The 72,089-nt window shown below is 39.5% G+C and overlaps 3 protein-coding genes across 3 annotated transcripts; 1 reads left to right on the forward strand and 2 right to left on the reverse strand.

The window, feature by feature from the left end:
* Positions 1–9,485: 9,485 nt before the first annotated feature.
* On the reverse strand, positions 9,486–17,599 carry LOC308680954 (zinc-binding protein A33-like). The gene is made up of 6 exons (XM_081349427.1): positions 16,606–17,599; positions 13,597–13,692; positions 12,117–12,347; positions 12,017–12,039; positions 11,817–11,935; positions 9,486–10,793 (listed from the first exon to the last, which is right to left on the reverse strand). The coding sequence occupies exons 1-6, from the start codon at positions 16,999–17,001 to the stop codon at positions 10,267–10,269; spliced, it is 1,392 nt and encodes a 463-aa protein (XP_081205553.1). The 5' UTR covers positions 17,002–17,599; the 3' UTR covers positions 9,486–10,266.
* An 8,204-nt stretch (positions 17,600–25,803) lies between these two features.
* LOC308681041 (putative inhibitor of apoptosis) lies at positions 25,804–26,820 on the forward strand (the record flags this gene model as incomplete). Its single annotated transcript, XM_081349561.1, has 1 exon — positions 25,804–26,820. The coding sequence occupies one exon, from the start codon at positions 25,804–25,806 to the stop codon at positions 26,818–26,820; it is 1,017 nt and encodes a 338-aa protein (XP_081205687.1).
* Positions 26,821–49,590: 22,770 nt separating this feature from the next.
* Positions 49,591–50,973, reverse strand: LOC308681042 (zinc finger BED domain-containing protein 5-like; the record flags this gene model as incomplete). The annotated part of the gene is made up of 1 exon (XM_081349562.1): positions 49,591–50,973. The coding sequence occupies one exon, from the start codon at positions 50,971–50,973 to the stop codon at positions 49,591–49,593; it is 1,383 nt and encodes a 460-aa protein (XP_081205688.1).
* Positions 50,974–72,089: the final 21,116 nt, after the last annotated feature.

Genomic DNA, 72,089 nt, shown 5'->3' on the forward strand with positions numbered 1-72,089 from the left:
GAAGGGTGTACACATGCTCCAAACACTTCAATCCAATACCCAATTCAGTGTAAAACACATGCAGTTATGAGATTCAGTCTGATAACTACTCATCTCTCTCTTGCCCAGCTCAGTCAGCGAATTTCGTTCCTCTTGACCGTCCCCGAGTCCTCTCAAATAACACTCCTTTTCCTTCAAGACAACCCCTCAACTGCAGTTCCATAAACAAATCCCCACGGGAGAGAAGCCACCAACAATCAGGGGGAAGAACAATCCAGATCAACGGGGCAGAAGAACAGCGCAACACCACACAGCACAACCCAGCCTTCTCTTCCTTGTGTGTTTTTATCCTGTCAAGAAGCGGGAGTGGTCTCAATCAAACACTCAGCGTGAAGTCCTTACACCTGTCACCAATCTGCCGTTTAGTTGTCATGACGACAAACACTCATACAGGTCCGGGGACGGTGTTGCGCTGAAGACGTCCCAACGGGAACAATTTTCCAGAGGGGAATTGTTCCGGGGCTATTTGTCACCCCGTGACAGATATTCTGGAGCAACTTGGCATGTCCGACTGACCCTTGGCCATCTTGGTTTGGAGGGGGAAAAAATCGAAACACAAAGGCTTGCCACTTGGTTGCAATTTATAGGATGATGCACCAGGGTCCAATGAAGAGATTGATGTGCAACTTTGCCATAAAAACCCGTGCAAATTCAAGAAAATGCTTTTTTAATAGCTGTCCACTGTAGTGACCACTATGCGTGAAAGGGTTCATTTCAAATGTTGCGAAAAACTAGTTTGAAAACACTTTTTGTTGAGAAAAAGGGTTCCCTTTCAAGGCGGTCACTTCGACATTACGTCACTGACGTATATGGAACTCCTTCCTTCTCCATTTTCACTGAAATCTTATAGGCTAACGCCAGCTGGAGACAGCTGGCCAATTGACGCGAACATGCAAATGCTGACCGGTCCGCGGGCAGTATAAATAGCAAGGGCGCGACAATACGTCAGAATCTCTTTCTTCACGCTAGAAGTCTTATCTGAAGTCATCGTGGAAGTTGCAATAGAGGTTACTCACCATGTTTCCTCCCCGCATCCGATGGCTGCTAACTTACATGCCAGATATGTGCGGGTCCTATTGACTCACTCTACCCTAACAAGGATCAACCGAGGCCGCACTCACGGACGACAGGCATGTGCCGGACAGTGCACGCCCTCAGGGGAATAAACCTGGGCATCAGCGGGGATGAGGCCCACTGCCGCCAGCAGGCAGCTGGTGGGCCCTCTAAGACGAGTTGACGCTGCCCGTCGCCACTTCGGTCCTCTTCGCGGGCTCGCTAGAAGGACTCGACGCGATAGGCTCTGTTGATAAGGATACTTAGCCCGGTATCTCAGCCAGGCTACTTCAAGAAAGACTCCATCTTCCACGACGTCCTATGGTAGTCGTGCGCAAGACGCGCATCTAGATAGACGAGGCAAAGGCCATGGCTCCGTGTCTAAAAGGGAAGTGTGGATGTTATGAGTCTCTAGACGCCCCGCTCTGACAATGGAAAGTGCACAGCCGCAATCCGGTGAGTGTTTACCCCCCTTCTAGTCAGTTTTGACTACGGGGTTGCGCAGTCGTTACCGCTTATGCTGTTGACGCTGGGCCTACGTAACATTACATATTGATGTGCTTACAGCTTATGTTGTCAGGCTGCCATTCAACTACGTATTCACAGTTGTTGTCACTACGCCACTGACGCTGTGTTTATGTACACACTGCACACTAATATGTGCTATGATTTGTGCCGTAATATATATTGCCCTGTATCCTTCAGTGCAACTGGCCATTCTGATTTAACCACAGTTGTTGTGCAACGCAAATGACGCTGTGTTTACGTACACACCGCACTCTGTTATGCGTTCATGATTTATGCCGCTATAAATTGCCCTGTATCCTTCAGTGCAACTGGCTATTCTGATTCAACTATGTATTTACAGTTGCTGTGCGATGCCACTGACGCTGTGTTTATGTACACTGATATGTGTGTGTTATGCTTATGCCACGATATTGCCCTGTATCCTTCAGTGCAACTGGCTATTCTCATTACTACGTAGTCACAGTTGTTGTGTGATGCAACTACGCTGTGTTACATACACACTACACACTTATGTGTTAGGATTTATGCCACTATTGCCCTGTATTTTTCAGTGCAAATGGCTATTCTGACTATTACGCAGTGCGTATTTGTCACCGGGTGATTAAAGAAAAAGAAAAGAAATGAGCGGCAGGTGTGGAGGGGGAGGAGTTAGAGTGCTGATTGGGGCACATGCTCCCAAAAGTTGAGTATAAAAGGCCATTTTGAAGAGAGAAGGAGAGGAGGGCACGAGGAGATGTGAGGCGCGCAGCACGTGAGCGGCCGCGGCCGCTGATGCGGAGGGAGGCCGCGAGAGAGAAAGTAAGAGAGAGACAGAGAAAACTTCGGCTGGATTGCGGCTGTAAGCTTTTGTTTGCACTATGAGTCTGTTGAATTGCAGTTTTATTATGGAAATGAGCACGAGTGAAACCTTGCAGTGTGTGGTGAATAAACGAGTGTGGGAATTGTGCTTCTGCTGTTCACTCGCAGTCACAGCTGTCCATTCTTCTCTCTGCCTGGGTCCAGCGAAGAACCTGCTAACGCTGTGAGTTACACGTATCCATCCCTCTCTCTGCCTGAATCCAGTGAAGAGCCGGCTAATGCTGTGCTGAGAAACGCGAAGAGAACGCTGAAGAAGAGAACGCGGAAGCTGTGAATTATGTTCATTCCTCTCTCTGTCTGAAGGTGCTGAGAAACGCGAAGAGAACGCTGAAGAAGAGAATGCGGAAGCTGTGGATTATGTCCATTCCTCTCTCTGTCTGAAGGTGCTGAGAAACGCGAAGAGAACGCTGAAGAAGAGAACGCGGAAGCTGTGAATTATGTTCATTCCTCTCTCTGTCTGAAGGTGCTGAGAAACGCGAAGAGAACGCGGAAGAAGAGAATGTGGAAGCTGTGAATTATGTTCATTCCTCTCTCTGTTTGAAGGTGCTGAGAAACGCGAAGAGAACCCTGAAGAGAACGCGGAAGCTGTGGATTATGTCCATTCCTCTCTCTGTCCGAAGGTGTTGAGAAACGCGAAGAGAACGCTGAAGAAGAGAATGCGGAAGCTGTGAATTATGTTCATTCCTCTCTCTGTCTGAAGGTGCTGAGAAACGCGAAGAGAACACTGAAGAAGAGAACGTGGAAGCTGTGAATCATGTTCATTCCTCTCTCTGTCCGAAGGTGCTGAGATGCATGAAGAGAACGCCGAAGAGACTTAAGATTGTTTTTATTATTTAATAAAGAGTATATTTATTTTGAATTCTGTGTCTGTCTCCTTCGTGTCCACGGTCAGCTCCTCAGGGGCGGCACGCAAGCGGAGGGGTGGGCGGCCCGTTGGCGCTCCACCCCGACCTGTGACATAAATGGCGTAGTCGGCAGGATGGCGCCCTGAGTTGAGCGACCGTGGGCCGAGGGTATGGCGACCAGTTTTTTTTTTTTTTTTCTCTTCCCTTTTTCTTTTTCTTTTTTTTTTCAGCATCCCGCTCCAGGGACTGGAGCGGATTGGTGGGGGAGGATGTCACCGGGTGATTAAAGAAAAAGAAAAGAAATGAGCGGCAGGTGTGGAGGGGGAGGAGTTAGAGTGCTGATTGGGGCACATGCTCCCAAAAGTTGAGTATAAAAGGCCATTTTGAAGAGAGAAGGAGAGGAGGGCACGAGGAGATGTGAGGCGCGCAGCACGTGAGCGGCCGCGGCCGCTGATGCGGAGGGAGGCCGCGCGAGAGAGAGTAAGAGAGAGACAGAGAAAACTTCGGCTGGATTGCGGCTGTAAGCTTTTGTTTGCACTATGAGTCTGTTGAATTGCAGTTTTATTATGGAAATGAGCACGAGTGAAACCTTGCAGTGTGTGGTGAATACACAAGTGTGGGAATTGTGCTTCTGCTGTTCACTCGCAGTCACAGCTGTCCATTACTCTCTCTGCCTGGGTCCAGCGAAGAACCTGCTAACGCTGTGAGTTACACGTATCCATCCCTCTCTCTGCCTGAGTCCAGTGAAGAGCCGGCTAATGCTGTGCTGAGAAACGCGAAGAGAACGCTGAAGAAGAGAATGTGGAAGCTGTGAATTATGTTCATTCCTCTCTCTGTCTGAAGGTGCTGAGAAACGCGAAGAGAACGCGGAAGCTGTGAATTATGTTCATTCCTCTCTCTGTTTGAAGGTGCTGAGAAACGCGAAGAGAACGCTGAAGAGAATGCGGAAGCTGTGGATTATGTCCATTCCTCTCTCTGTCCGAAGGTGTTGAGAAACGCGAAGAGAACGCTGAAGAAGAGAATGCGGAAGCTGTGAATTATGTTCATTCCTCTCTCTGTCTGAAGGTGCTGAGAAACGCGAAGAGAACCCTGAAGAGAACGCGGAAGCTGTGAATCATGTTCATTCCTCTCTCTGTCCGAAGGTGCTGAGATGCATGAAGAGAATGCCGAAGAGACTTTTTAAGATTGTTTTTATTATTTAATAAAGAGTATATTTATTTTGAATTCTGTGTCTGTCTCCTTCATGTCCACGGTCAGCTCCTCAGGGGCGGCACGCAAGCGGAGGGGTGGGCGGCCCGCTGGCGCTCCACCCCGACCTGTGACATATTCACAGTTGTTGCGTGGTGCAACTGACGCTGTGTTTACGTACACACTACACACTGATATGTGTTATGAATTTTGCCGTTGTATATTGCCCTGTATCCTTCAGTGCAAATGGCTATTCTGACTACTACGTAGTCACAGTTGTTGCGCGATGCAACTGACGCTGTGTACACACTATGCACTGATATGTGTTACGATTACGCCGCTATATATTGCCCTGTTTCCTCAGTGCAACCGGCTACTCTGATTACTGTGTATTCACAGTTGTTGTGCGATGCCACTGACGCTGTGTTATGTACATTGATATGTGTCTATGATTTACGCCGTTATATATTGCCCTGTATCCTCAGTGCAACCGGCTATTCTGATTAACTACGTATTCACAGTCGATGTCGCTATGCCTCTGACGCTGTGTTTTGTACACATTAATGTAACTATGCTATCACATTGCCCTGTATCCTTCAGTGCAACTAGCTATCCTATCTAACTGTGCATAGTCACAGTCGTCGCTACGGTGACTTGCGCTGCATCTGTGTACACACTAAAGCGTTATGCTGTTATGTTGCCCTTCAACATAACTGACTATTATGTTTGAACTGCGCATTTTTCATGCAGTTTCGGTCGCTTCGACGACTTGCGCTGCATTATACATGCATGTTTTAAATGTGCGCACTGATGTGTTATGCTGTTATGTTGCCCTCTAGCCTGACTACGTCAGACTTCCTACTTCCGCTAATTTCATTTCGCTCCTGTAGTCAGTCTGAGATAGCAGCGTATCTTTCAGTTTTCCACCGGCCTGAAAACAGCCGGGCCAATCAACGAACAGAGGGCGGGCTGAGAGCCGTGACGTAGACGCTGATTGTACCGTGGTGGATGCGTACTTGCGTAGATTTACTTCACATAATCTGCAAAAGTCGTTCACAGCCATGTTCACTCCGGTATTTCGCTCGATGGTTTAGTTTTTGCATCATACATGTGTTTACAGTGGAAGTTAGATGCGGCTGAGCATGCGCATAACACACGCCATAACCAAATGTTATGTGATTGGCTTACGGGTAACCAATGATTTTAAACTTCAGACAAGCGCTCCCCCGCGAGAGAGAAAACACTTCTCTATTATGCTATTCCAGACTCTCTCTACGAAGCAAAGTGAAGTAGCAGAGTCTGGTATTACCAGGCTAGTTGCTAGGGCTGGGTAAAAAATATCGATTTCTCGATTTTAATCGATTCTCATTTTTACGAAACAATATCGATTCTTAAATCCCAAGAATCGATTAGTCATCCTGTTTTCAGTTGATGAATGAATGGATCATTGTTGCGCGCATCCCATCCAATAAATCGCAATAATCTTTGTGCTTTGTTATTATTGATATGAAACAAAGTCTCAGATTTCAAATTACGTCCATTTTCTTACGAAATTCAAAAACATAATTACCGTTTTGGCGCTGTTGCGTGAGATCGCTCCGGCGCAGCTCAGCTCAAGAGAAGCAACAGAAGCAACGGAAGCAACTCTTCCGCCTTAATACCAGTTACAGCGCGAAATAAACATGAATGAGCATCTGAAAGTGTGTTAACTGATAGAGTACAACTTATCGAAGTCCGTATCATGTCTCAGAATGCTTAATCAGTGTTTCAACCATGCAAAGACGTTAGTAAACAATGTCATGTAACGTCACATTTACCTCAGAAAAAACATATCCAGTGACCATAAACTCGTTAGTCATCTAGAAAAGTTAACTCTAGAGAGGAGCATTTTGTTAAATATATGCACCATATTATATATTCATTATAATTTTTAATGTTCTTCAATATTTAATGCATGTTTGAATAAATCTGGAAAGTTCTTTATGACAGCCATCATTTAAAATTTTATATAATTTCATATAACTTTATTATTATAAAAATAAATAAAAGTGTATTTTAAGTGTTTGTATGCAAATCAGTAAATTTTTACCTTCAATAGCCTATTATAGTAGGCTAATGAAGCCTATAGGCTACAACTGACTCCCATGGCTTACAGCATTAGTTAAGAGATTTGTTTTCCTTGAGAAAATTTGCAATGTATTGTACCTGATAGCCAAAATAATCGATATTGAATCGAATCGAATCGTAATCGAAATCGAATCGAATTGCAAGCTTGTGAATCGAAATCGAATCGAATTGTGAAATTTGTGTCAATACCCAGCCCTACTAGTTGCCCTCTATCCTTCAGTGCAACAACCAGCTGTCCTATCTAACTGTGCATATTCACAGTTCTGTCGCTACGGCGACTACACTGCACTTATGTATGTACAAGGACGTGTTTTTGCTATTTTGTTGCCCTGTTTCCTTCAGTGCAAAACTAGCTATCCTAATCTAACCGTGCATATTCACAGTTTCTGGATGTATGTACGTACACAGATGTGTTATGCTGTAATGCTGCCCCGTTTCCTTCAGTGCAGCTAGCCATCCTGATCTAACTGTGCATCTCAGTTTCTGTCTCTACACAGTTTCTGTCGCTATGGCGACTACGCTGGATTTATGTACATACATGGATGCGCTATTCTTACGCACTTGTTATGCTGTCATGTTGCCCTGTATCTTAGTGCAACTAGCTATCCCAGTCGAACTGTGCATATTCACAGTCTCTGTCGATAAACGGCGACCTGCGCTGCTTTTATTTGCACATGGATGTGTTCATGCTGCGGTGTTGCCCCGTATCCTTCAGTGCCTATACTGAGCTACTGCGTATATTAAGTTGGCGCTACAGCGACCGATGCTGTTACGTACATGTGCTACGCTGTTATGTTGCCCCGTTTCCTTCAGTGCAACTGGCTATTCTATACTAACTCGTATACTCACAGTTCTAGCTACGGCTACGACTGTGTTTGTGTACTTACTGAGGTGCTATGCTATTATGGGGCTATTATCTAACTGCGTATATTCACAGTTGTTGTCGCTACGGCCACTAGCACTGTGTTTGTGTACATTCAGTTATGTGTTAATTTGCACTTCTGTACATCGGCTATAGAACATCGGCTATGTTCTACAAGGGAGTGTCAGTTTCCTCGTGACCCCCTTACTGGCCAATCATCCCCGGTTCACGGACCTGAGAGAGTTATGGGGCTCCCCCATGACAATCCCCCTCAGGAAGGTCCTGCTTCTACAGACGATTGGCACCCCAGCCCCAAGCTGTGGAACCTTCTTGTGTGTCCGCTGCTGGGTCCTTAGTTGAGCAAGACACTTCACACTAATAAGTGCTGAGAGCTCTCCTTTAGATGGCCTTTCCACCTGCTCTCGCCCCAGCGAAGCACTTTGGAGACCTACGCTCATTCTAAGTGAAAGATTTTGCGTTGTCTCGGACCTGGTGACTGCAGTGTCACTCTCAGTCCAATACCAAGCTGCGTTCCGAAGTCGCTTACACCGTTCAGAGCACAGATTGATCCCTGCCCGCCTTCTGCTGAGCCGTCAGCCTCGCATGATGCCGATGCTCAGAGTGCTGTTGGCCCTGTAAGGGCTTTGCAGATGTGCGTGGATCACTAGGCAGCAGTCTGACTAGCTGTTTGTGTGCTTGGTGGATGGTACTAGGGACGTGCTGTTTTATACTGAGACTTTCTCACTGAATTCGACGCTTGCAATGTTGGCTTAATGCCTACGGGATTTAGGTATGCTGGCCGTCTTCTCAGAACATGTTCGCCAGGGTTTCAAGTTTGATGCACTGCCTATAGCGTCGTGGGTTTGGTGAGTTTTATTCATGTACTCATGAACTGTTACCACCAGCTGTGCAGTAGTCTGCATTATGCAGAGTTACCATTACTGCTAACTCTGTGTTATGACTATAATGTTACATAGCTGTTCTGCATTACGCAGTAGTTTTCAATGTACTGTTAACCCTGTGTATGGCTATAAGGTTATGCAGCTGTCACCGCTATTGCCGTCGACACTGTGTTAACTCTTGTGTTTGAGTGCTTATGGTGTTGTGCTGCCCTGTCCAGTGCAGCCTTCGCTTCATTGCATTGGATATGCAACTTGGTAAGGTCGGAACAGACGTTTCTTGGTCTAGTTTCGCCTATCAGTTCGAGTGCTCCTAGCGGCGCTGCTGGCTTAGAACTGTTGTCTCTCGTGGGAGTGTAGCTTGACCCCGTTCAGGGCTTATCTTCACTGCGCTCACGGCGGGATTCTATACAGTTCCCATATACGTCAGTGACGTAATGTCGAAGTGACCGCCTTGAAAGGGAACGTCTCCGGTTACTATCGTAACCTCGGTTCCCTGAGAGGCGGGAACGAGACATTACGTCAGCCGTCGTGCTCGCCGTTTGATCAGCTGTGCTAGCGTTCAGTCTTGATTCTGATGTATTGTCGCGCCCTTGCTATTTATACTGCCCGCGGACCGGTCAGCATTTGCATGTTCGCGTCAATTGGTCAGCTGTCTCCAGCTGGCGTTAGCCTATAAGATTTCAGTGAAAATGGAGAAGGAAGGAGTTCCCATATACGTCAGTGACGTAATGTCTCGTTCCCGCCTCTCAGGGAACCGAGGTTACGATAGTAACCGGAGACGTTTTAAAGCAAATAAATATGGTGTCACATGACAGAAGCTGTATTTGTTGATCCCGTTAAAGCACCGTTAAAAAGGTTCATAATATTCATTTAATTAAATTGTATATTAAATTATTTTATCACTATTGGTAAGAATAATACATGTTACCTCTCAAACATCATTCTTCCTTATTTTTGTAATTTAGTCTGTTTTTTATAATCTAAAAAAAGTTAAGCAGAAAAATAGCCGTTTCTGAATATTGCTGGATCAAGAATTGATCTAAATAGTCTTTATAATGAAGTACAAAAAAAACCATAAAAATAATTGTATACAATTTAATAATATATAATAACATGTTTGAAATGGATGAGGAAAACAGCGCCATGTAAATCTCTGCCGCTCGTCAAAACTACAGATGTGCGTCTGTCAGACGAAGGAAGACTGAAGGAGTTTCCAATAAAGGCAGAAAGAAAGGTCAAATAAACATGTTACGTCTGTAAAGTATTGTTTCCACGACTTAAACCCTAATTATCATCCCAAACATTTAATCTTTCACTCTGAGCATTAAATCACATAATCACATATTATTTATTTATTTAAAACACAAGATTTTCAGCAAGAACCTTTTACATCCATTTATTCCAATGAACAAATGATCATTTCTCCTCTATAACTGAAATAATTATTCATTTAGTCTCATGTTGAACAAACACTGAGAATGTGCAGAATTTACTGCTTCAGTGATTTGATGTAATACAAGAAAAAAATATGGAATATAATCATATATAATTATGATGCAAAAAAGTTAGAAATGAATAAACACACATTGACTGAAATAATCGGGTAAATGTCAATTATCCTGAAAACATGAATGCTAAAATGGCCTCTAATCGGTCTAATTCTGTGAAGTGGAATATAAATGAAAACTTCTTGTTTATTGATCTGAGTGTTGCTGTAGTGCTGGATATCAGTCATGTGATCATCACGGCCCAATCACAGCCACCGTACTGATATTCAGATCAACAGCACTCTTACTCATGTGATATGGATTAAATATTGGAAACATGATGAAAGCAGGAAGATCCAGATCTACAGGAGTGACGTTTACTGACTATTGACCGGTAAGATCCTCAGAGAGTCAAAACAATAGAAGAATGGAAAGAGTGTGTGAGTGAAGGTGGCTGTGAATGTGTGTAGATGTGTGTTAGTTACAGGATCAGAGAACGACACCGTTCCTCCGTCATAGTCCAGATTCACTCTCACACGATCAAGCTTCTGTTTAACACGAAAACCAGAATTTATAGCGCACTGATTATGATGATACCACACACTCCAGATATCAGTGTCGAAGAAATCAGTGTTCCCTTTATAATCAATGCTGAAGAAAAATAATCCCTTCCTCTGGTCCTCTGAAGTTACTCCAAGACTCCAGTCTGAACTCTCTTTAACCTCCACATCCCAGCAGTGTGTTCCTGAGTTAAAACCCTCTGAACCCAGAACCCAGAGAGTCCGGTCAAATCTCTCTGGATTATCAGGAAGAGGTTGTTTGTTCCCGCTGAGTCTCACACTGGTCAGATCATCAGACACGACGAGACGTGGATGAGCCGTGTTTGGATCCAGAATCACAGGAGCTGATGAGACACAATCAACAGAAGCTTTTATTCTGATCTTCATATAATGATCAAGAGTGAACCCAACACAGATTATTATGAATTATGACACTCGTCCTGTTGATCAAACACATGTTCCTCTGATCACTGTCAGTGCTGTTATTAGTTTCACACTCGTTTTTATCATCAGCGTTTAACGGCATCAACTACAAACATTAAATATGAAGAAGCAGTCGAACAACAGGAGAGATCATCAGTCTGTGAGTGTTTACTTTTCCCAGTATTTTAGCGCGGCTCTGTGTTGGATTTCTAGGAAGTTTGTTTTGTTTACTGTGTTTTTACTTTGGTAAAAGTGCCTGTGTGACGTTGAATCAACTACAAACATTAAATATGAGATTCAGACATTTGTGTCCATCAAGAGAAACTGATAATTTGGGAAAGTTAAATAACAATAAATCAATGAGATCTGTTGAGATTTATACTGATGATGAAGAACTGTAAGTGTGTGTCTGATCTTCAGCATCTGATCATCATTTTATTGGCTCTTATAGTCTGTTTTGTTTTAAATTAGTTTATTATGACTGTCTGTTGTGTTTGACTTATTATGTTGACTTGATAAATTATTATTATTATTATTGAAGGCAAAGCATCACTGCTTACAAACACAAATCACATTTAACACTTCCTAGCCACGCCCTAGCAACCATTGTCGAGCACCCTAGCAACCCAAATCCAAAGAGGGATATCTTGTAATCTGAATGTCATAGAGGAGTTGCGGTTGGTTTATATCATTCATACTGGCAAGCAGCCTTTGAAGTAACATCACTGGCAGCTGTCAAGCCACTCCCTAGCAACTAAGCAGAGTACCCTAGCAACTGTTCAACAAGACCTACATCTCTGCACCAGAACATCACAGAGACATGGTGGTTGGCTCCTTTGACTAATGCTAGCAAACAGAACATGCTGAACATCTCTGTCATGCAGAACCTCTAACTCTCCACCCATCCATCATGTCCAGCTCAGATCTCCTGCAGTCAGACTCACTGTTTTGGACGATGTCCTGCATCTTCTTCCAGACTCTGAACGGCAGGTTGCCCAAGTATCGTGGCACATGAATCAAAGCTCCAGAAGCCATCTGTGGATCCGGCTGTGAGCTCTGGACTCTGGAAGAACATTCAGGAGTCAGAACTGCAGTGGCTTTGGATCAGAACCAGAGAGACCAGAGACAGGAGCAGATCACTCACCTTTCCATTGAGACTGGAAACTCCTGCAGAACAAACACACCATTTATCATCAAGAACTCAATCAATCATCAATCAATCAACCAATGATCTGAAATCAGACCTTCAGAAAGCAGACGTCATTGGCTTTCATCATCTCCTCCATGTCTTTGATTGTGTGTGAAAGAGCTGAGATGTGTGTGTTCATCTCCTCCAGCTTCTCCTTCATCCTCTGCTTCTTCTGCTCCTCTTCCTCCCTCAGTGCAGTGACTGTAGCTTCTTCTTCATCTCTGAGAAACTGATGAAGCTTCTCAAACTGCTGTTTAATCTGACGCTCTGTGTGCTCAGCTTGAGACTGAAATCAAAGCACATTCACTCCAATCATCTCAATCGACACACATCATTAAACGTACAGTATGGAATTTTTTCTCCACTAGGGGTCGCTAACCTCTTTACAATAACAAAGGCGTAGTTTGATGACGCAACATTTGCTAAGAATTATGGATCTTGTCGTCAACGTCATGCCGACCGATCTAATAATGTTTATGGATGACTGAATACATCGATGCTTTTATCATGACTGTGATATGAAGCAGTTCGGGATTGCTGAGAGACAGCTATCAGCTCCACACGCGACGCGAGTCCCGCGGATATAAAAGGAATATGGACATTTCATTCTACCGAACTACACGCAGAATTACTACTCACAGGTCAGTTTATTAGACAAATTAAACTTGTGAGGTAACGCAGTGCTGTTTCACCTGGTCTAACATTACATTAGCACACTAAACTGCATTTCAATGTGTTGAACTGTAACGTTATATGTTAGTTTGTCTGTATGAGACTAGCAGTAAACTAGATCAACATTAGAATAACATACAGATCATATTCTGACATTTTATCATTGTTGAACTATATAACATTGATTAGTTTTATGTAAATGTGCTCACCTGTTTAATAAAGTACATGTAGGAGCGGTCGAAGTCTCGGACGTGGAGCTCTCGTTTATATACTGTCTATGGGAGCTCTCGGCATCTCGAAAACACAGCGCTGATATTGACTCTCGTTTTAGTTCTCCTTTTTTATCCAAAGTCTGCTTGCCATGGTCCATAATGTTTGAACGAAACAACAACAGCGTGCAAATAGACATTGCGAACTCCGGTGGTCCACGTCAGTCGCTTTGGTTACTATCAGAGGGCTCTGGTTGCCATGGCAGTACGAGCGGAAACCAGGGAGAACGCGGATATGACGCCATTGACGGCGAAAAAACGGAAATAAAGAAACGGTACGTGTCTTCGAATTAAATTACAAATTTCTCCTGGTTTGAAAGTTGTTGGAAACAGTCGGGATAATGTAAGTACACAACTAAAAAAAATATATAACATAGATATAGTGATTTTTGCTATTTTTAAAGCAAAAAAAGATACATATTGTGCCTTTAATATCCAAGATAAACTCAGATACCCGACATAAAACGGATCCAGAAGAAGATTGCTGCTAGTCATTTACAGAAATAATAAACTGGAATCTATTATATCAAATCATAACTGTATATAGTGATCCAACAGCTGTAATGAAAATGACTCTCGTTTCTGTTTCCTCACCTTGATGTGTTGAACTGTTTTCTCTAACTCTGCTTTCATTTGTTCATTGTGTTCAAGTTTCTCTTGTAAGGACTCCAGTGCTGTATTGAGCTCCTCCTAGAATTGAGCAAAAATACATTAAAACACCAGATTACAGTGAAGAGAAGACAATACAGTTCAATATATGATCATATAATGCAGTGAAAAAGTATTTGCCCCCATCTCATACTAAATTGATTCAGAAAATTAAACCTACCATAAAACAAAGGCAACCTGAGTAAACACAAAGTAAAGTTTGTAAATGATAATGTTATTTATTGAAACAAAAAAAGTTCTCCAATACCAACTGGGCCGGCGTGAAAATGTATTTGCCCCCGTAGTTATTACAGTTTTTCTCAGTTGCTTTGGTGCATTTCTTACATCACTATTTACATTTGCACAACAGTTAATGCAGTTCTCAAAACAATTAGTACAAACTGCAAAACCTAGTTGATAACCTGCAAAAGCGTGTCACTTGCTCAAAATGGAGAGCTCACTCCTCAAACGCAAGTATTCACGTCAATGACAGTGTCAGTGCAGTGCCGGCCCGAGCCTTTTGGGGGCCCTAAGCAGAATTTGATTTGGGGGCCCCCTCCCACCACGCGGAGTCACCTGTGCTTGACGATTATTGACACAATGTCACTCTATAATGTTACATTATAAATTAATACAATGAGGTTATGTATAAATACAAAATAAATAGCCTACTTAATAAAAAATAGATACTTAAATAAAAATGTTTTAACTTTTTCTTTACTCTTTTACTAACTCTTTGAAACTTCTGAAAACAAACTGTCAAAAAACATATATAAAAAAAAATTATTTGCAAAATATCCTCCACCGTTTTGCAACCCTTTGCAGTTTGAATGATGTCTTATATGAACATGACGGAGTATGTGTTTATGTTTCCACTGTTCGATCGCGCCTGCGCCTCACACACACACACACACACACACACACACAACATATTCCAGCACTGCAATCTTGACATCGCAGCCTGTTCGTTATAGCCGTAATAAAATATAATAATAAAATAGTCAAACTAACATGTAAAAATTACACTGCTCTTTTTAAATAGTCAGTAGTAGCCTACAATTCGTACCATTCAGCGCTGCGTAGCCTAAGCACCGCTCCACTGTGATGTTTCCAAGCACATTTTTACGCATGTGAAGAGAATGATTTTTTCCCTCGATATTGGATTTCAAGCACATTTTTGCGCTTGTGAAGAGGATGATTTTTTCCCTCGATATTGGAACGTGGGTGAAGTACAAAGAAGCCTATAATAAAGAATAGTTTACCATCCAAATCCATCGCGAATGTTGAAACAGTTTGATTCTAATGAGAGAGATCCGCTTTCACTTTCGCTTTAAATTATTTTGTTTTGGCTTGTTTATAGTTATTTTTTTATTCTTGTTCTGTTCTGAATATCATTAAATTTAAAGGATAAATCATTGATCAAATCAAATTTGTGTGAAATGGCTTAACATTACCGTGACTTTGCGCACAAATTTTCTATGCACGCGAGGTTATGCGCATATGACTCAAACACTGGCAGCCACAGCAGCAGTTGTAGGCAGGTATATTGATCATGAAATCAGAATTTTCTTGTCTTGAATTATTAATCCATTCATTAATTTATGTCACTTGTTTAATTTAATTAATATGTAAAAAAAAAAAAAAAAAAAACTCGCTTGGGGGCCCCCTGGTGGCGAGGGGGCCCCAAGCAGCCGCTAAGTTCGCTTATGCCTCGGGCCGGCCCTGTGTCAGTGTCATCAAGATGAAAAGTCCTGACACCATTGTTTATGAAGAAGATAGTCAAATGGCTTTGTCATGTTTTCATTATGACAGTTTACTCTGTAAATGTTTTCCAATGCAAAAAAAGTCAGATCTTGGTGACACTACCTGGAAATGCTCAAGACAGCACTATATACTATTTGCACAGCCATTTGAAAAATACAGTAAAGTTACACATTACTGTATTTAGTGAGGTAACTGAGTAAAAGACACTGAATATGTATGTTTCACATTTTTACTGCATATGCTCTTTGCAATTCTAATTTGTTTACAGCATTGTGCAAAAGAAAAAATACACCCTTATTTACAACAAACATAAACTCCCTCTGGGTAGAGCTGAGCACAACTGTACACAATATTGCAGTACATATTGGAACTGAACATACAAAATACATAGTACTGTAATCATTCATGCACATCCAGACGTTCCTCATCAGTGAAAGCTGAGATTCATCTGAGAGAAATTGTTCAATTCAGGAAAAATTTTTTTTTTAAAAATGTGTAAAATTTGCTTGACAGATTTTGACAACTAGTTCAACCTTTTTGTATGTAATGACTCAAGCAATGAAATGAGGACTATTAGTTTTATATGGAATGAACAAACAAACACCTTTTGCAAAGAGCATTCCTCCTCTTCATTATCCTATTGCAATCATCAGCCCCCCCCACCACAGCTGCGACTCTTCAACCCCTCGCCGCCCAGAGCCAGGCTTGGGAAGCTTTTACCGGCATGTCAGATTGGGTTTTAGAAATAATCAAACGGAGTTACTCGCTCCAGTTCTCTCGCAGGCTCCCCTGCTTCAGGAGTGTGACTAACACTTCAGTCTCAGATCTGATTGTTTTTTATCAGTGGATCTGAAGGACGCATACTTTCATATCCAGATAGCCTCTCATCACAGTTCTTGAGATTCACGTTCGAGGGGGCTTACCAAAATAATACAGTCCTACCATTCTGACTGTCTCTTGCTCTGCGTACTTTTATGATATTCGTGGATGCGGCCCTCTCCCCCTGAGACAGATGGGAGTTCACCTCCTGAATTACCTCAATGATTGACCGCTTTTAGCCCAATTGAAGGAGGAACTCTGCGCACACAGATCTTTGCTCATCAGGACCAAGGTTACGTTAGTAACTGGAACGATCAGTGTTTGTGACTCGTTATGATTCTTAACGTGTGAATCAAGAAACATTTGTCTTACCTTATATGATGAAACCACTTCACTGATGGGTCTGAATTTATGATTGTCATGTTGTTCTGAATCTCTGCACACGATACACACAGGCTGTTTGTCCTCCAGACAGAAGAGTTTGAGTTTCTCACTGTGTAAACTGCAGATCTCCTCAGACCCTGATGAACGCCTCTCATTTCTCTCCTTCAGGAACGACTCACACAAGTTTTTTAATGCAAGACTAACTGGAGGATCAGATCTTGAGGATCTTCTCCTGCAGACAGGACACTCCTGAGATTCCTTGGTTCTCCAGAACTGTTGAAGACACTCTTTACAGAAACTGTGACTACAGGATAAAATAACAGGAGCCTTGTAGATTTCACGACACACAGGACAAATATAATCATCTTCAGCTGCTGAAGCCATTTTCACTGTTTGAGCTCCAGCAATCTAAACTTTACTTTCACTTTCTGATCGACGGTTTAAAAAATGAATCACCATGAGAATCACAAAGATCAGAAACAAACTTGTTCAGTAACAAACTTCTCAAATTTTTCTGTAAAGTTTTCCCCTTCGTACTCCACTGATCGCTGATTCTTTATTGCTTTTGTCGAGACAAAGTCAGTATGGCAGAAAAGAGAAATAACAAGTCAGTCTCTTCCTGGTTAGTGTTGTAAGAGGGTGGAGCTTCTGATCAAGTTGGTGTGTTGAAACAAGTCAAAGAACAACATCAGGATTTCTTTAGGCAAAAATAACAAAATCTAAACTAATCTAATCTAATATTCAAAATTAACTTACATTGAAACATTAAGATATAAAGCTAAATCCTTGGATTGAACACAAAAGAACCATAAAAATACTCAAATATAAAAAGAATAAAAGATCTCAAAACCCTTATACGTGTTTTATTTATTGCTCTTCTCCAGGGTCTGTCATGCTCCCTCTCTCTTAAAATGATTTCTTCTCATGCTGAAGTTTCAGTGATAAACACTCCTCTGTTTATCTGCTGATTGTCAGTAGTAGTGATAACCCTATGGCACCTGTCAAAATGATTGATGACTTCCGGTCCCGCCCACAGATAAGACATCTGGTCACCGCCCTTCCGGTTGTCCGTTGAGCTGTCCCGCCCTTTCTGTCGTGTATAGATATGGATATGAATTGTCATATCGAGCGTTCGATCATGCGTTTTGACAGTTTTATCTACCGCATATGTTGTTTTTATCTACCGGTGTCTTTCCGGCATATGTTGTTATGGTTTGCCCTATCGTCCTAGCTAGTTGTAGATCATGTGGTTTTGACAGAAAGTTTGAAGACTGTGTCACACACCCATTATCTCTTGCACACAAGCTGGGTGTATTTTCTGTGTGTATGTGTGTCTGGCTATATGGCATCACAAGTGCTGTTAGGAAATGTGTCAGCATCTGATATGATCCCTCCACATTCCTGAGGTAACAGCAAAAGTGAGAAAAAAAAGAGAGTTGTCCCTAATCATGTTTTATATTTCACACAAATGATATACAATAATATCTTAGCAAAAATCTACTGAAACCATTTAATTCAGTTTTAGAGAAACAAAAGAATAAAATGAATAAGGATTTTACTAAATACTAAAGCCTATCACAAAAAAAAGAGTTGAAAACATACTGTTCTTTAAAAAGTATAAATGAAAAGATTATAAAATAATTTAACCAAGGTTGAAAACATACCGTTCTTTTAAAGTATAAATGAAAAGATTATAAAATAATATAACATAAATGTCAGTGTTTCTCTCTCTCTCTCCTCCTAGGTTTATTCAGCGATCAGAATGAGACAATAGTGCAAAATTTATTTCAAAGTTTAAATGATATGTTTATAAAATGTTGTTTTTATTTTTTTTTTTTTTTTTAATTAAATTTAATACATTTATTAAAAGTCGTAATAATGTTTTTAAATTCAATACATTATTAAAAGTTGTAAAACAAAAACACTGTTTTTCTGAATGCCTCTCCAGCCAGAGTAGTGTGCCTGTGGGTGTGTGTGTGTGTGTGTGTGTGTGTGTGTGCGTACGTGTGTCTGTGACAGGTTCCGGTAAATTAGCGTGCCGTCATCTTTCTGAATTGTGTGTGTGTGTGTGTGTGTGTGTGTGTGTGTGTGTGTGTGTGTGTGTGTGTGTGTCCTCTGACATGACCCCCTCCACATTCCTGAGGTAACAGTGAAAGTGAGAAAAAGAGAGTTACCCTAATCATGTTTTATATTTCACACAAATAATATGCAATAATATCTTACTAAAAATCTACTGAAACCATTTAATTCAGTTTTAGATAAACAAAAGAATAAAAAAAATCATATTACATAAACATTCCGTTCTTTAGGCCTATAAGTGTATAAAATAAAATAGCTATCTTGCTAATTTAACTAAAGTTGAAAACCATTCAGTTCTTTATAAAAGTATATAATTAAATGCTTATAAAATAAATATCTTATTGATCCAATTGTTTTTGATAAACAAAAGAATAAAAATCATATTACATAAAAAAGGGTATACATTAAAATGGTTATCTTGCTAATTTAACTAAAGTTGAAAAACATTCTGTTCTTTAAAAGTATATAAAAAAATAAAAAATAAAAATCTACTGAAATTTCAGTTTTAGATAAAAATAAAATTCATCTAAGTCTGCTGACTGAAGATTTCATGAAGCACCAGACAAATGGTATGTTTGTGTGTGTGTGTGTGTGTGTGTGTGTGTGTGTGTGTGTGTGTGTGTGTGTGTGCGTACGTGTGTCTGTGACAGGTTCCGGTAAATTAGCGTGCCGTCATCTTTCTGAATTTATTTCAAAACATAATCGTAAAAGTTTAAATATGATCTTTTAAAATTAAAAGACTGTTTAAATAAAATCTTTAAAGTTTGAATACATTCATATCTTCTATTTATCTTTTAGAAGATTACTGTAATGATTTTGTTTAATGGTGACCTAAAGTATAATTGTTATTAAACAATGTCTGTCTGTTCAAAAACTTTAGATTGTAGAAAAACTGTACTTTTTAGTCGTTTTAAATCTCATTTATATGAAAAGATTCAATCAGCATTTTTTTGTCCATGCGGGGTTTCAATTTTTATGGTGGGGGCTTTCCATAGCTATAATGAATTTTGTACCGTACACCTAAACACAGAAAACTACATTTGTACATTTTCAAAATGAAATAAATAAATAAATAAATCATTTAATATCATTTTGTGCACACACACGGTTCTAAAAAATAAACTAATCTCTATTTTAAATTAAATTATTATTAATAACATATGTTACTAAAATGTAAACAAAGTTTTAGCTAAATAAATATATAAACAAAAACACCTTACAGCCCCAGATCCTTCAGAGATAAACCACAGTGTGATCTGAAGCTTCAGGAAACAGGGTATCAGACCAGATGAGTCTCGGGGGACAATGTCACAGTAAATCTAGTCTGCTAACGCCTTTTACAGAGTACATCCAGAGTTTATACTAAATTCATTTAAAAGCATAATCATACAAGTTTAAATAAGGTATTTTAAAATTAAAAGAAATCTTTAAAGTTTTATTAAAATCATATCTTCTATTTATTTTCTTAGAAGATTACTGTAATGATTTTGTTTAACGGTAACCTAAAGTAGAATTTTTACTAAACAGCGTTTAGTTGTTGATTGTTGAAAAACTGTGCTTGGGCATCTTAGATCTTTTGTCCATACAACATGTTGTCAAAGTTTGTCACAATGTTTTGTTGTTGTGTTGTTTTTAAGAAATCCGAGGACTCCACATTGCTCTTATTTAGACTAAGTTGTATCATCTGCAAAATCACTGACGCGGCATAAGTAAAGTTGGTCTTGAGCGAATATTTAATTTTATCAGTCATAATTCAAAGTATAAGTATACGATCGTATAAGATCATTTTAACTTGTATTCCCCGAACTATCCTTAATCAGTGTGGAATCACACAGGGTGAAACCCTTTACTGAGAATATACTATCGGTTATCTACTCAAAATATATGTAGAAGTGTAAAATCGGTGTTTAAAATCTGTCTGCTGGCAAAGATCATGCATGAATAGACTTTGGGGAGAGCTGATGATACTATCTATAGCAGGAAGCATGCCCTTTGACCTCCTCGATTGTGGAGGCTTGTTGTTTTTTTTTTTTTTTTTTTTTTTGTTAAAGACCCAACTACAAGTTAGTTCTCCCAAAAGAATTTCTCCCATCTAGTGGTTCTCCCATCTACTCGCTTTTTCAAATGCGTGTTGCAACTGCGGTAGCCGTAATGTGTCAAGAAGCTATGACAACATGGCTTCCAATAGCGCTTCATTGAGTTTAACGATACATGTTTTTGTACTGTTATGGCAGCTATATAATGATTTACACAACCAAGCAATGAAAAAAGCTTGTAATTTAGACCATACCTTTGACTTGCCTGTCGAGAAGAAATCAGGCAACTTCCCTTTCAAAGTCTTTCTCCTTCATTAGATCTTTCCACATGGGGAAAAGCTATCCTGATATTTATTTACATACCGCTAAATTAAATGTTAGCTTTTAGGCGATGAGGATTCCTTCTCCCGTGGCTCGGCATAAGTATGATCCTGCATTATAATGTACTGTGCAGTGCAGCCTTTCAATTTTGCCGGGGCAGTATCATTGCCTCCCATATGGTCTAGCGGTTAGGATTCCTGGCTTTCATCCAGGCTGCCCGGGTTCGACTCCCGGTATGGGAAGACAATTTTTTTTTTACATTGTCAACAAAATTCAAGTTATTCAATAATCATTTTTAGTTATCCATAGTCTTAGAGGCCTACAAGTCTTAGAGGCCTACACGAACTGCAGAAACAAGCAGTTTATTGAAGATTCGGTACTGAATCATTTTCACAAATACAATTATATTGAATTCAGAAAATTTCACTATGGAACATTTACTTTATCATAATTTCAATTTAGTACATCATCATTTCATCTCATAATTATGACGCATAGTCATAACTGTAATTTCAACTTTTTGTTATAATTATTACTTAATTCAGAATTACAATTTTTGTCAATGACGCCTTTTTAATGTAATACTTAAAACGTGTTTAAGTCATAATTTGGTGGTTGACTATAGTAGTGTTGATGATGAAACGTGTTGAGTTAGGCTAGCGCTTTTTGTCCCTCTCTGCTCTTTTTCAAGATGGCGGAACGACACGGAAGCCTCCTTGGTCCCATGCAAATAAAGATAAGAAATGATCTTTCTTAAAATCAGATCATTGGCACAGATCATTTTACACCCGTGAGGACTTATTTTATGAATACAGACAATGATTTTAGCTAATAAAATACCATTTTTCAGCCGAGCGAATCTAGGCCTTCAGAAGTCATAACTTCAGGGGTCAACGGTTTAGGCCCATTGGTTTAGGTATTTGTAAAAATCAAATACTGTATGACACTTTTCAAAGTTAGAATAACCTGTTGTGTTCTGACACAAGGCCATTAACCGGTTCTTTTTTGTTTTATAAATGTATTTCGCTTATTTCTACAAATATCGACCTGAAAAATGAAAATCAGGAAATAAGAAAAACAGTGTTTTAAAATACAACAAAACCATGATAATGTTTAGATGTGGATGATTAAGTTTTAGGCGTAGTGCAACCAGATTTCTCTAACATTGCGAGGTATCACGACACACAACGTTGTAAATAAACATTTTCAAAATGTAATTTAACCATATTTTATTAATATTATGTTAATTTAAAGTTTTTGTTATTAACTAATACCTACTAACACTTTAACACACAAAATTAAAGAGATCTCAGATCACAATCTACAGTTAGATATTCTCCTACTTAGTATCTTTGGGTGTATTTTGTCTCACCGTAGTGATGCAAAGTTCTACAGTCTATAACTTTAAAACATCATCTTTGGAATCGCACGTGTCCATGTAAGATTCAAAAAGACCAAATCACTAAGAATTTGTGATACACAAATAAATACACAAAAGTTTATTACTCCGCTAGATTTAGTCATCTTGTTCAGATAGCAGGCGACACTGTTTCACATGTTGTACGTTGGACTGTGTTTTAGGTGAAGACGTTTATAGAAATAAATGACGCTTAAGAATTTAAGCGATAGTTTGACTAAATTGATATCAATCACACAAATACGAATCACACAAACTGTTTTACACTATTACAACAGAATCACATCCGACTATTGTACCGAGAGATGCATACTCATTAAAGCTTGAGGCTGTTAAACAAAGTTCCACACTCCAGTAAAATTGCATGAAAAGTAAGTTCTAGAGGTCAACTGGGTTAAAAGTAAATGCATCATCATGAGCCATTTAAAAACAAATACAGAAAAGCCACTATAGTGATCAGTTTCGAATGTCTGTCATTGACATCTTGTTTCTTTTTGTACAGTTTGCAAAAAGTACATAGAGCGTGGTCAAACATGTTAGGAAAGTATCCTATACATTATAGGTCCTTCTACACGATAGGCCTTTAACCGGTTCTTTTTTGTTTTATAAAAAAAGAAAACAAAAAATATGACTAAAAAAAATGACTAAATCTTTCTGCGATGCCTACGAAACATTGACGTGAAAGATGAGTATGGCTGTTTTTCTGTTACCTATTACATTTTAAACTCGTCTAACTATTACACTTATTTTCTTATTTTGTGTGTGCGTAGCTAAACAATGGTTAAGCTAATGAATTACGGTTGACAAGTGGTATTTTTATGTAAATTGATTCATTTTTTTTTATTCCGTCCACACTTTGACATCAGAGTTTTAGGCATCCGTCTTTTAGGCATCCGTCTTTTAGGAATCCGTCTTTTATGATCTTCTATACTGCATAATGCCGAAATGTATTAACATATCGTAAATTTCAATCGTTAGATAAATCATCTAACTATTATATGTGAAACATAGGATTCACATATTGGATTCTTGTTTATATTGAACATTGTTATTGAACCGTTTTTCAATATTATTGAAAATAATTGTTAAATAAAAGCGCTAGTGTTCTCGGCCTCATCAAAGTTCACAAAGTTTTCACAGGAGCATACCGACTCTGAAACAAGACTTTGTTTACAAGATTTTGTTTGCATTTCTTCTGAAACACCCTGTTTTGAAATGGTTTAACTTCACCAGCGTAACACTTACTGTATTGTCGGGTGTGATTGTAATGTTTTGTATGCCGTTTTCTTTACACTCACCCCGGATATCTGTTTCCTGCAGTTAGCTGTAATGTTAGTGAACTCTAGGTCTTCTCTTTGTTCATATACGACAGTATTCGCATGAATTGGCTTGATTTGATAAAATTATGTTTTAAACCATCATCTTCACTTGAGACATTTACATTATACCGTCCTAGTTTTTAAATAGCGCTAAAATGTATATTTTAACCCTTTATGCGGATATGCCGCACAAGGTTCTCTGTTCTCTGGTTCTGTGTTTTTAAAAATAAAGACAAGGATACCTCTTTCTATAAGCGACCCTTAAAATCTGTGCATACAACAAAACACGTGTAGGTGTACGATGATTTATCAGCAAATTACTTTTGTTTGAAAAAAAACTTAAATCAGCTGGTGCTTGATAACTATTGAAGTTATGATGATGCGATATTTATCACGTTTTCATTTTAACTCAATACTCTATGAACTTTAACATCTTGTTGGTCAAATTAACTTAAAGCCTGCGCATCCTAGCTACTTTCTAAATGTGTGTAACAGAACTTATGGTGAACAATTTAGCCATATGTTTTAAACGTGTAATGTTTAAACAAATTTTGTTACTGGACTGAGTGAAAATAATAAACTTCTCTCTGGCGGCATATGCATAACTTTTCCATGACGCTACTTCTGATGCAATATGGCTTTAATTTACATAGTTATTTACGGCTTTCCTGATGACAGTCCCCGTGCATCCTACACAACAGGGTGGGCTGAGCTGTTGTCCTGATAAATATTTCAGGACATCGCCCGCTCTAGCTCTACTCTAGCTCTACTAGCCGCGGACTGCTGTGCTACTGCAACAAAAGTTGAAAGTCCTGATTGCCAGAACCTGACGCAAACTTCCGACCCAAAAACACAAGGCTTGGCTAATTGTCCCGCAAGGACTCAGGAGATTCCAGGAACATTCCAGGAAAATTTGAAAAAAATTCGAAAAGTTGAAAAATGGCGACACAAAACCTAAAAGAGAGCGACTCCCCGTTGAGTTCTGGCGATGCGGGGCACAAGTATCCTCCGGTGTGTGAGTGTGCCACGGGCAAAGAGTGTCGTTTAAGAGATATGTTAGACAGTATGTTTAAAGATCATTTTAGAGGCCAAATGGTTGGCTTGATGCACAGGATTATCGACGCTGCGTGTGGTATGAAAAAAGATTGTACGCAGGACACCAAACGTGTGACAAATCTCAAAAATGAGATGGACGACGTAAGAGGTTTGATAAAGTCATGGACTGATGTAACGCCCATGTTTTTTGACAGCAAAGAGCCGATCGGCGTAATCCTCAGAAAAGTTCTGGATGTGTTGCGTGAATGTTGTGACGAATTCGAAATCAAAGAAATTCTCGCTATATGGACATTTGTAACGGATCTCTGTGTGTCACTGGTGTCAAAAAATGCAAAAACTGACGTTGGTGAATTAGTTGAAAGTCTGGTCAACTATACCCTGGAGCAAAACATGATAGCCTGCAGAGATTTTCTATTCTGGTTAGACCATCTGTAAATGTCTTTCACTCAAATGTCTTCTTCTTCTTCAATGTATGAAAGTATAATGTTGAAATAAAATTCTGAAAAAAAAATGTCTGGGCTCATAAAAAATAGTATTATAATAGTATACATAATAATAATATTTAGAATAATTAAAAATACTACATGATTTAAAAGATTAAATATTTAAATATTTCAATATTTGTTTTCTACATTTTAATTACCGTATTCCCGAAGTGGCAACCATTTCCAAGATGTGAATACCTGAAATTGTGTGGTGATTTTTCAAATGATACAACTAAATTGCCCGCTGTGTACAGAACAGAAAAAGGACATTTTGTGTTGTTGAACAAAATTTGATTTTGTTCTTTGCATCGGGTCCTGCATCATAGACGGTATTTAATCAGTTTAATAAGATTATGTGTTCGGACGACTAGACACTAGTCATGGGATGTCCGGCAGAGAGAAGGGTTTGAGTGGTCACAATTTTATGTCTTCATCCAGAGCCTTCATCAAAAGTGCCTTTTCCCCGCTTCGCAATGCAAATGTTGGACTATATGTCCACACCCGTAACATCGACCACCACGGCATCCGTTTCAGGCCAAACAGAGGAGCGGGTGGGTTACATGGATATGTCTCACCAGCGCCCTCCGGCTTGTCACAATCTTGGCACGCGTCGGGAACAGGAACGCCTTGACACCTTTAAGAAATGGACTCCTGCTGCATTATCTCCGGCCGAGCTTGCCAAAGCTGGTTTCTACTACCTTGGCCAGGGCGACAGAGTGGCTTGCTTCAGTTGTGGAGGCCAGCTTAGCAACTGGGAACCGGGAGATCGTGCAGTATCAGAACACCAGAGGCATTACCCCAACTGCCGTTTCGTTCGAGGTGACTGTGCAGATAATGTACCTTTATCTAGCCCTTTCAATGTATCGGCAATGCAACGGTGTGAAGAAAGGTTGCTCACATTTGTCTACTGGCCCTCAAGAATAACTGTTCGACCAGAACAATTGGCTAAGGCTGGTTTTTACTATGTTGGTCGTAATGTTGACGTGAAGTGCTTTTGTTGCGATGGTGTACTCGGATGTTGGGAGTCTGGTGATGATCCATGGGTAGAACATGCCAAGTGGTTTCCAAGATGTGAATACCTCTTGCAAGAAAAGGGCCAAGAGTTTGTTCATCAGATTCAAGCAAGATTGCCAAGACTATTTGAGCAGCTATTGACTAATGGAGACAGCGACTCAAGAGAATTTGTGAGAGAACAAGAGAACAATCCTGTGGTGAAGTCTGCTTTAGAGATGGAATTTGAGTGTGGCCCGACGCCCCAGACAAATGAAGCTGCATCCCCTAGTCAAGATCTTTCAGACTTGCCTATGGAGGAACAGTTAAAAAGACTTCAAGAGGAGCGCACATGCAAAGTTTGCATGGATAAGGAAGTGAACATTGTCTTCATCCCCTGTGGTCACCTAGTTGTGTGCAAAGAATGTGCACCTTCTCTGCGCAAGTGCCCCATATGTAGAGGATTGGTCAAAGGCGCCGTCCGTACTTTCCTATCCTAAAGTTTTCCTATCATTTGCATTTAACTTAATAAATAATAAAAACAAAGGAGAAGTTTATTATTTTCACTCAGTCCAGTAACAAAATTTGTTTAAACATTACACGTTTAAAACATATGGCTAAATTGTTCACCATAAGTTCTGTTACACACATTTAGAAAGTAGCTAGGATGCGCAGGCTTTAAGTTAATTTGACCAACAAGATGTTAAAGTTCATAGAGTATTGAGTTAAAATGAAAACGTGATAAATATCGCATCATCATAACTTCAATAGTTATCAAGCACCAGCTGATTTAAGTTTTTTTTCAAACAAAAGTAATTTGCTGATAAATCATCGTACACCTACACGTGTTTTGTTGTATGCACAGATTTTAAGGGTCGCTTATAGAAAGAGGTATCCTTGTCTTTATTTTTAAAAACACAGAACCAGAGAACAGAGAACCTTGTGCGGCATATCCGCATAAAGGGTTAAAATATACATTTTAGCGCTATTTAAAAACTAGGACGGTATAATGTAAATGTCTCAAGTGAAGATGATGGTTTAAAACATAATTTTATCAAATCAAGCCAATTCATGCGAATACTGTCGTATATGAACAAAGAGAAGACCTAGAGTTCACTAACATTACAGCTAACTGCAGGAAACAGATATCCGGGGTGAGTGTAAAGAAAACGGCATACAAAACATTACAATCACACCCGACAATACAGTAAGTGTTACGCTGGTGAAGTTAAACCATTTCAAAACAGGGTGTTTCAGAAGAAATGCAAACAAAATCTTGTAAACAAAGTCTTGTTTCAGAGTCGGTATGCTCCTGTGAAAACTTTGTGAACTTTGATGAGGCCGAGAACACTAGCGCTTTTATTTAACAATTATTTTCAATAATATTGAAAAACGGTTCAATAACAATGTTCAATATAAACAAGAATCCAATATGTGAATCCTATGTTTCACATATAATAGTTAGATGATTTATCTAACGATTGAAATTTACGATATGTTAATACATTTCGGCATTATGCAGTATAGAAGATCATAAAAGACGGATTCCTAAAAGACGGATGCCTAAAAGACGGATGCCTAAAACTCTGATGTCAAAGTGTGGACGGAATAAAAAAAAATGAATCAATTTACATAAAAATACCACTTGTCAACCGTAATTCATTAGCTTAACCATTGTTTAGCTACGCACACACAAAATAAGAAAATAAGTGTAATAGTTAGACGAGTTTAAAATGTAATAGGTAACAGAAAAACAGCCATACTCATCTTTCACGTCAATGTTTCGTAGGCATCGCAGAAAGATTTAGTCATTTTTTTTAGTCATATTTTTTGTTTTCTTTTTTTATAAAACAAAAAAGAACCGGTTAAAGGCCTATCGTGTAGAAGGACCTATAATGTATAGGATACTTTCCTAACATGTTTGACCACGCTCTATGTACTTTTTGCAAACTGTACAAAAAGAAACAAGATGTCAATGACAGACATTCGAAACTGATCACTATAGTGGCTTTTCTGTATTTGTTTTTAAATGGCTCATGATGATGCATTTACTTTTAACCCAGTTGACCTCTAGAACTTACTTTTCATGCAATTTTACTGGAGTGTGGAACTTTGTTTAACAGCCTCAAGCTTTAATGAGTATGCATCTCTCGGTACAATAGTCGGATGTGATTCTGTTGTAATAGTGTAAAACAGTTTGTGTGATTCGTATTTGTGTGATTGATATCAATTTAGTCAAACTATCGCTTAAATTCTTAAGCGTCATTTATTTCTATAAACGTCTTCACCTAAAACACAGTCCAACGTACAACATGTGAAACAGTGTCGCCTGCTATCTGAACAAGATGACTAAATCTAGCGGAGTAATAAACTTTTGTGTATTTATTTGTGTATCACAAATTCTTAGTGATTTGGTCTTTTTGAATCTTACATGGACACGTGCGATTCCAAAGATGATGTTTTAAAGTTATAGACTGTAGAACTTTGCATCACTACGGTGAGACAAAATACACCCAAAGATACTAAGTAGGAGAATATCTAACTGTAGATTGTGATCTGAGATCTCTTTAATTTTGTGTGTTAAAGTGTTAGTAGGTATTAGTTAATAACAAAAACTTTAAATTAACATAATATTAATAAAATATGGTTAAATTACATTTTGAAAATGTTTATTTACAACGTTGTGTGTCGTGATACCTCGCAATGTTAGAGAAATCTGGTTGCACTACGCCTAAAACTTAATCATCCACATCTAAACATTATCATGGTTTTGTTGTATTTTAAAACACTGTTTTTCTTATTTCCTGATTTTCATTTTTCAGGTCGATATTTGTAGAAATAAGCGAAATACATTTATAAAACAAAAAAGAACCGGTTAATGGCCTTGTGTCAGAACACAACAGGTTATTCTAACTTTGAAAAGTGTCATACAGTATTTGATTTTTACAAATACCTAAACCAATGGGCCTAAACCGTTGACCCCTGAAGTTATGACTTCTGAAGGCCTAGATTCGCTCGGCTGAAAAATGGTATTTTATTAGCTAAAATCATTGTCTGTATTCATAAAATAAGTCCTCACGGGTGTAAAATGATCTGTGCCAATGATCTGATTTTAAGAAAGATCATTTCTTATCTTTATTTGCATGGGACCAAGGAGGCTTCCGTGTCGTTCCGCCATCTTGAAAAAGAGCAGAGAGGGACAAAAAGCGCTAGCCTAACTCAACACGTTTCATCATCAACACTACTATAGTCAACCACCAAATTATGACTTAAACACGTTTTAAGTATTACATTAAAAAGGCGTCATTGACAAAAATTGTAATTCTGAATTAAGTAATAATTATAACAAAAAGTTGAAATTACAGTTATGACTATGCGTCATAATTATGAGATGAAATGATGATGTACTAAATTGAAATTATGATAAAGTAAATGTTCCATAGTGAAATTTTCTGAATTCAATATAATTGTATTTGTGAAAATGATTCAGTACCGAATCTTCAATAAACTGCTTGTTTCTGCAGTTCGTGTAGGCCTCTAAGACTTGTAGGCCTCTAAGACTATGGATAACTAAAAATGATTATTGAATAACTTGAATTTTGTTGACAATGTAAAAAAAAAATTGTCTTCCCATACCGGGAGTCGAACCCGGGCAGCCTGGATGAAAGCCAGGAATCCTAACCGCTAGACCATATGGGAGGCAATGATACTGCCCCGGCAAAATTGAAAGGCTGCACTGCACAGTACATTATAATGCAGGATCATACTTATGCCGAGCCACGGGAGAAGGAATCCTCATCGCCTAAAAGCTAACATTTAATTTAGCGGTATGTAAATAAATATCAGGATAGCTTTTCCCCATGTGGAAAGATCTAATGAAGGAGAAAGACTTTGAAAGGGAAGTTGCCTGATTTCTTCTCGACAGGCAAGTCAAAGGTATGGTCTAAATTACAAGCTTTTTTCATTGCTTGGTTGTGTAAATCATTATATAGCTGCCATAACAGTACAAAAACATGTATCGTTAAACTCAATGAAGCGCTATTGGAAGCCATGTTGTCATAGCTTCTTGACACATTACGGCTACCGCAGTTGCAACACGCATTTGAAAAAGCGAGTAGATGGGAGAACCACTAGATGGGAGAAATTCTTTTGGGAGAACTAACTTGTAGTTGGGTCTTTAACAAAAAAAAACAAAAAAAAAAAAACAACAAGCCTCCACAATCGAGGAGGTCAAAGGGCATGCTTCCTGCTATAGATAGTATCATCAGCTCTCCCCAAAGTCTATTCATGCATGATCTTTGCCAGCAGACAGATTTTAAACACCGATTTTACACTTCTACATATATTTTGAGTAGATAACCGATAGTATATTCTCAGTAAAGGGTTTCACCCTGTGTGATTCCACACTGATTAAGGATAGTTCGGGGAATACAAGTTAAAATGATCTTATACGATCGTATACTTATACTTTGAATTATGACTGATAAAATTAAATATTCGCTCAAGACCAACTTTACTTATGCCGCGTCAGTGATTTTGCAGATGATACAACTTAGTCTAAATAAGAGCAATGTGGAGTCCTCGGATTTCTTAAAAACAACACAACAACAAAACATTGTGACAAACTTTGACAACATGTTGTATGGACAAAAGATCTAAGATGCCCAAGCACAGTTTTTCAACAATCAACAACTAAACGCTGTTTAGTAAAAATTCTACTTTAGGTTACCGTTAAACAAAATCATTACAGTAATCTTCTAAGAAAATAAATAGAAGATATGATTTTAATAAAACTTTAAAGATTTCTTTTAATTTTAAAATACCTTATTTAAACTTGTATGATTATGCTTTTAAATGAATTTAGTATAAACTCTGGATGTACTCTGTAAAAGGCGTTAGCAGACTAGATTTACTGTGACATTGTCCCCCGAGACTCATCTGGTCTGATACCCTGTTTCCTGAAGCTTCAGATCACACTGTGGTTTATCTCTGAAGGATCTGGGGCTGTAAGGTGTTTTTGTTTATATATTTATTTAGCTAAAACTTTGTTTACATTTTAGTAACATATGTTATTAATAATAATTTAATTTAAAATAGAGATTAGTTTATTTTTTAGAACCGTGTGTGTGCACAAAATGATATTAAATGATTTATTTATTTATTTATTTCATTTTGAAAATGTACAAATGTAGTTTTCTGTGTTTAGGTGTATGGTACAAAATTCATTATAGCTATGGAAAGCCCCCACCATAAAAATTGAAACCCCGCATGGACAAAAAAATGCTGATTGAATCTTTTCATATAAATGAGATTTAAAACGACTAAAAAGTACAGTTTTTCTACAATCTAAAGTTTTTGAACAGACAGACATTGTTTAATAACAATTATACTTTAGGTCACCATTAAACAAAATCATTACAGTAATCTTCTAAAAGATAAATAGAAGATATGAATGTATTCAAACTTTAAAGATTTTATTTAAACAGTCTTTTAATTTTAAAAGATCATATTTAAACTTTTACGATTATGTTTTGAAATAAATTCAGAAAGATGACGGCACGCTAATTTACCGGAACCTGTCACAGACACACGTACACACACACACACACACACACACACACACACAAACATACCATTTGTCTGGTGCTTCATGAAATCTTCAGTCAGCAGACTTAGATGAATTTTATTTTTATCTAAAACTGAAATTTCAGTAGATTTTTATTTTTTATTTTTTTATATACTTTTAAAGAACAGAATGTTTTTCAACTTTAGTTAAATTAGCAAGATAACCATTTTAATGTATACCCTTTTTTATGTAATATGATTTTTATTCTTTTGTTTATCAAAAACAATTGGATCAATAAGATATTTATTTTATAAGCATTTAATTATATACTTTTATAAAGAACTGAATGGTTTTCAACTTTAGTTAAATTAGCAAGATAGCTATTTTATTTTATACACTTATAGGCCTAAAGAACGGAATGTTTATGTAATATGATTTTTTTTATTCTTTTGTTAATCTAAAACTGAATTAAATGGTTTCAGTAGATTTTTAGTAAGATATTATTGCATATTATTTGTGTGAAATATAAAACATGATTAGGGTAACTCTCTTTTTCTCACTTTCACTGTTACCTCAGGAATGTGGAGGGGGTCATGTCAGAGGACACACACACACACACACACACACACACACACACCCACAGGCACACTACTCTGGCTGGAGAGGCATTCAGAAAAACAGTGTTTTTGTTTTACAACTTTTAATAATGTATTGAATTTAAAAACATTATTACGACTTTTAATAAATGTATTAAATTTATTTAAAGAAATAAAATAAAATAAAAACAACATTTTATAAAGATATCATTTAAACTTTGAAATAAATTTAGCACTATTGTCTCATTCTGATCGCTGAATAAACCTAGGAGGAGAGAGAGAGAGAAACACTGACATTTATGTTATATTATTTTATAATCTTTTCATTTATACTTTAAAAGAACGGTATGTTTTCAACCTTGGTTAAATTATTTTATAATCTTTTCATTTATACTTTTTAAAGAACAGTATGTTTTCAACTCTTTTTTTTTGTGATAGGCTTTAGTATTTAGTAAAATCCTTATTCATTTTATTCTTTTGTTTCTCTAAAACTGAATTAAATGGTTTCAGTAGATTTTTGCTAAGATATTATTGTATATCATTTGTGTGAAATATAAAACATGATTAGGGACAACTCTCTTTTTTTTCTCACTTTTGCTGTTACCTCAGGAATGTGGAGGGATCATATCAGATGCTGACACATTTCCTAACAGCACTTGTGATGCCATATAGCCAGACACACATACACACAGAAAATACACCCAGCTTGTGTGCAAGAGATAATGGGTGTGTGACACAGTCTTCAAACTTTCTGTCAAAACCACATGATCTACAACTAGCTAGGACGATAGGGCAAACCATAACAACATATGCCGGAAAGACACCGGTAGATAAAAACAACATATGCGGTAGATAAAACTGTCAAAACGCATGATCGAACGCTCGATATGACAATTCATATCCATATCTATACACGACAGAAAGGGCGGGACAGCTCAACGGACAACCGGAAGGGCGGTGACCAGATGTCTTATCTGTGGGCGGGACCGGAAGTCATCAATCATTTTGACAGGTGCCATAGGGTTATCACTACTGTCAGTGTTTGGAGAAACAAAGATCAACAAATTAAAAGTCCTGAATAAACAGGAGAAACGGAAATGAGACAAAAGTTTGTCTCTCATGGATCACTCATCAGCACCTTTATTAACACTGATTTCATGTGTTCACATCTATATATGATGTTTTATTAACAAAGTTCGGGAGGAGCACGTTCAAATAATCAAGCAATCAATCAATCAATCAACTCATCAAACAATTACCATGTCTACCCTATCAGCATGAGAGGAAGCATATATATTCACTCTGTCAACTCACCTAACTTCCTTGACAGTTTTCAGCATCCCTCCACCACCCCGACTCCTCACTCTTGGCTTGTTCTTTCACAGCCAGGAATACGGGGGGAGTACTCTGGGTTCGGGCCAAATAACGAGCCCGGAGCCCTCTCCTCGGACAGCACGCCAAATACGCATTTATTCTATCTAACTTATTTGTAAGTGTGAACTCGTGAAATAATTATTACGGTAAAGGTTATGCGTATTTGGCGTGCTGTCCGGGTAGAGGGCTCCGAGCTCGGAATTTCTGCCCGAACCCAGAGTACTCACCCCAAAAAGAAAAAGAGCAAAAGGAAAGACTATAAACCCCCCAAAGTCGCAGTCAATTTGGCGGGCTGGCGTTTCATGATGCATACTGTGGCCGGTAGAGCCCAATATCCTGACGCTGTTGAGTCACTCACGTCAGAAGCTACATGGGCCCTCCCGGTCAGCCGTTTTTTCGAATCCCGCCGCTCCCCGTCCATCAGTCGGCAGGACTCACCCGTCAACGCCATGGAGATACTCCGGTCAAGCGATCAAGCTTATTGAAAAGCCAGCCCGCCAAATTCGCTGCGACTTTGGGGGGGTCTGTAGTCTGTCCTTTTGCTCTTTTTTCTTCAGGGGGAACATCGCTGTTGTAAGGACTCTGCTTCCAAGCAAAAAATCTGGAGTGATGTAGTGGCAAGTGATTGTTAAGAAACTGATCTTACGATAATCATCAGTCCACATGTCAGTGGTAATCTCAATTTTGATATCAGACATAATTTCTGATATTTCGTTGACCTGCACCTGTCTTTAGGAGACCGTGGTTTCATTAGATCTCAGAGAGATGTTTGTGGGATCATGTAACACACTATCCACTGAGACCCATATGTAGCCCCCAGATTTATTAGGTCTTGCGCTCGGTTAATAAAACCTCTTCCAGCAACCGTATGAAACGACCTAATATCCCGACGGCAAAACTCCACACATTTTTCTGTTCCATTGGATTGTACAGAAGCTGGTACTGACTTGGCTGTTGGAGATAATAGTGTGAAAGAGATGAGTGTGTGTTGTTACTAGCGGCTAGGCCTGCTGTTGGACGAGTGCATCCACGATCAGCGTGTCGCTGTAGAGAAGATGTACCTGTCTTTTTGCTGTCGTACGCCAAGACAGCTTCGCAAGCTCTACGCTGTACGTAACCGTGGGCTCTTTATTGGTTGAAACGACAAGATCATATTTTTTTACGTTAATGTTCGCTTGCCGTTGTCTGCTGTGTTGTGATGGGAATGCACACAGGAGCCGTGAACACGTGCGCAAAAACAGTAGATATACATATAAATGACAATACATACATTTCTACATATATAAAGCCTATATAGTTTTTTTTAAAACTCCTCCTTTTTTTACTTATAGTCTTTTTTTTACTTACAAACCTGAACCCAACCCGAACCCTAGACTATTCATTAAACTTTAACCAAAACCCGAACTCAAACCCGACCTGAAACCCTTAAGTGTCCCCAAATTCGCAAGTCAGAGGCAGCAGCGGCAAGGAACCAAAACTCCATCAGTGACAAAATGGAGAAAAAAAACACCTTGGCAGAAACCAGGCTCAGTCGCTCAGTTCTCCTCTGGCCAATGAACGAACAGTTATGCTTCAGGCAGAATTACATGTCAGAAGTCAGATTGGATCAGAACATTCAGATTATTTATCCAGTTCCATCTTGTTGAAGATCGGAGTCACGCTAGTATGGAGACGGTTTGTTGAGGATCAGTGCCAATGGCTGTCGTGTCAACGAGGCCTTCACAGGGGAGAGTCTAGTTGACACAATCTGTGCTGATACTTCAGGGATACGTTGTGGTCGTCCACCATCTGATCTAGATACCGGCCTGGATCCGGCTGACTACATCATGCTACTCAATACAGTACAGTAGGCTACTCAATACAGTACAGTAGGCTACTCAATAAAGTACAGTAGGCTACTCAACGCAGTACAGTAGGTTACTCAATACAGTACAGTAGGCTACTCAAAACAGTACAGTAGGTACTCGATACAATACAGTAGGCTACTCAATACAGTACAGTAGGCTACTCAGTACAGTACATTAGGCTACTCAATGCGGTACAGTAGGTTAGTCAATGCAGTACAGTAGGTACTCAATTCAGTACAGTTGGCTACTCAATACAGTACAGTAAGCTACTCAACGCAGTACAGTAGGTTACTCAATACAGTACAGTAGGCTACTCAATACAGTACAGTAGGCTACTCAATACAATACAGTAGGTTACTCAATACAGTACAGTAGGCTACTCAACGCAGTACAATAGGTTACTCAATACAGTACAGTAGGTACTCGATACAATACAGTAGGCTACTCAATACAGTACAGTAGGCTACTCAGTACAGTACATTAGGCTACTCAATGCAGTACATTAGGCTACTCAATGCAGTACAGTAGGTTAGTCAATGCAGTACAATAGGTACTCAATTCAGTACAGTAGGCTACTCAATACAGTACAGTAGGCTACTCAATACAGTACAGTAGGCTACTCAATACAGTACATTAGGCTAATCAATACAATACAGTAGGTTACTCAATACAGTACAGTAGGCTACTCAACGCAGTACAGTAGGATACTCAATACAGTACAGTAGGCACTAGATACAGTACAGTAGGCTTCTCAATACAGTACAGTAGGCACTCAATGCAGTACAGTAGGCTACTCAATACAGTACAGTAGGCTACTCAACGCAGTACAGTAGGTTACTCAATGCAGTACAGTAGGCTACTCAATACAGTACAGTACCTACTCAATACAGTACAGTAGCTACTCAATACAGTATAATAGGCTACTCAATACAGTACAGTAGGTACTCGATACAATACAGTAGGCTACTCAATACAATACAGTAGGCTACTCAATGCAGTACAGTAAGCTACTCAGTGCAGTACAGTAGGTACTCAGTGCAGTACAGTAGGCTACTCAATACAGTACAGTAGGCTACTCAGTGCAGTACAGCAGGCTACTCAATGCAGTACAGTAGGCTACTCAATGCAGTACAGTAGGCTACTCAATACAGTACAGTAGGCTACTCAATGCAGTACAGTAAGCTACTCAATGCAGTACAGTAGGCTACTCAATACAGTACAGTAGGCAAATCAATACAGTACAGTAGCTACTCAATACAGTATAATAGGCTACTCAATACAGTACAAGTACAATACAGTAGGCTACTCAATACAGTACTGTAGGCTACTCAGTACAGTACATTAGGCTACTCAATGCAGTACAGTAGGTTAGACAATGCAGTACAGTAGGTACTCAATACAGTACATTAGGCTACTCAATGCAGTACAGTAGGTTAGTCAATGCAGTACAGTAGCTACTCAATACAGTACAGTAGGCTACTCAATACAGTACAGTAGGCTTCTCAATACAGTACAGTAGGCACTCAATGCAGTACAGTAGGCTACTCAATACAGTACAGTAGGCAAATCAATACAGTACAGTAGCTACTCAATACAGTATAATAGGCTACTCAATACAGTACAGTAGGTACTCGATACAATACAGTAGGCTACTCAATACAGTACAGTAGGATACTCAGTACAGTACATTAGGCTACTCAATGCAGTACAGTTGGCTACTCAATGCAGTACAGTAGGTACTCAATTCATTACAGTAGGCTACTCAATACAGTACAGTAGGTACTCAATACAGTACAGTAGGCTACTCAGTACAGTACATTAGGCTACTCAATTCAGTACAGTAGGCTACTCAATGCAGTACAGTAGGTACTCAATACAGTACAGTAGGTACTCAATACAGTACAGTAGGCTACTCAATACAGTATAATAGGCTACTCAATACAGTACAGTAGGTACTCGATACAATACAGTAGGCTACTCAATGCAGTACAGTAAGCTACTCAGTACAGTACATTAGGCTACTCAATGCAGTACAGTTGGCTACTCAATGCAGTACAGTAGGTACTCAATTCAGTACAGTAGGCTACTCAATACAGTACAGTAGGTACTCAATACAGTACAGTAGGCTACTCAGTACAGTACATTAGGCTACTCAATACATTACAGTAGGCTACTCAATTCAGTACAGTAGGCTACTCAATACAGTACAGTAGGCTACTCAATACAGTACAGTAGGTACTCAATACAGTACAGTAGGCTACTCAGTACAGTACATTAGGCTACTCAATTCAGTACAGTAGGCTACTCAATGCAGTACAGTAGGTACTCAATACAGTACAGTAGGCAAATCAATACAGTACAGTAGCTACTCAATACAGTATAATAGGCTACTCAATACAGTACAGTAGGTACTCGATACAATACAGTAGGCTACTCAATACAGTACAGTAGGCTACTCAGTACAGTACATTAGGCTACTCAATGCAGTACATTAGGCTACTCAATACAGTACAGTAGGTACTCAATTCAGTACAGTAGGCTACTCAATACAGTACAGTAGGTACTCAATACAGTACAGTAGGCTACTCAGTACAGTACATTAGGCTACTCAATTCAGTACAGTAGGCTACTCAATGCAGTACAGTAGGTACTCAATACAGTACAGTAGGTACTCAATACTGTACAGTAGGCTACTCAATACAGTATAATAGGCTACTCAATACAGTACAGTAGGTACTCGATACAATACAGTAGGCTACTCAATACAGTACAGTAGGCTACTCAGTACAGTACATTAGGCTACTCAATGCAGTACATTAGGCTACTCAATACAGTACAGTAGGTACTCAATTCAGTACAGTAGGCTACTCAATACAGTACAGTAGGTACTCAATACAGTACAGTAGGCTACTCAGTACAGTACATTAGGCTACTCAATTCAGTACAGTAGGCTACTCAATGCAGTACAGTAGGTACTCAATACAGTACAGTAGGTACTCAATACAGTACAGTAGGCTACTCAGTACAGTACATTAGGCTACTCAATGCAGTACAGTTGGCTACTCAATGCAGTACAGTAGGTATTCAATTCAGTACAGTAGGCTACTCAATACAGTACAGTAGGTACTCAATACAGTACAATAGGCTACTCAACGCAGTACAGTAGGTACTCGATGCAGTACAGTAGGCTACTCAATGCAGTACAGCAGGCTACTCAATACATTACAGTAAGCTACTCAATGCAGTACAGTAGGTACTCAATGCAGTACAGTAGGCTACTCAATACAGTACAGCAGGCTACTCAATGCAGTACAGTAAGCTACTCAATGCAGTACAGTAAGCTACTCAGTGCAGTACAGTAGGTACTCAATACAGTACAGTAGGTTACTCAATACAGTACAGTAGGCTACTCAATACAGCACAGTAGGCTACTCAATACAGTACAGTAGGTTACTCAACACAGTACAGTAGGTACTCAATACAGTACAGTAGGCTACTCAATACAGTACAGTATGCTACTCAATGCAGTACAGTAGGCTACTCAATACAGCACAGTAGGCACTAGATACAGTACAGTAGGCTTCTCAATACAATACAGTAGGCTACTCAATACAGTACAGTCGGCTACTCAATACAGTACAGTAGCTACTCAATGCAGTACAGTAGGTTAGTCAATGCAGTGCAATAGGTACTCAATTCAGTACAGTAGGCTACTCAATACAGTACAGTAGGCTACTCAATACAGTACAGTAGGCTACTCAACGCAGTACAGTAGGTTACTCAATACAGTACGGTAGGCTACTCAAAACAGTACAGTAGGTACTCGATACAATACAGTAGGCTACTCAATACAGTACAGTAGGCTACTCAGTACAGTACATTAGGCTACTCAATGCGGTACAGTAGGTTAGTCAATGCAGTACAGTAGGTACTCATTTCAGTACAGTTGGCTACTCAATACAGTACAGTAGGCTACTCAGTACAGTACATTAGGCTACTCAATGCGGTACAGTAGGTTAGTCAATGCAGTACAGTAGGTACTCAATTCAGTACAGTTGGCTACTCAATACAGTACAGTAGGCTACTCAACGCAGTACAGTAGGTTACTCAATACAGTACAGTAGGCTACTCAATACAGTACAGTAGGCTACTCAATACAATACAGTAGGTTACTCAATACAGTACAGTAGGCTACTCAACGCAGTACAGTAGGTTACTCAATACAGTACAGTAGGTACTCGATACAATACAGTAGGCTACTCAATACAGTACAGTAGGCTACTCAGTACAGTACATTAGGCTACTCAATGCAGTACATTAGGCTACTCAATGCAGTACAGTAGGTTAGTCAATGCAGTACAATAGGTACTCAATTCAGTACAGTAGGCTACTCAATACAGTACAGTAGGCTACTCAATACAGTACAGTAGGTACTCAATACAGTACAGTAGGCTACTCAGTACAGTACATTAGGCTACTCAATTCAGTACAGTAGGCTACTCAATGCAGTGCAGTAGGTACTCAATACAGTACAGTAGGCAAATCAATACAGTACAGTAGCTACTCAATACAGTATAATAGGCTACTCAATACAGTACAGTAGGTACTCGATACAATACAGTAGGCTACTCAATACAGTACAGTAGGCTACTCAGTACAGTACATTAGGCTACTCAATGCAGTACAGTTGGCTACTCAATTCAGTACAGTAGGCTACTCAATACAGTACAGTAGGTACTCAATACAGTACAGTAGGCTACTCAGTACAGTACATTAGGCTACTCAATTCAGTACAGTAGGCTACTCAATGCAGTACAGTAGGTACTCAATACAGTACAGTAGGTACTCAATACAGTACAGTAGGCTACTCAGTACAGTACATTAGGCTACTCAATGCAGTACAGTTGGCTACTCAATGCAGTACAGTAGGTACTCAATTCAGTACAGTAGGCTACTCAATACAGTACAGTAGGTACTCAATACAGTACAATAGGCTACTCAACGCAGTACAGTAGGTACTCGATGCAGTACAGTAGGCTACTCAATGCAGTACAGCAGGCTACTCAATACATTACAGTAAGCTACTCAATGCAGTACAGTAGGTACTCAATGCAGTACAGTAGGCTACTCAATACAGTACAGCAGGCTACTCAATGCAGTACAGTAAGCTACTCAATGCAGTACAGTAAGCTACTCAGTGCAGTACAGTAGGTACTCAATACAGTACAGTAGGTTACTCAATACAGTACAGTAGGCTACTCAATACTGTACAATAGGCTACTCAATACAGTACAGTAGGTACTCAATACAGTACAGTAGGCTACTCAATACAATACAGTAGGCTACTCAATACAGTACAGTAGGCTACTCAATACAGTACAGTAGGCTACTCAATACAATACAGTAGGTTACTCAATACAGCACAGTAGGTACTCAATACAGTACAGTAGGTTACTCAACACAGTACAGTAGGTACTCAATACAGTACAGTAGGCTACTCAATACAGTACAGTATGCTACTCAACGCAGTACAGTAGGCTACTCAATACAGTACAGTAGGCTACTCAATACAGCACAGTAGGCACTAGATACAGTACAGTAGGCTTCTCAATACAATACAGTAGGCTACTCAATACAGTACAGTCGGCTACTCAATACAGTACAGTAGCTACTCAATGCAGTACAGTAGGTTAGTCAATGCAGTGCAATAGGTACTCAATTCAGTACAGTAGGCTACTCAATACAGTACAGTAGGCTACTCAACGCAGTACAGTAGGTTACTCAATACAGTACAGTAGGCTACTCAAAACAGTACAGTAGGTACTCGATACAATACAGTAGGCTACTCAATACAGTACAGTAGGCTACTCAGTACAGTACATTAGGCTACTCAATGCGGTACAGTAGGTTAGTCAATGCAGTACAGTAGGTACTCAATTCAGTACAGTTGGCTACTCAATACAGTACAGTAGGCTACTCAACGCAGTACAGTAGGTTACTCAATACAGTACAGTAGGCTACTCAATACAGTACAGTAGGCTACTCAATACAATACAGTAGGTTACTCAATACAGTACAGTAGGCTACTCAACGCAGTACAATAGGTTACTCAATACAGTACAGTAGGTACTCGATACAATACAGTAGGCTACTCAATACTAGGGCTGGGTATTGGCAAGGGCCTCACGATACGATACATATCACGATACATGGGTCACGATACGATATATCACGATACGATACAATACAATACATATTGCGATATATTGCAATACTTTTTTTTTTTTAAATCAAAAATGTAAAAATATGCCTCTTATATAATAATTATATATTACTATGTACCAAATAAGCCTACTAATGCTCGGACACCATGACTTGCACTGACAACATCCCGATGTTGGTGAATAAAATTCAGAATCATTGTTATTTGACGCGGTTGTGGTACAGTGTCAGTGATTAGTTATGGAATCTTACTACATACATTCAATCTTATTTAATCCTCCTTATGGAAGTTTATGTGCTCGAATTATTTATATTTATTAAACAATAGTTCAAAACAAGACGTTTGTACTAATTATTGTTGTCCATTAATCGAACTTCCATGCCTCTTATATAGTAATTATATTACTATGTATGTACCAATACTAATGCTCGGACACCCCCGGTCTCTCTCGCACGCAGACACCCCCGGTCTCTCTCGCACGCAGACACACTCGGTTTCTCTCGCGCGCAGACACACTCGGTCTCTCTCGCGCGCTCACACAATCGGTCTCTCTCGCACGCAGACACACTCGGTTTCTCTCGCACGCAGACACACTCGGTTTCTCTCGCGTGCTCACACAATCGGTCTCTCTCGCACGCAGACACACTCGGTTTCTCTTGCGCGCAGTTCGCTTCGCTTTTGTCCAGCGAGTCAGCGACAACTACAGCAGCGGCGGAGGAGGTCGTTTGACGCACACAGAGGGATTTTATGAAAATAAATAAATAATAAAAATCGATACTAGAGGTTGAAATATCGATACACTATCGTGAAAAAAAAATATTGCGATAGTTAGCTGTATCGATATTTTTGCACAGCCCTACTCAATACAGTACAGTAGGCTACTCAGTACAGTACATTAGGCTACTCAATACAGAACAGTAGGCTACTCAATACAGTACAGTAGGCTACTCAACGCAGTACAGTAGGATACTCAATACAGTACAGTAGGCACTAGATACAGTACAGTAGGCTTCTCAATACAGTACAGTAGGCACTCAATGCAGTACAGTAGGCTACTCGATACAGTATAATAGGCTACTCAATACAGTACAGTAGGCTACTCAATACAGTACAGTAGGCTACTCAACGCAGTACAGTAGGTTACTCAATGCAGTACAGTAGGCTACTCAATACAGTACAGTAGCTACTCAATACAGTATAATAGGCTACTCAATACAGTACAGTAGGTACTCGATACAATACAGTAGGCTACTCAATACAATACAGTAGGCTACTCAATGCAGTACAGTAAGCTACTCAGTGCAGTACAGTAGGTACTCAGTGCAGTACAGTAGGCTACTCAATACAGTACAGTAGGCTACTCAGTGCAGTACAGCAGGCTACTCAATGCAGTACAGTAGGCTACTCAATGCAGTACAGTAGGCTACTCAATACAGTACAGTAGGCTACTCAATGCAGTACAGTAAGCTACTAAATGCAGTACAGTAGGCTACTCAATACAGTACAGTAGGCAAATCAATACAGTACAGTAGCTACTCAATACAGTATAATAGGCTACTCAATACAGTACAGGTACAATACAGTAGGCTACTCAACACAGTACTGTAGGCTACTCAGTACAGTACATTAGGCTACTCAATGCAGTACAGTAGGTTAGTCAATGCAGTACAGTAGGTACTCAATTCAGTACAGTTGGTTACTCAATACAGTACAGTAGGTACTCAATACAGTACAGTAGGCTACTCAATACAGTACAGTAGGCTACTCAACGCAGTACAGTAGGTTACTCAATACAGTACAGTAGGCTACTTAATACAGTACAGTAGGCTTCTCAATACAGTACAGTAGGCACTCAATGCAGTACAGTAGGCTACTCAATACAGTACAGTAGGCAAATCAATACAGTACAGTAGCTACTCAATACAGTATAATAGGCTACTCAATACAGTACAGTAGGTACTCGATACAATACAGTAGGCTACTCAATACAGTACAGTAGGATACTCAGTACAGTACATTAGGCTACTCAATGCAGTACAGTTGGCTACTCAATGCAGTACAGTAGGTACTCAATTCAGTACAGTAGGCTACTCAATACAGTACAGTAGGTACTCAATACAGTACAGTAGGCTACTCAGTACAGTACATTAGGCTACTCAATTCAGTACAGTAGGCTACTCAATGCAGTACAGTAGGTACTCAATTCAGTACAGTAGGCTACTCAATACAGTACAGTAGGCTACTCAATACAGTATAATAGGCTACTCAATACAGTACAGTAGGTACTCGATACAATACAGTAGGCTACTCAATGCAGTACAGTAAGCTACTCAGTACAGTACATTAGGCTACTCAATGCAGTACAGTTGGCTACTCAATGCAGTACAGTAGGTACTCAATTCAGTACAGTAGGCTACTCAATACAGTACAGTAGGTACTCAATACAGTACAGTAGGCTACTCAGTACAGTACATTAGGCTACTCAATACAGTACAGTAGGCTACTCAATTCAGTACAGTAGGCTACTCAATACAGTAAAGTAGGCTACTCAATACAGTACAGTAGGTACTCAATACAGTACAGTAGGCTACTCAGTACAGTACATTAGGCTACTCAATTCAGTACAGTAGGCTACTCAATGCAGTACAGTAGGTACTCAATACAGTACAGTAGGCAAATCAATACAGTACAGTAGCTACTCAATACAGTATAATAGGCTACTCAATACAGTACAGTAGGTACTCGATACAATACAGTAGGCTACTCAATACAGTACAGTAGGCTACTCAATGCAGTACAGTTGGCTACTCAATACAGTACAGTAGGTACTCAATTCAGTACAGTAGGCTACTCAATACAGTACAGTAGGTACTCAATACAGTACAGTAGGCTACTCAGTACAGTACATTAGGCTACTCAATTCAGTACAGTAGGCTACTCAATGCAGTACAGTAGGTACTCAATACAGTACAGTAGGTACTCAATACAGTACAGTAGGCTACTCGGTACAGTACATTAGGCTACTCAATGCAGTACAGTTGGCTACTCAATGCAGTACAGTAGGTACTCAATTCAGTACAGTAGGCTACTCAATACAGTACAGTAGGTACTCAATACAGTACAATAGGCTACTCAACGCAGTACAGTAGGTACTCAATGCAGTACAGCAGGCTACTCAATACATTACAGTAAGCTACTCAATGCAGTACAGTAGGTACTCAATGCAGTACAGTAGGCTACTCAATACAGTACAGCAGGCTACTCAATGCAGTACAGTAAGCTACTCAATGCAGTACAGTAAGCTACTCAGTGCAGTACAGTAGGTACTCAATGCAGTACAGTAGGCTACTCAATACAGTACAGTAGGCTACTCAATACAGTACAGTAGGCTACTCAGTGCAGTACAGCAGGCTACTCAATGCAGTACAGTAGGCTACTCAATGCAGTACAGTAGGTACTCAATGCAGTACAGTAGGCTACTCAATGCAGTACAGCAGGCTACTCAATACAGTACAGTAGGCTACTCAATACAGTACAGCAGGCTACTCAATACAGTACAGTAGGCTACTCAATACAGTACAGTAGGCTACTCAATACAGTACAGTAGGCTACTCAATACAGTACAGCAGGCTACTCAATGCAGTACAGTAAGCTACTCAATGCAGTACAGTTAGCTACTCAGTGCAGTACAGTAGGTACTCAATGCAGTACAGTAGGCTACTCAATACAGTACAGTAGGCTACTCAATACAGTACAGTAGGCTACTCAGTGCAGTACAGCAGGCTACTCAATGCAGTACAGTAGGCTACTCAATGCAGTACAGTAGGTACTCAATGCAGTACAGTAGGCTACTCAATGCAGTACAGCAGGCTACTCAATACAGTACAGTAGGCTACTCAATACAGTACAGCAGGCTACTCAATACAGTACAGTAGGCTACTCAATACAGTACAGTAGGCTACTCAATACAGTACAGTAGGCTACTCAATACAGTACAGCAGGCTACTCAATACAGTACAGTAGGCTACTCAATACAGTACAGCAGGCTACTCAATACAGTACAGCAGGCTACTCAATACAATACAGTAGGCTACTCAATACAGTACAGCAGGCTACTCAATGCAGTACAGTAGGCTACTTAATACAGTACAGTAGGCTACTCAATGCAGTACAGTAAGCTACTCAATGCAGTACAGTAGGCTACTCAACGCAGTACAGTAGGTTACTCAATGCAGTACAGTAGGCTACTCAATACAGTACAGTAGGCTTCTCAATACAGTACAGTAGGCAAGTCAATACAGTACAGTAGGCTACTCAATACAGTACAGTAGGCAAATCAATACAGTACAGTAGCTACTCAATACAGTATAATAGGCTACTCAATACAGTACAGTATGCTACTCAGTACAGTACATTAGGCTACTCAATGCAGTACAGTAGGTTAGTCAATGCAGTACAGTAGATACTCAATTCAGTACAGTAGGTTACTCAATACAGTACAGTAGGTACTCAACGCAGTACAGTAGGTTACTCAATACAGTACAGTAGGTACTCAATACAGTACAGTAGGCTACTCAATACAATACAGTAGGTTTCTCAATACAGTACAGTAGGTACTCAATACAGTACAGTAGGCTAGTCAACGCAGTACAGTAGGTACTCAATACAGTACAGTAGGCTACTCAATACAGTACAGCAGGCTACTCAATACAGTACAGTAGGTACTCAATACAGTACAGTAGGCTAGTCAACGCAGTACAGTAGGTACTCAATACAGTACAGTAGGCTACTCAATACAGTACAGTAGGCTACTCAATACAGTACAGTAGGCTACTCAATACAGTACAGCAGGCTACTCAATACAGTACAGCAGGCTACTCAATACAATACAGTAGGCTACTCAATACAGTACAGCAGGCTACTCAATGCAGTACAGCAGGCTACTCAATACAGTACAGTAGGCTACTCAATACAGTACAGCAGGCTACTCAATACAGTACAGTAGGCAATCAATGCAGTACAGTAGGCTACTCAATACAGTACAGTAGGCAAATCAATACAGTACAGTACAGTAGCTACTCAATACAGTAAAATAGGCTACTCAATGCAGTACAGTAAGCTACTCAGTGCAGTACAGTAGGTACTCAATGCAGTACAGTAGGCTACTCAATGCAGTACAGCAGGCTACTCAATGCAGTACAGTAGGCTACTCAATACAGTACAGTAGGCTTCTCAATACAGTACAGTAGGCAATCAATGCAGTACAGTACAGTACAGTAGCTACTCAATACAGTATAATAGGCTACTCAATACAGTACAGTAAGCTACTCAGTGCAGTACAGTAGGTACTCAATGCAGTACAGTAGGCTACTCAATACAGTACAGTAAGCTACTCAGTGCAGTACAGTAGGTACTCAATGCAGTACAGTAGGCTACTCAATGCAGTACAGCAGGCTACTCAATACAGTACAGTAGGCTACTCAATACAGTACAGTAAGCTACTCAATGCAGTACAGTAGGTACTCAATGCAGTACAGTAGGCTACTCAATGCAGTACAGCAGGCTACTCAATACAGTACAGTAGGCTACTCAATACAGTACAGCAGGCTACTCAATACAGTACAGTAGGCTACTCAATGCAGTACAGTAGGCTACTCAATGCAGTACAGTAGGCTACTCAATACAGTACAGTAGGCTTCTCAATACAGTACAGTAGGCAATCAATGCAGTACAGTACAGTACAGTAGCTACTCAATACAGTATAATAGGCTACTCAATACAGTACAGTAAGCTACTCAGTGCAGTACAGTAGGGACTCAATGCAGTACAGTAGGCTACTCAGTGCAGTACAGTAGGTACTCAACGCAGTACAGTAGGTACTCAATGCAGTACAGTAGGCTACTCAATACAGTACAGTAGGCTACTCAATACAGTACAGTAGGCTACTCAATGCAGTACAGTAAGCTACTCAATGCAGTACAGTAGGTACTCAATGCAGTACAGTAGGCTACTCAATGCAGTACAGCAGGCTACTCAATACAGTACAGTAGGCTACTCAATGCAGTACAGTAGGCTACTCAATGCAGTACAGTAGGCTACTCAATACAGTACAGTAGGCTACTCAATGCAGTACAGCAGGCTACTCAATACAGTACAGTAGGCTACTCAATACAGTACAGTAGGCTACTCAATACAGTACAGTAGGCTACTCAATACAGTACAGCAGGCTACTCAATACAGTACAGTAGGCTACTCAATACAGTACAGTAGGCTACTCAATACAGTACAGCAGGCACTAGATACAGTACAGTAGGCTTCTCAATACAGTACAGCAGGCTACTCAATACAGTACAGCAGGCTACTCAATACAATACAGTAGGCTTCTCAATACAGTACAGCAGGCTACTCAATGCAGTACAGTAGGCTACTCAATACAGTACAGTAGGTACTCAATGCAGTACAGCAGGCTACTCAATACAGTACAGCAGGCTACTCAATACAATACAGTAGGCTACTCAATACAGTACAGCAGGCTACTCAATGCAGTACAGTAGGCTACTCAATACAGTACAGCAGGCTACTCAATGCAGTACAGCAGGCTACTCAATACAGTACAGCAGGCTACTCAATGCAGTACAGTAGGCTACTCAATGCAGTACAGCAGGCTACTCAATACAGTACAGCAGGCTACTCAATACAGTACAGTAGGCTACTCAATGCAGTACAGTAGGCTACTCAATACAGTACAGCAGACTACTCAATGCAGTACAGTAGGCTACTCAGCAAAGTACAGTAGGCCAGGGGTTCTCAAACTTTCTGGGACCAGGGACCCCTTAGAGCGGAGAAAAATGTCCAAGGACCCCCTCATAACAATAACTGTGATTAATATGCTTAAAACTATTTGTACTCTTAAATGCCATTGGAATTAATTGCATTGTAATCTTTTTCACCCTAAAAACTTAAGACCTGTTTTATAGAACAGAAACACATTTCAGTTTAAACCATGTTAATACCACTTATATACTTGTTAACAGTGGGTCTTTTATTCAAATTTTATTTGGACTCAATAGCTTTTACACAAGTAATTTATCTTAAAAGCTTTCCCAAACATTAAAATTCCCTAGATTAAAATTAAAACATTAACATTTTACATTAAAATAATAGTTCACCCAAAATGAAAATTGTGTCATCATTTACTCACCCTCAAGTTGTTCCAAACCTGAATGAATTTCTTTCTTCTGCTGAACACAAAAGAAGATATTTTGAAGAATGTCGGTAACCAAACAGTTGATGGACCCCATTGACTTCTATATGTGTTTTTTAAAAAGTACTAGTAACTGTTTGGTTACCCACATTCTTCAAAATATCTTTTGTGTTCAGCAGAATAAAGAAATTCATTCAGGTTTGGAACAACTTGAGGGTGAGTAAATGACACAATTTTCTTTTTTTTTTGGGTGAACCATCCCTTTAAAATAGCATTTAACTTTAATGTTACTTTACGTGCATCAACTTTAAAATAATGAACTCACTGCACCTTATATCAATGGCAGAACTATCAACAAATCATAACAGAATTAACACTGTTGCAGAACACATCCTAGTAATTAGTCTGCATCTTATAGTCTCACATTTTTACAGTAACTAGTTTGATGAGCTAACATGAACTAATGAGATGGGTGTGCCTCTCTCTCAGAGCAAATTTTGTTTATTCTTGGAGAGATGGATGACAGGCAGACTCTAAGGTCATTCTCCACATTCAAACGAGCCCTGTACTTAGTTTTCATTGCAGCCAAAGTTGAGAATGATGACTCGCATAGGTAAGTGGTAGGAAAGGGGAGCAATATTCCCATGGCCTTGGCAGTGAGTTCAGGATACTCATGTGAGAGGGTGGGCCAAAAGTCTGCATGAGGCATCTGCTGAAATCGGACTTTCAGTGTCCTATCACAGGATAAGTCCAACAGCTCCTCTTCTGCCTTACCAGTAAGGTCACTTGTTGCATCTGGGGCAAAAGCATCTCGCACCCAGTCCCAGGCATCTGTGTTCACATCTGGGAAGTATGAGCTGAAATGCTTGCTCAGTGCAGTGATGTGAGAGGTAACTATAGCAACAGACAGATTGTTTGTGTGGAGAAACTCGGTCAGTTGGGGGAACATGTCTGTAACTCCGTCGTGTATCCTTTTTCTCCATAGCTCTGTTTTCTTCATGAAGGCAGTGATTTTATCACTGACTTCCAGGATAGATGCATAGCTTCCTTGTATAGAAAGGTTTAGACTGTTGAGCAAGTTGAATACATCGGCAAGATATGCCAGTTTGGCAACACACTCCGGGTCCGAAAAAAACTCTGCGATGTCGGGTTTGTCCGCTCTCATAAATACTGACATCTCACTGCGTAGCTCAAACACGCGCTGCAAAACTTTACCACGTGACAGCCATCGCACTTCTGTGTGATACAGTAATGTGTCATGCCCTGCGTCCATCTCCCTACAAAGTTGTCCGAACAAGCGTGACTGCAATGCTCTTGACTTCACAAAATTAACTGCAGTGACAGCTGTGTTCAAAACAAAGTGAAGGTCAGGTCCCATGCTTTTGGATGCGAGCGCCTGCCGATGCAGCATACAGTGCGTAGCCATAATCTTCAGGTTAACCGTCTTTATTCGTGCAATAACTCCACTTTTTCGGCCTGTCATCGCCGCCGCACCGTCGGTACAAACGGCAACACATTTTTCCCAGCTTAGTCCCGCTTCTGTCATGAAAGCATCCAGTATTCTAAATATTTCCTCACCTTTTGCCCTGCCAGGCTTCTCCTTGCAGAACAGAAAGTCCTCCAAAATCTTCCCTTCCCATGGATAGCGAACCAAAACAATGAACTGAGCCGCACTGGCGATGTCAGTTGATTCGTCCAACTGAATAGAAAAATGCTCACAGGAACGCAATCTATCCAGTAGCTGTGACAGAATGTCAGCTGAGAGATCTTGAATTCTTCTCCTCACGGTGTCATCAGAGAGAGGTATAGCTTTCAGTTTATTAGCTGCTTCTGTGCCTAGCATAATTTCACACATTTCAACGGCCGCTGGAAGTATGAGTTCTTGTGCAATTGTGTGTGGTTTCTTACTTTTAGCAATCCGTTGAGCCACCAAATAAGAAGCCTTTTGTGCTTTCTCTGAAACTGTGGCCAGGTTTACCATCCGTGTTTTCTGTTGGATGTATTCCTGGCTCTTTCGAAGAAAAAAATCTTTAGTTTTGTCCTTATATTGTGGGTGTCTTGTAATAAGATGCCGCTTCAATTTGGCGGGCTTCATAGCTTCATTTGCTAGCACCTGAAGACATAAAACGCATTTTGGTCTCCTGTCGCTGTTCTCAATAAAACCAAATTGAATATAACTCTCACAGTATTTTCTCAATTTAGACATCGGTAATTTAAAATTAGCTTCAGTCGCGGACTTCTCCATTTTTGTCAGTTAGCAGCAGGAACGTTTCGTGGCGGGAAGAGATTTGTATTCTGAGTGAAGTGATTGACAGATTGTAGGCTATAGCCTATGACACAATCATATCAGAGTTTCTTTTTAATATTTCTGGATTTATGATTTAATACAAATTTATTATCAGAAACGGGGGTAATCAAATGGCATGAAACATTACCAAATTATAATATTTTAAAATGTAATCAAATGAAAATATAATTGGCTAATTTATTTTATTTATTTGATTTTAGCAAACAATGCTGCACAAAAAAGGTTTAGCCTACTGTTAAAATTAAAACATTAAAAATTAAATAAAAATATTTTATTAGGTCTAGCTAATCAATTTGATAATGAAAATTAGCCTATATAATTATTTTAAAATGATTAAAACGATTTTAATTGTAATTAGTTTTAATATATTTTTAATTATTACTTTGAGAAGTAGGCTACATTCTACGGTGCAATATTACTTTATTTATAATAATTTCTTAAAGTTAAACCAAACTTTTATTTTGGCGGGTTGTAGTGAATTTTTTTTTTTTTTTTTTTTTGTATTATTTATTTAGGCCTATTTTTGTATCAAATTAAATGCTGAAACGTTCTCAAAGTGACTCATAGCAGCTCTGGAGATGACACTCTTGTGTAAAAGCTCATACATTTTTACTCATAGGCCTATCAAAGAGAATGAAAGCCCGTGTCCGCCATAAAACCATAAAAAAGGTAGGCTAATTGGGATTTTTTTATCTCACAATTCTGACTTTAAAGTCACAATAACCTTTTCTTTTCTTTTTTGTATTCAGTGGCGGAAACGGGCTTCCATTACAAATGACATAGGCAAACTACTAAACGTCTTAAACAATAAATAAACTGACGGATAAAAAAAAAAAGAACGGAAAATTTTAAATATAGCCTCTTAACTTTGATTTTACAACTAGGCTAGGCTACTGTATATCCGCGATTCACTGTTCTCTCTGATATATGCGCGCATGTTTATGAGGCGCCGGACTGGACAAAAGCGAAACGAACTGCGCGCACGAGCGAAAGTGCGCGAGAGACCGAGTGTAATATAATATAAAATAAAAACAAGAATTAAATTATTACCACTGAATTAGATTAAAATATTGTTGTAGGCTATCGTTGCACTGACAACTACTGCAGTGCAATATAATGTAAGCTAATAAAAAAAGTTTCTTAAACATATTGAAAAATGTATAATATTCGCGTTGTGTTAAGTAAATCACGGTGGTTCAATATGTTCAAACTCGTGCTGTTCCGTGCGCTACAGATAGATAGATAGATAGATAGATAGATAGATAGATAGATAGATAGATAGATAGATAGATAGATAGATAGATAGATAGATAGATAGATAGATAGATAGATAGATAGATAGATAGATAGATACAAACGAATATTTCATTAACAATGCAATTCAAACTTAACTGATCATAGTGTTTCTGTACACTGGTGTATTCTGTGTGCATGTGTGTATGATTGTCAAATAATGTCAAACATTAAAGATTATAACATTTCAGAAAAAAAAAAAACACTTTATTTCCTGTAGCTACATATCAGACCAAGATGTTTTGCTGCATTCTTATCAAAGGGAGTCTTTGCAGATATAACCATCTATGCTCTCCAGCTCTACTGATCTCGATCTCGGTGAATAACATCCAGTCATTGTTATTTGACGCTTAAAGGAGAACTTGGTAACTTTTTTAACTTAATAAAACTGTCTAGAAATCATTTGGATGGTTAAACAACCTGTTCTGGTGATATTGGTGACTTTCCCCGCTCCCCCCAGCGTTCCCAGGCGGAAAACCAACCTTGCAACTTGGCCACTACCGTCCCGGCAAGATAGAAATTGGAAGTCTCGTGAGAAGCGAGAACTAGAACGAGAACGAGTGCGAAACACAAATTGCTTTACGGCAATTCGACATAAACACACACACGCATGTATGATGCATTACCAGATTACCCACCTCGGTAGACATAGCTCCACGCGATACAGTTGGCTTGCTCCGATCAAAACAAATGCACATGAGCAGCGGTAGAGAGGGGGAGGAGGCTGCCGCAAGTGAGTTTTTTTACGACTGTGTTGTGAAACATACACCCTCCCACAGCTGTAGGGGGAGCTCGTCACATCTGGGAAGTATGAGCTGAAATGCTTGCTCAGTGCAGTGATGTGAGAGGTAACTATAGCAACAGACAGATTGTTTGTGTGGAGAAACTCGGTCAGTTGGGGGAACATGTCTGTAACTCCGTCGTGTATCCTTTTTCTCCATAGCTCTGTTTTCTTCATGAAGGCAGTGATTTTATCACTGACTTCCAGGATAGATGCATAGCTTCCTTGTATAGAAAGGTTTAGACTGTTGAGCAAGTTGAATACATCGGCAAGATATGCCAGTTTGGCAACACACTCCGGGTCCGAAAAAAACTCTGCGATGTCGGGTTTGTCCGCTCTCATAAATACTGACATCTCACTGCGTAGCTCAAACACGCGCTGCAAAACTTTACCACGTGACAGCCATCGCACTTCTGTGTGATACAGTAATGTGTCATGCCCTGCGTCCATCTCCCTACAAAGTTGTCCGAACAAGCGTGACTGCAATGCTCTTGACTTCACAAAATTAACTGCAGTGACAGCTGTGTTCAAAACAAAGTGAAGGTCAGGTCCCATGCTTTTGGATGCGAGCGCCTGCCGATGCAGCATACAGTGCGTAGCCATAATCTTCAGGTTAACCGTCTTTATTCGTGCAATAACTCCACTTTTTCGGCCTGTCATCGCCGCCGCACCGTCGGTACAAACGGCAACACATTTTTCCCAGCTTAGTCCCGCTTCTGTCATGAAAGCATCCAGTATTCTAAATATTTCCTCACCTTTTGCCCTGCCAGGCTTCTCCTTGCAGAACAGAAAGTCCTCCAAAATCTTCCCTTCCCATGGATAGCGAACCAAAACAATGAACTGAGCCGCACTGGCGATGTCAGTTGATTCGTCCAACTGAATAGAAAAATGCTCACAGGAACGCAATCTATCCAGTAGCTGTGACAGAATGTCAGCTGAGAGATCTTGAATTCTTCTCCTCACGGTGTCATCAGAGAGAGGTATAGCTTTCAGTTTATTAGCTGCTTCTGTGCCTAGCATAATTTCACACATTTCAACGGCCGCTGGAAGTATGAGTTCTTGTGCAATTGTGTGTGGTTTCTTACTTTTAGCAATCCGTTGAGCCACCAAATAAGAAGCCTTTTGTGCTTTCTCTGAAACTGTGGCCAGGTTTACCATCCGTGTTTTCTGTTGGATGTATTCCTGGCTCTTTCGAAGAAAAAAATCTTTAGTTTTGTCCTTATATTGTGGGTGTCTTGTAATAAGATGCCGCTTCAATTTGGCGGGCTTCATAGCTTCATTTGCTAGCACCTGAAGACATAAAACGCATTTTGGTCTCCTGTCGCTGTTCTCAATAAAACCAAATTGAATATAACTCTCACAGTATTTTCTCAATTTAGACATCGGTAATTTAAAATTAGCTTCAGTCGCGGACTTCTCCATTTTTGTCAGTTAGCAGCAGGAACGTTTCGTGGCGGGAAGAGATTTGTATTCTGAGTGAAGTGATTGACAGATTGTAGGCTATAGCCTATGACACAATCATATCAGAGTTTCTTTTTAATATTTCTGGATTTATGATTTAATACAAATTTATTATCAGAAACGGGGGTAATCAAATGGCATGAAACATTACCAAATTATAATATTTTAAAATGTAATCAAATGAAAATATAATTGGCTAATTTATTTTATTTATTTGATTTTAGCAAACAATGCTGCACAAAAAAGGTTTAGCCTACTGTTAAAATTAAAACATTAAAAATTAAATAAAAATATTTTATTAGGTCTAGCTAATCAATTTGATAATGAAAATTAGCCTATATAATTATTTTAAAATGATTAAAACGATTTTAATTGTAATTAGTTTTAATATATTTTTAATTATTACTTTGAGAAGTAGGCTACATTCTACGGTGCAATATTACTTTATTTATAATAATTTCTTAAAGTTAAACCAAACTTTTATTTTGGCGGGTTGTAGTGAATTTTTTTTTTTTTTTTTTTTTGTATTATTTATTTAGGCCTATTTTTGTATCAAATTAAATGCTGAAACGTTCTCAAAGTGACTCATAGCAGCTCTGGAGATGACACTCTTGTGTAAAAGCTCATACATTTTTACTCATAGGCCTATCAAAGAGAATGAAAGCCCGTGTCCGCCATAAAACCATAAAAAAGGTAGGCTAATTGGGATTTTTTTATCTCACAATTCTGACTTTAAAGTCACAATAACCTTTTCTTTTCTTTTTTGTATTCAGTGGCGGAAACGGGCTTCCATTACAAATGACATAGGCAAACTACTAAACGTCTTAAACAATAAATAAACTGACGGATAAAAAAAAAAAGAACGGAAAATTTTAAATATAGCCTCTTAACTTTGATTTTACAACTAGGCTAGGCTACTGTATATCCGCGATTCACTGTTCTCTCTGATATATGCGCGCATGTTTATGAGGCGCCGGACTGGACAAAAGCGAAACGAACTGCGCGCACGAGCGAAAGTGCGCGAGAGACCGAGTGTAATATAATATAAAATAAAAACAAGAATTAAATTATTACCACTGAATTAGATTAAAATATTGTTGTAGGCTATCGTTGCACTGACAACTACTGCAGTGCAATATAATGTAAGCTAATAAAAAAAGTTTCTTAAACATATTGAAAAATGTATAATATTCGCGTTGTGTTAAGTAAATCACGGTGGTTCAATATGTTCAAACTCGTGCTGTTCCGTGCGCTACAGATAGATAGATAGATAGATAGATAGATAGATAGATAGATAGATAGATAGATAGATAGATAGATAGATAGATAGATAGATAGATAGATAGATAGATAGATAGATACAAACGAATATTTCATTAACAATGCAATTCAAACTTAACTGATCATAGTGTTTCTGTACACTGGTGTATTCTGTGTGCATGTGTGTATGATTGTCAAATAATGTCAAACATTAAAGATTATAACATTTCAGAAAAAAAAAAAACACTTTATTTCCTGTAGCTACATATCAGACCAAGATGTTTTGCTGCATTCTTATCAAAGGGAGTCTTTGCAGATATAACCATCTATGCTCTCCAGCTCTACTGATCTCGATCTCGGTGAATAACATCCAGTCATTGTTATTTGACGCTTAAAGGAGAACTTGGTAACTTTTTTAACTTAATAAAACTGTCTAGAAATCATTTGGATGGTTAAACAACCTGTTCTGGTGATATTGGTGACTTTCCCCGCTCCCCCCAGCGTTCCCAGGCGGAAAACCAACCTTGCAACTTGGCCACTACCGTCCCGGCAAGATAGAAATTGGAAGTCTCGTGAGAAGCGAGAACTAGAACGAGAACGAGTGCGAAACACAAATTGCTTTACGGCAATTCGACATAAACACACACACGCATGTATGATGCATTACCAGATTACCCACCTCGGTAGACATAGCTCCACGCGATACAGTTGGCTTGCTCCGATCAAAACAAATGCACATGAGCAGCGGTAGAGAGGGGGAGGAGGCTGCCGCAAGTGAGTTTTTTTACGACTGTGTTGTGAAACATACACCCTCCCACAGCTGTAGGGGGAGCTCGTGGGGAAAACATGCGACAACTAAAGGGAAAATCAGCGAAGAAGTGACTAGAGTTCGCTAGAGTTACCGAGTTCTCCTTTAAGAAACGTAAAACCTGGTTGTGGTACAGGGTCCATCGCAGGTTATGAAATCTTACTATTACTGCCTGAATTCAATCTTATTTAATCCTATATGACAGTTTGTGCTCGAATAATTTATATTTATTAAACACTTTCGGTCTCTCTCGCGCAGTTCGCTTCTCTTTTGTCCAGTCCGGCGCCTCATACATGTTTGTGGGGGGAGAGAGAGAGCAGGTGCGCTCTGCCAAGAATTTCCCCGATGGTCTGACTGGATTCCGCGATTCCGTTCATAAAATTATTTCGCGGACCCCCTGGCAACGGGTCGCGGACCCCACTTTGAGAACCACTGTGTTATAGGACAACTTAGTTTGAATAAAATTAATATTTGTGTAGTGTTCAATGTTGTTATCAATAGAGATACGCGGATGGGGTAGGCTATTAGTTCTTCCACAACCGCATCACAAAACTCATCATCCGCACCAACGTTTTTTGACAAGATTTCAAAGCCGCACCCGCCCGCCATCCGCTGAGTGTTTTGCGGTCTACACTCTTAACCCGAATTAGTTGACTTTACTCGCAATTCGCGAGGAAACCCGTTGCCTTATACCACTTTAGTTTTTACACAAGCAGAAACTAAACATGTTGAGTTGTATTAACATGGAACCCTAACCTTTTACACAAGCTGAAACTAAACATGTTATGTTGTATTTACATGGTTTAGGATAATAAGTTTACTATTGGGTACCCAGCATGCATTGCAAGTGTCACCATTGTTGAGATTCATATACAATTCCGTTGGATTTTCTGATGGAAAATAACAAAAATGTCGTGCTGCTGACTTTAGTGACTTATAATCTCTATTGATAACAGCATCAATAGGCAGTTATTATCAATTGATCAGTTTACTCTTGGCTTTTTGCTATAACTATTGTGCCTTTCAAAGTCTCAGTTAAAGCAGCCAAAGAAAATATAATGTTTAAATGTCAAAGGCAAGAGCCCAACTAAAGCCAACACCTTTCACCATCATGGTGACTACAAATGAAACAATAAATAATCAACATCTAAACCTCTGTTGATTCTCAACAAGATCTTTTGTAGACGTCTGACAGAAATAAAGTCAGACTGTTTAGTAATAAGTTAAGCTGGTAATGTTCGACTCTTCGGTTCAAAATTTAAATGGCGCACTCTGCGCACTGTCACCTGTTTAAATAGGCCACGCCCCTCCCTTACAGAAGCTTAACATAGCGAGTTATCTTAGCTTAACATGATTAGTGCAATGAATCTTTCAACTAAATAGTACAAACAACTAATGTTGTTTAGTAATGATAGCAGGTTTTTACTAAACATAAAAGAATAAGTAATGCTTACTCGTAAGTTTAATTAGAAACAAAATCTGGGTTTACAGTGTATGGTCGGTCAAGGGGTACGTACTTGGCAAAGAATCAAATACAGTTGGAAACGACGTAGACCATTAATAACACAGACTGTTAACAATTGTTTTTAATTAGTATTTAAACATTCTCTATAATAAAAAATGTTTGTAAAAAATATTTTAATAACACGGTTTTCCCGTTTATAGAGTTGTAATGACGGTGTTCAACTATAACCGTCGGTCTCACGATTATATAGCCTACTAACCGTCACACCCCTAATTACCACGTGCGTTTCACCCAAAGCTACATCTGTAAACTGCTTTTACTGCTGTACATTAGTGTTATTTATTACCCGTAATTCATAGTCTTACACACACAGTTACTTTACACATACACAGTAATAAACTCAGAAATATCCCTGAGCCGTTAGGAATATATAAAAGAAAACATTAGTGCGAGCGTCGACCGCCATTTCCTCAACTTCACAACGCTATCATTAGACTTGACTATTTACACACTTAACATACCTTTAGCTTATCAAACACACATCACCGGGGATTCATATTAGCTTATAACCCTTTGTGGTCACATAAAAGATGTAAAACTAACCTGGAAATATTAAAAATATTACACAGCTATATTGATGACGCGGGACAACAGTTGCTCTTTTTCCACTCAGCCGGATAATGAGCTTGTCCTCCTCCGCCCAGAGTGGGGTCCCAGAGTGGCGCGGCTGAAGGTGCTGCCACCTTGTGTCCGTTCTGTGAAACAGCATGTCATAGCGCACTTCTGTGTATTCTCTCAGTAGTATTTCATTTGTAAGAGACATAAACTCAGAAAAAGAAAGAAGGTCTCCTCGAGCACTGAATAAATCAGAAACAAAAAGAATATTCTGATCCACCCATTCCTTGAAATAAAGTGATTTGTTTCCACACAATACATTTTCATTATTCCACATAAGACACGTGTGTGGGGAGAAATGATGTCTGAAAGCAATCTTCCAGGATTCTAGAGCTTGTTTGTAAAACTCTGAGAGTTTAATAGGTAATTTGCTGCATTTAAAATGACAAGATAATAAAAACTGAAGGTCACCACAATGTTTGAAGATTATGTTAGAGATCCAAAACCAGTGTAATCCATCATTAGAAATACAATACTTAATCCAGTTCATAATAATATCAGCCACAGGTCTATAGCCTAAGTGATTGTTGAGAAAAATCCGATTTAAACCAAGTGTACAAGTGTATATATGGGGGTTTAGATATCTGTGTGCATCGATCAGGTTCAGACACTGACAGAGATTTGCTATTCGGTGTTTGACGCTATTAGACACATTTCTAGAAGGAAATCTATCAGCAATAAATCTGGAGCCTCATTGAAATCGCCACCAAATAATAAAGGCAGAGGGATATTTAAGTTTTTAATTACTTATATAAATGACTATATTATCTGGTAGATTTAGTTGTTTGCAGAAATGTTGAATCCATGTTCATCATTATTGAAAAAAGTGAACAACTGAGATAATCACCCTTCCAGTCCCTGAAGAAAGCGTTTCTATAATCTTTCCTTGAAATCCACTATTAAGTAATATAGTAATATAGCGACCCGACCTGACGAACTGGAGTTATGACAGAAAGAAATATTGCTCTTCCACTGATTACACCAGAAGTTTTCATCGTTTACACAAGAGTGTGTCTTGTGTCTAAATGTCCCTTTTCTTGTATTTACAAAACAAAACTTTTTTTTACAAATTTACAAACCTTTCGCTTGTTTAAGTCACGTAGCCGCCGAACATTCAAAGAGAAACATGAGAGGAAGTTGATATATATATATATATGTATAAAGAAGGGTGAAATCTGCAGCCCGGAAGTTGTCCGTTGGTCAGGAACTCTTTAGTCCATTCTGTGGAAAGCCATTTTAACATTTAATCCTTAAAATGTACAGTCGTTTTAGGCACTAATATCTATTCCATTAGGAGTTCAAAATAATATTCTTATTCATTAGATACTAGTTCATTATTAGACACTGGTACTCATACATTAGATATAGTTACATTAGTGGTTAAATTGGGGTTTGTCGTGTGTGTGTGTTATGTGTGTTTGTGGGGGGGGGGGGACCAAGTAAACACTGTAATAAATAAATCATGTAATATTTTTTATAAATTATAATACTGGAATGCAGAAATACTTCACAGAACAAACTGCCATATAGCTAATTTAAGACAATATGTTAGAAAAAAAAACAAAAAAAAAACAGATGGAATAATTCTTGTGCTTATTATCTGGTGAGTCGACTAAAGTGTCAAAGTGGATTTACATCGAATATTAGATTTATGTTTAAAGATTGTTTGCAAAAAAAGGTTTAGTGCATCAAAATGTTTACCGACATGGAAATGACAATTATCGATCATTTATTGCTTATCGATCATCGAATCTATATAATAAATATGGTGTCACATGACAGAAACTGTATTTGTTGATCCTGTTAAAAAGGTTCATAATATAATTAAATTGTATATTAAATTATTTTATCACTATTGGTAAGAATAATACGTTACCTCTCAAACATCATTCTTCCTTATTTTTGTAATTTTGTCTGTTTTTTATAATCTAAAAAAAGTTAAACAGAAAAATAGCCAAATAGCTGCACCCGTTTCTGAATATTGCTGGATCAAGTATTGATCTAAATAGCCTTTATAATGAAGTACAAAAAATCATGACACTTGTTAATAAAAATTAATAAAAATTAATAAAATTAATTGTTTGTATACAGTTTAATAATATATAATAACATGTTGTTTGAAACGGATGAGGAAAACAGCACCTTGTAAATCTCTGCCGCTCGTCAAAACTACAGATGTGCGTCTGTCAAACGAAGGAAGACTGAAGGAGTTTCCAATAAAGGCAGAAAGAAAGGTAAAATAAACATGTTACGTCTGTAAAGTATTGTTTCCATGACTTAAACCCTAATTATCATCCCAAACATTTAATCTTTCACTCTGAGCATTAAATCACATAATCACATATTATTTATTTATTTAAAACACAAGATTTTCAGCAAGAACCTTTTACATCCATTTATTCCAATGAACAAATGATCATTTCTCCTCTATAACTGAAATAATTATTCATTTAGTCTCATGTTGAACAAACACTGAGAATGTGCAGAATTTACTGCTTCAGTGATTTGATGTAATACAAGAAAAAAATATGGAATATAATCATATATAATTATGATGCAAAAAAGTTAGAAATTAATAAACACACATTGACTGAAATAATCGGGTAAATGTCAATTATCCTGAAAACATGAATGCTAAAACGAGCTCTAATCGTCTAATTGTGTGAAGTGGAATATAAATGAAAACTTCTTGTTTATTGATCTGAGTGTTGCTGTAGTGCTGGATATCAGTCATGTGATCATCACGGCCCAATCACAGCCACCGTACTGATACTCAGATCAACAGCACTCTTACTCATGTGATATGGATTAAATATTGGAGACATGATGAAAGCAGGAAGATCCAGATCTACAGGAGTGACGTTTACTGACTATTGACCGGTAAGATCCTCAGAGAGCCATAATAATAATTATAGAAGAATGGAAAGAGTGTGTGAGTGAAGGTGGTTGTGAGTGTGTGTAGATGTGTGTTAGTTACAGGATCAGAGAACGACACCGTTCCTCCGTCATAGTCCAGATTCACTCTCACACGATCAAGCTTCTGTTTAACATGAAAACCAGAACCTAAAAGCCATCCGTCCGGATTGTACTGCACACTCCAGACATCATCAGTGTAGAAGAAAACATATCCCTTCCTCTGGTTTGATGCTGTAGTTACTCCAAGACTCCAGAGTCTACTCTCTTTAATCTCCACATCCCAGCAGTGTGTTCCTGAGTTAAAACCCTCTGAACCCAGAACACAGGAATAACAGTCAAATCTCTCTGGATTATTAGGAACAGGTTGATAGTTCTCGCTGTATCTCACACTGGTCAGATCATCAGACACGACGAGATATGAATCTGCAGTGTTTGGATCCAGAATCACAGGAGTTGATGAGACACAATCAACAGATGCTTTTATTCTGATCTTCATATAATGATCAAGAGTGAACCCAACACAGATTATTATGAATTATGACACTCGTCCTGTTGATCAAACACATTTTCCTCTGATCACTGTCAGTGCTGTTATTAGTTTCACACTCGTTTTTATCATCAGCGTTTAACGGCATCAACTACAAACATTAATTATGAGATTCAGACATTTGTGTCCATCAAGAGAAACTGATACTTTGGGAAAGTTAAATAACAATAAATCTCTGAGATCTGTTGAAATTTATGCTGTAGATGAAGAACGTCTCGGTTACGGATGGGAACCTGAGTGGGAACGGAGACGTTACGTCGGATGACGACGATTGGGGTTTCGCTTAGAAGCCTACCACCTTCGAGTATATAAAACGAGCCAATGGCAATGAAATGCCATGGGTCTGCGGAATGTGCATAGCGTATCTCCGCCCGCCGCAGGGGGTATATCAGGAAGTACGCTGCAATATTGCAGATATGTCTTCGCTGAGGAGTCGAGACCGTTTTTCAGCGGTACAGCGGAAGTGGCAGGAAGACGTAACGTCTCCGTTCCCTACTCAGGGAACGAGGGTTACATCCGTAACCGAGACGTTCCCTTTCGTGGTCACTCCGAGTTACGTCGGATGACGACGATTGGGGTTCCAGTCTAATCACGCCACCTCGGCTGTCTTCCAGTGCCCTGCGTAAGTCTGAGCTCCCTGTTGTGAGACTAGCACGAACGAAGGAGTCCTACTTAACACAGGGATACCAAGGTACACTGGGAAGCATATCTCCAGAGAGAAATATGCAATTATGCCCAGCCATTGATGGGGGGGACTTCGAATACACATATGATCCAGAGGGATGCATATGGAGTATCACTGAGGTGTCCAGCCGCAGGTGGAATTTTTAAACCCCAGGGGTGGCAAGGTGGCTTGCCAAGGGAAAGACACACGCTCACAAGGAGACTTACAGTGGAATACACATGTGGGGGTCGCCCAGAGGGGTAACCATGCACATGGAGGCACCTAGTCAAGCGCAAAAGCTGCGTTATGGCAGAATGGCATAAGTCAGGCGTTGACGTCACCAGTGCTGGAGGAAACTCAGAGCTTATCAGACTCACCTGAGAGAAATATCGCACGTATCCCGTCCGTGGAGAGGAATGGCGAGCAAGCGAAGACACCTGAGCAGAATCTAGCACCGGCTGGTTGAAGCGAGTACATGAGAAGAAACTGGCTCTACTCGGAGATTATAGAATCTCGCGAATGTGTTGGGTGTCGCCCAGCCTGCAGCTCTACAAATGTCTGTTAGCGAGGCGCCATGCGCTAGAGCCCAAGAGGAAGCCACACTTCGAGTGGAGTGGGCTTTCACACCAAGGGGGCACGGACGACCTTGCTGCTGGTATGCCAAAGCAATGGTATCCACTAGGGCTGACTTCTAATAGTCGAGGATTCGACGATTCGATTCGGAGAGGTCTGATTCGACTATGAACCTCATAGTCGAACACATGGGCGTCAGTTTGGTTTGAAATGTGCTGGGGACAGAGACGCATTCGCATTTTCAGAAGGGCTGGGTACAAAAAAAATTTTTTTTCGCTTTCGCGCAGGTCATGTTTTGAAAGACGATGTCCTGTAGCTTACTAATGTAAATAAATAAAAATGTATTCAAAGATCTGCTTCACATTTTCAGCAGGGCTGCGGAGCGGCTGTGGGTTGACTCCACGCGGTTCTCATGGGCTTTATAAGTCGTAACGTGAAAAAAGCTTTACGTGGTTTAATGAGGAGCAATGATTACCAAACAATGATTACCAAATTTCCCTCTCATATTGCTCTTTATAACCACTGAAAATGGTCAAAAAATCGAACCCAGAGTCCAATTATTATGGACGTTATCTGATATTAAGCGTTTCTGCTTCACATTTTCAGCAGGGCAGCGGAGCGGCTGTGAGTTGACTCCACACGGTTCTCATGGGCGTGAAAAAGCTTTACGTGGTTTAATGTACCTAAACAACGATCACCAAATTTCCCTCTCATATTGCTCCTCATAACCACTGAAAATGGTCAAAAAATCGAACCCAGAGTCCAATTATTATGGACGTTATCTGACATTAGGCGTTTCTGCTTCACATTTTCAGCAGGGCAGCGGAGCGGCTGTGAGTTGACTCCACACGGTTCTCAAGGGCGTGAAAAAGCTTTACGTGGTTTAATGTACCTAAACAACGATCACCAAATTTCTCTCTCATATTGCTCCTCATGTTTATGAAATGTTATGATATATGTGTGATATGTTTTGTTGCACCATGCTTTTCTTTTATTTTTTTTAGCTCTTTTGTTTGAAATGGAAAAAATCAAGCTGCTATCTAAAAAAAAAAAAAAAAAAAAAGGTTCGACTATCAGTCGACTACGGCAAAATCTAACGAATCAGATTCGACTATGAAAATCCTTAGTCGAAAACAGCCCTAGTATCCACTATCCAGTGTGATAACCTTTGCTTTGAGAGAGCCTTCCCTTCAGCTTCCCACCATGACAGACAAAGAACTGGTCTGAGGTCCTGAAACACTGCGTTCTGTCTACGTAAGCATGAAGGGCGCGTACTGGACAGAGCAGTGCCAAGGCTGGTCTGCCTCCTCCAAGGGCAGCGCTTGCAGGTTCACTACCTGGTCTCGAAAGGGTGTGGTGGGAACCTTGGGCACGTATCCAAGCCGGGGTCTCAGGATCACGTGAGAGTTAGCCGGCCCGAATTCCAGGCACGCTTCGTCAACCGAAAATGCCTGCAGGTCCCCTACCCTCTTGATGGAGGCCAATGCAACCAGGAGCGCTGTCTTCATAGACAGGAACTTAAGCTCCACTGATTGCAGAGGCTCAAAGGGAGCACTCTGCAGGGCAGTTAGAACCACTGAGAGGTCCCAAGAGGGTACGAGGGGAGGACGAGGAGGATTCAGTCTCCTGGCTCCCCTCAGGAACCTGACGATCAGGTCGTGCTTCCCCAAAGACTTACCATCAACTGCTTCGTGTTGTGCGGCAATGGCGGCAACATACACTTTCAGGGTGGAGGGAGACAGCCTTCGCTCCAACCCTTCTTGCAGGAAGGAAAGCACGACACTGATCGGGCATTTTGTGGGTTCTTGATGTTTAGAAGAACACCAGTTGACGAAGAGGTTCCACTTCAACGCATAGGCATGTCTCGTGGACGATGCTCTAGCGCAGTGGTTTTCAAACTGTGGGTCGCGACCCACTTGTGGGTCATACAGTGAGAAAAGGTGGGTCGCACAAAGGCACTTAGCTGCAGCTAAATTTACGTTACGATGAGTGAAACAAAACCAGTCCGATTAATGACCAAACGACTCTTAGGTGAGTTTTTGGCGCCCGCCAAAGTGAATTTTTGTCCCACCAATGTCTTATTTGATCGGTGAGTAATGTAGATGAACTGCTGCGCTTGTCACAGTGCATGTTTAACTGAAAGAACGAGCAGAGAGAGAGAGACCCGGTCGCGCGCGCGCTCTCTCTCTCTCTCTTCGGAGCCAGGCGAAAGTGTAAACAAGACTTCACAGTCTCCAAACTAAGCGCTGTCTTGCTCTCTCTCCCTCGCACATATTAATCAAAATAAATCAACACGGTGGTAAAAGGTCGGAAGACCAAAGTTTCATGTGGAGCATTCGGAGATTTTTTTTCCCTTAATTACCGCTGGGTGTGAATTGTGCTAAATAAGTTGTTGCCTTATCTTCTCTGAAAAGCGTCCCAGACATTCAGCTGACATAAAACAACACTTTAATTAAACGGAAAAAACTATCCAGTGATGAAATGTTTTCTGTGTTGACACAATCTTGGATGTCCAAGTCCTAACTGCTGGGATAATCACACAGCGCACATGACACGTCCAATTCGCGAACTAATGACTCCTTTTAACCGATTCATTTTAATGAATGGTTAAAACAACTGATCTTTCCAACAGTGAACTCAGGAGACGTCTGAATCGGTGTATAACTAATCAGTAACACTTTACAATAAGGTTCTATTTATTACATAAATGAAAAAGTACAGTTTGCTTACTCAAACTTAAGCTTTAAAATAAATAAAACCCCTTGTTTTTTTTGAAAAGCATATGACTACATTTTTCCACACAGTGCTATCAAGAATCGATAAGAGAATCGTCAAAGAATCGGATCGATAATCAGAATCCTCAGTGGCATTATTATTATTGATAAAATCTTATCATTTCCCATCCCTATGTGAAGACGGTAAAATTATAATCAAACATTAAAGAACATTGTAACCGCACTGGCTTTAGTAGTACATTTAAAATTAGCTCAAATGATTTATAGGGAATTTTAATAATTAATCATGAATATGATTAATATTTTGCATACTACAGTTACATTAATTTATTCGAATTTGAATATAGATTGATTTGTATATATGAATAATCAACCACAACGAATTATAATTCATCATTCATATATCAATAATCCTATTTCAGATCGATTATGAGATAATCCTTAATGGAAATTAATGTAATCATCAACGGTGGTTTGTCCAGCAAAACGGCCGTAAGATTCACTTAACAATTTCTCAACAAAAATTACCTCTTTCTTATAATTCAAAGAGAGCTATTTTCTGGCCATGAAAATTACTTTCTTGTTCTTATAAGATTAGGTTACTTAAAAGTAACCAAGCAGCTTTGTAGCTTAAGATCGAAAACATCTCATTGACTTTAGTTATGAGCAGGCAGACAGAATCACTCAAGTATATAGAATTTTAATAATTGGACTAATACATTGACCTAATGAATACAAAAATATTACAGTTTACACGAGTAAATATGTATGTACAGGACATGTAAACAAAACACAAGACTAAGCGAATAACGATAATGAGGGAGAGGATGAAAGAGAGTTCTGACAATGAGAGAGTTGAGAGAAAGTGAAACTAAACATGTGTGATCAAAGAAAGATCACAGTTAGGCAAAATCACAGACAGTAACCTTGAGAGACAACAAGAAATCAGATTCATCAAATCACAAATCAAAAATACTTGCGTATGGTTCTCTTTGTATTTGCTGAAGACGAAGAGCTCCTTAAGAGCTGGGCGTGTTTCCTCGTGTCTTTGGGCGAGCCCGACTCGCGCGAAGTTTAAAGGTTCACCGAACGTGAAGTTGCCAGAAACATGATTAAGAGTTCATCTCCCTTTGGGGAGTGAGAAACGAATATGAAAACAAAACTTAGTAAAGAAAATAAACGGAGATGAGGACTCCCTAAAGAGCCATGCTCTCAGGAGTTTCCTCAGACGCAGTGCTCGTGCACGTCCGCAAGGAAGAGGAGCGCGCGCCGCGGGATTTTCAAAAGAGTCTTTTCCTTTGAGTTGAAGTTGTCGGCTGAAGTTCGAAGACGAAACAAAACTAAAAGACTTAAAGAAAATAAAAGAGAAATTCATTCACGAAAACAGTGAATGAATGCTCCCTAACGGGAGCCATGTGGGTCTTCTCGCTGATGAAGCAGGTTCGTAAAAGCAGGAACAAACAAGACGAAAGAAAATACCAAACTCTACTGAATGCAGAGTGTAACCGTTTTTCTAGGGTAAAGAAATGTCACTCCTCCCTTGGCTTAGGCCAATTGGAACGTGACATTCCAGGCGGGAGAAATTTTCTTTGTCTCACTTAGGAGTTCAATTTGCATGTTTTATGACAGTGTTATTATGTGATCAGTTATACTCTAACTATGGTAAAAATAGTATAATACATTTTACCAGATCCTGATGCATATATTTGGTTTCAGTACAAGGAGAGCTTTACGTGGATACCGAATTAGATATGTTTCGAAGGTACACGTCGAGATAGATTCTTATTCTGTAAAAATAAGCTTAAAGGTTAAACTAACAACCTCGGAATAAAATGAACCCAACATGTGATGTACATTGATAAGTGGGAATTGAAGATTGGACTTTAGAAAGACCAACATGGCATATCATGATTGCACAGTGTGCACATCTGAAACATTATTCCTTTAACCCCCTGAGGTCGGCTATCGCGCCGGCGCGATAGGCTCGTTTTTTTCCGTATGAGTTAAAAACAAAAATAAAAAAAAAATATTAATTTTTATCTTATATGCTTGTGTTGTACATCAATCGATCCTGTTTAGTGTGTATTATTTTTGTGTATGCTCATAATAAAAACAAAGTGTTGTGCTTTTCGCCAAATAAAGAAAAATAAACATGATGCGAGTTCTGCCTACTCTCCGTCAGTGAAGTCAATTCTGAAACGCGTCCGAAAATTAACTGTAACTCAGCGAATACTCAGTCAAACAGGCATACAGTCACACAGGCATGAAGCTTGAATTCTCTTCTTTTAAATGAAGTATTTTTTATAAAAAACAAATATTCACAGTTTATGTAATATGTATGCAAAGAGAGAGATGTCAGTCGTTCTCATCTCAGCTAATTAAGTTTTAATGTGCTCCGCCCACGGAGAGCGCGCGCTATTCAAACGCAAATGTGAGGCGATCCAAACAAACCTGTGAAACGCCCACATCAGCTGGATAACACGCGCGAGTTCACTTTCAGACTTATGTACTTTACGATGCTGTGAGGAATAATACTATCTTGATAATAATCCTGCAAAAATTTACCTCAGAAGTTCTGGAAGTATCATTTCGAGGAGCAAACGGATCCCACTGAGGAATTAGGTCAGTTCTGTTTGCTTTGTTCTAATCGGAATGAATGAACGCAAAGATGCGTGCTGTTGTGGAGCTACTACAGCTGGCAAAAATACTGTTTAAATATGAATCGCGTTTCTGTGTATTGGAATGAACGAACGAACGCACAGATGCGTGCTGTTGTGGAGCTACTACAGCTGGCAAAAATACTGTTTAAATATGAATCGCGTTTCTATGAATGAATGAACGCACAGATGCGCGCTGTTGTGGAGCTACTACAGCTGGAAAAAATACTGTTTTAATATGAATCGCGAATACAAAGAAAGATTACACTGGAAATATTGTTACAATTTTAAATGTTGTTGTAATTGTATAACCTTAAAAAAAATATATATATATATATATATCTTAAAAGGTCATTATGAGCCTTCTCTTTAAATAATTGTATTATGCTTTATTAGTTACACATTTGGGAAGAGAATATATTCCAAATCAGAAAATACAGTATGAGAACAATTAACTGCACAATTACTAGAAATGTTTACCTTGGATATTGTACAATTTGCAAGCAAAATTTGTGGAAAAAACAACAAACCAGTTATATATTGTCCTTGCATTCTTGTGGCTCAGTCACACACCTGAATGAAAGGCTCATTACGTATGCAGCCTCATTATGCGGGCCCCATTGACTCTGCAGGTGTGAATCACGCCCACCCGCATATGGCCTTTCCAAACAAAAAGTGTTTTACAAGATTTAAATCAATGTATTGTGTTATGTGAATGATTAGGCAGGATGATTTTCACATAATTTTGAAGAAAAAATTCTAGGCAACGTCATCCATTAGTCAAAAGTCTTATTTACATATATTTAGAATGTGTTTTATGGCCTTATTTCAGAAACTTTAGTTTTTTGTTTTTGAAAAAACCATGCATAAACATTATTCTATCAAAAATACAAACATGTACATGCAAGTTGTTTACATATTATGGTAGCCCTGTTTGTGCTAAATAGAGTGAATTTACACCTTTGCCATTAATATGTTTACAAGCAACTGAAAAAAGCACAAATGTCAGGGCATGTCAGAACATCTCAAGGACCCCAAAAACCCCTCAGACCCCAGAGGGTTAAGGTTTACAAGAATACAAAAACCCATCGCAGAGAAGAACAATCGTGGAAAAGAGAAATTACATTCAGGTTTACATATTTCTTCAATGGTTATACATAAATGTAGGATTTAAGTAGGAGGAAAGATTAACACTAATTCTGCTCTTCTCCTAAAGTTTCTGTTGCTTAACATTCCATTAGGTAATAAAACAAAGGGGGAGGGGGAAAGAATGACAGAGAATGAAGTGGTGAACATTCTCTAACTACAACACTATTGATTGAAGAATACATTTCAAAACCACACCTCTATTATAAAGCAAACCTAAACAGACAGGCATAATGGCATTGTACTTATATGAAAATTATATTTCTAAGTTCTAATACCAAGGTGTGTGTGTGTGTGTGTTTCGTTATCTCTTTTGTGGGTCCTTCTGAAGCTCCCCACAGGGAATAAGGAATGTTGTTTCCAGGTTTTCTGGAGTATCTCTGAGGTGAAATTAGTGTCGTAAAAGTCAATTTGTCGCCGACTAGCTGGAGCCGAAGCATGATTTGCACTCACGAGTTCAAAGTGCACCAGCTTTGTATTCAGGAAGAAATGTTTTTAGCAACACAGAGTATTTGAATTTGTTAATTCAAACCAACGACGAATGATTCGATAGCCAATGTTGTTACAACATACATGTTTTTTTAATAGTTTTTTTAAGAGTTAAAAGTTTAAAATATTTTGCTAACATGAGGTCTTGTCACTGTCAGTCTTTTTACATCAGTGCAAGACTAGGGTATGCAGATTAAGACCATCAGCGTGCATTGATTAATCCCATGGCATGTAGCAAAAAAAAAAAAAGAAAAAAAAAAGGTGCGACCAAATCATGCTGGTGCGACCAACTGAGAAAGTTGGTAGCACCAGTGCAAGTGGGTCTTGAGATTGATTATACTTGCCTAGGTGGGTCCTAAAATTAAAAAGTTTGGGAACCCCTGCTCTAGCGGAAGTGATGGTAGCCACCACCGCAGGTGGTAGGGTACTCAAACCTGCCTCGTCCCGTCCAGGAGCCACACGTGGAGGTTCCAAAGATCGGGACGAGGGTGCCAAAGGGTGCCCCGTCCCTGAGAAAGGAGGTCCTTCCTCAGAGGAATTGGCCAGGGAGGTGCTGTCGCGAGGAGTACTAGTTCGGAGAACCAGGTCCGGTTGTGCCAATACGGGGCAACCAAAATGACCTGCTCCTCGTCCTCCCTGATCTTGCGCAAGGTCTGCGCAAGGAGGCTCACTGGGGGAAACGCATACTTGCGTAGGCCCCGTGGCCAGCTGTGCGCCAGTGCATCCGTGCCGAGCGTGCCCTCGGTCAGGGAATAAAACAGGTCGCAATGGGACGAGTCGCGGGAGGCAAACAGGTCTACCTGTGCGTCGCCAAACTGATCCCAAATCAGCTGGACCGTCTGGGGATGGAGTCGCCATTCTCCAGCGAGAGGCCGAACTCGAGACAGCTCGTCGGCCGCCTGGTTCAGGTGTCCCGGGATATAAATGGCTCGAAGCGACCTCAGATGCTTCTGACTGCATATGAGGAGGTGGCGAGCGAGTTGCGACATACGGCGGGAGCGTAGACCACCCTGATGGTTGATGTACGCTACTGTTGCGGTATTGTCTGATCGGACTAGTACGTGCTGACCCCTGAGCAGCGCATGGAAGCGGTGCAGGGCGAGACGTACAGCCAGCAACTCGAGGCAATTGACATGCCAAAGGCGCTGGGGTCCTGTCCAGGAGCCCGCGGCAGCATGACC

This window comes from Scardinius erythrophthalmus, assembly GCF_964197995.2.
Source record: "Scardinius erythrophthalmus genome assembly, chromosome: 20".
Lineage (NCBI taxonomy): Eukaryota > Metazoa > Chordata > Actinopteri > Cypriniformes > Leuciscidae > Scardinius > Scardinius erythrophthalmus.

Coding starts and splice junctions, on each gene's coding strand:
- LOC308680954 (XM_081349427.1), bottom strand. CDS start 17,001: ATGGCTTCAGCAGCTGAAGATGATTATATTTGTCCTGTGTGTCGTGAA. Junction 11,936..12,016: donor TTTCCAGTCTCAATGGAAAG/GTGAGTGATCTG, acceptor ATGTTCTTCCAG/AGTCCAGAGCTCACAGCCGG. Junction 10,794..11,816: donor GCAGGACATCGTCCAAAACA/GTGAGTCTGACT, acceptor GTGTCTCATCAG/CTCCTGTGATTCTGGATCCA.